The 60845-nt window shown below is 38.7% G+C and overlaps 1 protein-coding gene across 1 annotated transcript; it reads left to right on the top strand.

Annotated features, from left to right (window-relative positions):
* The first annotated feature begins 13555 nt into the window (after positions 1 to 13555).
* Positions 13556 to 58699, top strand: LOC139738694 (uncharacterized). Its single transcript, XM_071649326.1, has 14 exons — positions 13556 to 14148; positions 18873 to 19014; positions 38358 to 38431; positions 40254 to 40325; positions 41889 to 41958; positions 46365 to 46440; positions 47337 to 47482; positions 49048 to 49836; positions 50297 to 50366; positions 50878 to 51145; positions 53416 to 53504; positions 55219 to 55469; positions 55764 to 57305; positions 58300 to 58699. Exons 1-14 carry the CDS (start codon positions 13648 to 13650, stop codon positions 58365 to 58367), a joined length of 4158 nt encoding a protein of 1385 aa, XP_071505427.1. The 5' UTR covers positions 13556 to 13647; the 3' UTR covers positions 58368 to 58699.
* Positions 58700 to 60845: the final 2146 nt, after the last annotated feature.

Raw genomic sequence — 60845 nt, 5'->3', positions numbered from 1 at the left:
CCTTTAATGAGTAAAACACTATCCATCTGGTTTGCTCAGAAAAGGAACTGGATTATTAGTTTGTGTGGTTATGTGATTGATTTGCTAATATTTACTCAGTCACTAAATAAAGATACAAAGACTTTATGAGCAAACATGACAAAAATATTGTTTAGACACTGTGTGCAAAATGTTAGGATGGGGAAAAATTAGTGCATATGGAGCAAAGTTAAAGTAGAGTGAGCATGGGATGGAAACAGAATTCCACCTCAAAAGATAGGAATCATTGTGCAGTTAAAATACAAGAAAATGTATTCACGAGAAGAATGCCTGTCACAGAATTTTTTGCTGGCTGTTACACAACATGACTATAATGTCATGAACATTGTCTTGCCATCAACACAAAATCAGTATTCTGAAAAGGACACCTTCTCGAGTCCCATTCTTCAAATATATCCTTCTATCTTTTTGGCCATTGCCCCTTCTCTTGAAAGTATTTCATGAATGTGTTTGTGCATGTGGTTTTCTGCAGTGCAAGATGACAGTGGCAATACGTTTGTCCAAACAAAAGGTATGAGTGGATGGGTGTCGTTCTATCCACTAATGTCATATGTCTATTGACTTAAGGGCTAGTTGTGTGTCGAAAATGTGACAATCTCAATGGTTTATTAAGGGATAGTTATGTTTCAGTTGAGAGGGTGCTTCAGATTTCAATTTTTTGTGAGATAATGAGAAATGGCTAGTGACATTTGAAAAAGCATATTCTATGAGGAATTCTAAGTTTATTTGATGAAATTTGGTTTTGAAATGGTTGAGATATTCAAAAACAAAGCAGTCCTAATAATAGTTTGGCCCCAGCTTTTATTGTGTGATACGACCTTAGCTCTCTCTACTGTTTGAATTAGAATCCATTTGGCATTAGGCTCTTTGGACCATTACTCTCTGCGCACGCGATCAATGTGTATTTAATTACAATGATATTCTTGTTTTCACCAGCAAACATGTTGTAGTTGGCATTTTCAGTAGCGAGACAGCTGCTGAGTTTTTCCTTTTACAAGGTGAACAAAGTGTACCCCAAGCAGCACTTAAATTTCTACAATCAGTTTCCTGTCATTATTTTGATTGCTACAAATCAACTGCTAGAGTATATCCCAAAGTTCATGTGTCACCCATGGAAATATTTTCCAGCAACAATATTACCAACTTTCAATAGTTCCAGGTGAACAATGCTATGCTTCTTGTGTGTTTATTATGTGTACATGTGTTATAGTGGCATTTAGGCACATGTGAACATTATCATCATCTTGTTTCTGTAACAAAAGAGCATGTGAACAGTTTGTCCTGTTCCTACCGCAATACATGTATTGTATGCATCTGATATGATTCTTGTGACCTGTAAATCAATTATTCTTTGTTTCAATCAGTAATCATTGAATCTTGACACTGTGTTTCCTGATAAAAGCAAACATTCATTGTGTGTAGTATCTCATCATTGAGCATTATATTTAGCTCAAAAGTTATTGCAATATTCATGAAAATTGCCCTTGGGAGTTTTACTGATATGCCATGTTCCAAGTTTTGTATCACAGTTTTCAACATGATGTGAAGTATTTTGATGTTAGTATTATCATAAGTTGGTGAAAATGATGATGCCCTATGGAAGGATTGATTTAGGGATAAGGGTACAATTATTTATGATTTTCTACAGAGGCATTGAAACAAGACTAAATAAAAGATATTGTATCTAGCTCAGAACAACAAATGGCACTTTGAACAATATTGTCACAGTGTATATTTGTTGTTGACATTGAAATACTTCTGCTTAGGAAGAACTCTTGTCTTGCTGCGGGGTATAGAGCTGTGAAATCTATGACTAAAATAACTTCTGTCATTGCCTTTAGAATGTACATCCAACAAAAACACATGATTATATAAGATTGGATCTATAATTGTACACCTAACTAGCATTCATGAACATTGGAGTACCCATATGTTCAGTTATTTACACATAGGCTCTCCAATGCACCCAGAAAGTGCTGAATTTTGGAGCATCTTGAAGTAAGGAAGGGGGATATTTATCCAAGAGGAGAAATTCAACCCAGTGTTAAGTGTATGGGAAAGGTCAACTCTTGATTTTATGTTGGTTTACACCCTTAATGAATGACAGATACCAGTGGTATATCCATGTTTCATATATCCCATTGTGGCCTTAATTCCTTCCCACCCCATAGACCTAACACAGGAATGGTTTGGGTCACATAGAGAGATTTACAGTGTAGAGAGTTTCATGAAGGAGCTTCAAGCTCCTTGGTTTCATATAGCTTCTGTGTACAACATGCAGAGTTAACATTCAAAGAACTGCTCTGCCAAGAGCTTTGTCCCTTTCTTTCCAAGTCTTTCCATTGTCCACCGAATTTAGTCCAAGTGTGACATCAGAATAAGCACATGTAGCGCCAAATATCTGTTCTATTTGTCAGCAAAGCTCAGCACTAACAAGTTAGAAAACTCTCTGTTCTTAATTATGTGTATTATTGATCTTATTTTATATGTATCTGTTAACCAGATATTTATTTACTTACCTAAATTTTTCTTTGTTTATTGTTCTCTTATGTATTCACTAATTCATAGATTTTTTTTTGTATGTTTAAGCTCAAGGCATAATCTTGCCACACTGTGGTCTTGTCATGTCTGGTATATGGTACATTAGCGACATAAATTCATAATGCATCTACTACACAACCATTTTTTTATTATTTTTTTTTTAGCTACAAATAGTCTGTTTTCTTTATCATGGCCCTCTGCCATGCTGTGCTACATAGGACACTAATCTTTTAAAGGTAGACCCTTCTATTTTTTTTTTATGTATACCAGAATCATTGCAAAAGTAAATGGGCTCATAACAGCTTAAGTTTGTATCCTAGCCATAGCTTAATCCATAGTCATGGTTAGAATATGACATGTAGATTATAAGGAGAGAAAAAGAGTTTTATTTCCATATCACTGGACTTCATACCAAAGTACTCAAAGACACTTTAAAAGGAAGTAACTAAAGAAATGAATAAGTGAATTAATATAGTGGCATTTAGACAACTGAACAAATTATGGGATAAATGAACAAATACATGAATGTAGATGGATGAATAAGGAAATGACAATATAAATAAATTACTAAATTCAGAAATACAGTGTGAATGTGTTTAGTGATATCAAGACTTAATGAAAACTTTCTCTTTTCAGTTCCAAATGAAGTAATTTCATTCAAAATTGTGAAAATTAGTGTTTCCAATTTATATCTGAAGATAAAATGTTATCCACATTTTAAAGGGCATGTGAGAAGGAGATTTCTACAGTTAACCTTTAATCGTGTGGGACAGGCGGCTGCACTGGTGCGTGTAGTTCCTGTGGTTAACCAAGCCCAGCGTAATGTTATGGTGACGGTTTTCACAAGTAGATATTAATAGCATTGGGCTCTTGTCGAATGTGGGCTGCCTATAGTAGAAATAATCTTCCCCAGGTCGTGGTTCATTGTGCATATTCTCTGCATTCCTAGGTTTATGTTGACACTAATGACACAATTCCATCCCCCACCCCCACTCCCCCCCCCCCCCCAAAAAAAAAAAATAAAAAATAAAAAATAAAAAATAAAAGAAAGCAAAGCAAAAGGCAAAAAACAAAAACAAACAGCAGTGGCAGAATGGTACATTTAGCATGTTGGTGTACAGAGGATTGTATTGTAAGAAGAGAAATGTTACTCTTGGTGAATGAGCTCCAGGTTGCTCTTGTACAAGAGTAGACTGTTTAATTCACATAATCATGTTTTGTGTGTACCTGTATCATGAAGGACATACCCAACAAACACTAAGCGTGTCCCAGATTTGTCTAACTTGGCAATGTCTAATCATTCAAAGTGGATTCTAAGTTATGAAATGTCTTCTTTAGAACAGGTTAATTTAATTACCAAAAGAGTACTCATTTACTTTATTATTTCATATATTTATTTTTATTTACTTTCTTTTTCTAGCCAATAAAGATGAGAACATGTTACTTATCAGTACATGTATTGCCATGCAATATTTTTTTTCCCTATGAAGCAAAGTATAAAATTTTCAGACATTTCAAGCTGCAACTTTTCAGATCAAGTATTCACAACTAAACAATCATAATCGGGACAATTACTCTACTTGTATGGTAGACATAGACATAATTGGTCACTTAAGTAGCAAAATGCCCATCCTAGATTTACAGTGATGCAATGATATTGCCATGTAGACAAGTTTTCACCGAAAGAGAATCAGTTCTATTGTTAAGATTGCATAGCTAACCTCAGTCGTAAGGAAAGTCACACACATGTGGGTTGCAGAGCCAGAGATATGCAACACCTCCGTTCATGGATGCCTTTGTTTCCACTTCTCCCACCTGCTTCTACTCCTTCTCATTACCTTTCCAGGCAATGCACACTATTGCCGGTGGTTGGGTCCAAAAAGGGTTAATATTGATATCATCCAGCGACCCAGCAACTTCCTCAATTCTTCCATCTGATCTTGTGACCCCGGAGTTTTCTTTTCTCATTATTTACGTGTTTGCTTCTAGTTATTTTTTTTTTTCAGGGTGATGCACCAGTCTGTTACCAGTCACTGGTTATCTATGAAACCATAATTCTGCAACGATCTCTCTGAGTGATTCACACTGGTACAAGCTGAATTGTAAAGTTCCAAATTTACCATTCTCAGAATTCTAAATCAACTTTCAATACCTACATCAGTGATTGCAGTGAAGCACTGGTTATATCTTGTGCATCAGACTGAAGAATAAGTCAAATCTCAAAACATCAGGGTTGCTATTACTCTTAGCACATTTACTTCATGCCAGCTTATTAGTCTATAACTCTTTCTACTTTCACACACCCACATACACACATGCTAGATTGTGCCCAGCATGACATGTACCAGTATGAAGCTTTGTTTTACCATAGACGTGGAAGTTACTGTGGAATAATAATCACTATGAATTCATATATGAATATTCAGTTGTTGGAAAAGTTGCATGAGGAGTTTTGTGTACAAGGCGAGGTCAATATAAGTGTATATCTTATGTAAATACTGTGAATATGTATATGTACATAGTGCGTAACTGTCAGTTAGATATCTAAATTATTATATTTGTCAGAAGCATTCCCACCACTTCTGAAAGAAGACCATACACATGGAATATCCTTGCAGTCAATGAATTTGAGAAATTTTAGCCAAGTATTGTCATCTAACAATACATTGATTTCAATATGTGTGGTAGCCAAACATCATGTATTTATGTGCTGTAAAAGACATGATATAAATGTATGTAGAGTGCTATCATATCAGAGATCAGTCTCTGACCAGTAGCTATGATTTCTAAAATCCAAAACATTTAAATTTGATTGATCAGGTGAGGAATGTGATTATCTAGCCATGATTAGGTGGGTGATCAATTGCAAGTTGGATTGAAAATAGAAGGTGTTGAGAAAAGTTGTTATGAAAGTTTAGAACCATGCCGACTCTAGGGAAGTGCTAGTAATGAAAGTCAGACATTGCTATAAGATTATATGTCTGTCATTGTGTTCTAGAAGCTGGATTATTATAGTTACATGAATCATTGTTTCTGCCTTGTGGAATTAAAGTAACAATGATCCAGACACTATCACTGTAGGTTTCGAATGTGTAATACATTCTCATTGTGAGGCAGGAGTGAAGGTTCTGTACAGAGGGGTTTATGTGTGTGTGTCTGTGTGTCGGTGTGGGTGTGTGAAAACCCTGCCTACATAGTGTAAGACATATTCTTTCATGACACAGAAAATTACTAGTACGTGGCTATTATTAAAAGGAATTGTATAGTTTTGGTTGAGATGGGGGATCATATTTTGTCTTTTTGTGAGATAGTGAGAAACCTCCTTTAAGATATCTAAGATGAAGGATACAATTCAGAGAGGAATTCAGTTCATCTGATGAAAATCGGTTTTGAAATGGCTGACATCAGAAAAGAAAGTAAAACAAAGCGGCCCCAATTAAAGGTGGGACCGACCTTTTATAGGACTGCTTTGTTTTTGCATATCTCAGCCATTTCATCTTTATCTTATCTTTATCTTATCAACTTATCTTTATCAAATAAACTTTGAATTCCTTTTTGAAGATATTTCTAATTATCTCACAAAAAAGTTGGATACCTGAAGCTTCATCTCAACCAAAACTATACCATCCCTTTAATAGTTAGAGAGAGAGAGAGAGAGAGAGAGAGAGAGAGAGAGAGGTATAGAAATGCAGTAATTTGTCAATGAGAGTGGTTGTATGGAGTCATGGTTGTTTTTGGGAAGAGAAATCTGAAGAATGCATTATGCATAAAATGACATCCCAAACTCAATAGGACATGAAATGGGGAGATGTCATTACACATAATTGTGCAAAACACATAGAATAATGATGAATCCCATCAGAAGTGCATGTTAGGCAACGATTAATATCTGATGAATACATGCATTTTTTAACCATTCAGATACTCTGTTTTGTGATCCTTTGAAACATACTACTGGAATCGACTGGGATTATATATATATATAAAAGATGACGAAATAGGGTAGTAATGCATTTCAGTCCAACAGTGCTATTTATTCAGACCAAATTTACGACGAATACATACATTGTACGTCTTCCTCAGGGTCGACAATGACAATTGACAATTGTCATTGTCGACCCTGAGGAAGACGTATGTATTAATCGAAAATTTGGTCTGAATGAATAGCACTGTTGGACTGAAATGCATTACTACCCTACTTCGTCATCTTTTCTGTACTGGTATACCAACATGTGGATTACAAACATCATTATATATATATATGTATATATCAGGGCTCGACACTAACGGTGGCCCGGTGGCCCGGGGCCACCAAAAATAAAAGTCGGGCCACCATATTTCAAAAAAGGGCAAATTTGGTGGCCTGCCTCGGGCCACCAAAATTTTTTGAAAAGTATGTCAATAAATTTGTAACTTTTTGCGCTGGAAATTAGCAGTTAAATTTGTTTAAAGGATGGATGAAAAGGACTGAATGAGTGCCTGAGAGTGAGTGTTGCAAGTTTGTTGAAGTTTATTTATGAGTAGATATGTCTAACTTCTAATTCTTACTATTATAAAACTTTGACTCATTAAAAAAAAAGGGACTTTTAATGTTTTTTATTGGTTTTTTGGGGGGACACCAAATTTTTCTCTCGGGCCACCAAAAATTTGAAATTTAGGATTTTGGTGGCCCCATTGGGCCACCAAACAGAAAAGTTAGTGTCGAGCCATGTATATATATATATATATATATATATATATATATATATACACTGTAAAAACATCGGTGTTAGATATAACACCACGGGTGTTAAATCTAACACCGATCAAACTTCAATAAAGGACCACACCCACAGGTGTTAAAAATGCACTGTGATGGTGTTGAAAAGTGCTCACCTGCGACACTTTGTGGTGTTGATTTGACACTGTATAATCGTTATTTTGACACTGTACTGGTGTTAATTCAAAAATGACACCACATGGTGTTGATTTGATATTTGTTGGTGTTAATATCAATGGTTTAACACCCGTCCAGCTTCAATAAGAGACCACACCAGCTGGTGTTACTTTGGTGTAAATTTATTTTCACATTTTTTCAAAAATCTAGTATTTTAATGTAAAATTCTTGATCGTCTTGTTTAAATTAAAAATCAACAAAAAGTGCAGTTACTAAGAAACTCTTCAAAAAACAGTTTAAAATTTGGAAATGACACCCGGAGGTGTTAATTTAACACCATAAATGAGCACCGAAAATTTAACACCAGCTCGGTGTTCACTATTTAACACCGGACTTTTTGCAGTGTATATTAAACAGAGTTTCCAAGGTCTTACTTCATCTATTCTTGAGATGAGGGAGAAAGTACATAAAGAGGCTAAGGAGGACTTGATGGGCAGGGATCAGGAAGTCAGACATACCAAGGTCAAAGAGCAGCTAGGCATGAGATTACAGGTGCATGCGTGCTCCAGGGAGCAAGGCAACCAAGGTGGGGGTGGGGGGGGGGAGGGATGGGAGGGTTATTCACCCCTCTCATGGTTAGGAGCTTTGTACATCTTTCAATCAGGTGCTCATTGGAAAAAAATGTTTTGACTAATTCTGATCTTTTTAAAAACATTATTTTCTCAAAATGTCACTTTTTGGTGGATAGAAGTCTATGTCTTTGTGAGGTGGGAGTAAAAGCTTGTCAGATGTTTGAGTGTGAGAAAGACTCCTAAGGCAGAAATCTGGTCGATCTGGTAAGTGGAAAAGGAAGGAAGAGGTGGATGATAAAACAAAATAATAATCAGTAAATAAATGATAAAAGGAATCGAGGGTAAATGGGAGCAGGAAAAGACTTAGAAGATGATCACAGTGGAGGACATAAATGGGGAGGAATGATTATAATTCTTTAGTTTACCGAAAGTTAATGTTAAACAAACAAACAAACAAACAATCAAAAAACAGCTTGACCTAACTTCTAGAGAGCTGCACGTTACAATCACACACCATTGTCCAATCTGCTTTAATTAGACCCCCCCCCCCCAAAAAAAAAAAAAGTTAAACGAGATGAAGGGACTGGTAGAAGAATTATATCAAAAGTTGTAAAATGTCAAAGTTTTACACGCTTTCAAAAAAAAAAAGATAGGTTCAATCAAATTCAACCACATAATAATCATGCAAATCGGAGGTGATGATGTCATCCCCTCCAGTCTTCCATAATCAGATCTTCTCTAGTTTTCCTTTTTTTTTCCCCTTTAGAAAAGCACCCTGAGAGTGCAGACCTCCGCCAAGCAGCTACTTTCCACCGATGATCAACCCATACGTGTGCATGCTGAAAAATCGCCGGGCGCACCTCGCCCGAGCAGAAACTATCTAGAGCACGCACTAGTGCGCATATGAAAACCTCAAAAATGCGCAAATTGAACTCCCAAATTCAATGACCCTACCTGCCAGAATATCGAAAATCCTTCATAAAATCTATAAAAATTTTCGGATCACTACCAAAATTTAGTCATCTATTCCTTGTATCACTCTCAACCTTTCCTGCCAGTTGATCATCCAAATCCATGCACAACTCTCTGAGTTATTTTGCACACGGACAAACAAACAAACAAACAAACCAACGGTAATGAAAACATAACCTCCTCCCTTGGCGGAGGTAACTTCTCGATCCAAAGATCGAAAAGTTTGGCAGTCAGTGTGACCGACCGCACGACTAAAGATCGCGAAGAAATTGATATTTTTGCATAATATGACCAATAGGAAAGTTGTGAGATGATGATGTCATTGCTTCAGGAAATTTACATAATTATGTGGGAGCAAGTAATACCACCAGTCAATTAAAAAAAAAAAAAAACTAAACAAACTTCAACTTTTTGACAACTTCTGTTAAATCCGATTTGATTTGATGGAACTTCTCAATCTTTTGCCAGTCTGACCGCGGCTATTGTTTGAGTGGGAAGTTTTGCGAAATGTTTCGCGAGAAATTTCTCGGGAAATTTGCGGTCACACTGACATAAATTCGAGATCTTCAAGATCTTTTGCCGATGTGACCGCGGCTATTGTTTGAGTAGGAAGTTTTGCGAAATGTTTTGCGAGAAATTTATCGAGAAATTTGCGGTCACACTGACAAAAATTCGAGATCTTCAAGATCTTTTGCCAATGTGACCGCGGCTAAAACTCTTGTGTGTGTGTGTGTGTGTGTGTGTGTGTGTGTGTGTGTGTGTGTGTGTGTGTGTGTGTGTGTTCAACTTGTAAATTTGGGTTGGGGTTTCCATTTCAGGCTCAGAAAGGCCAGACATTGGCTCTCCTGACGTTCTAATTTGTTTAATTAATTGATAAAAAAAAAAATAGCTGCTGAAAACTGCTTATCCAATAGTGGCGAGCCAGTGGAGTAAAATGGAGTCAAAAGGGGCCTGAGCTTTCGGTCCTAGCAGAATCGTCGTCAGAGGCAACATGACAAGCAGGCAAGGAAAGCAATCACAAGAGGACTACACGCGAGAAGCACAGTCATAGAACAGGGGCGAGCCATACAGGGATACAGAACAAAGAAAACAAAAGAGATGGGTTGGAAGTCATGGGCAAGGAGCCCAACAAGTGGGGGAGGGGGATTAAAGCAGGAATAAAAGGCAGAGGAGGGTTAGTGATGATCCCAAGGATCATAGAGGGCAACCTGTGAAGGATGAGGATTAATAGGGTGAGGCAACATCAAACAAGATAAGGAACAACAGAGGGATAAAGTATTGGAAAAGAGTGAAATAGCAAAAGTATGAGTGAAGAGCGTATCCGGGCAATTACCCCCAGAGGGCAATTACCCCCCCCCCCCCCCCCGGCTTAATACTGGTTAGTGGTAAGGTTAGAGTAAAGATTAGAGTTTTGGGATTAGGTTTAGGGTTAGGAGTTTGGGTATGGGTTAGGTTCAGGTTCAGGATTAGGATTAGGGCCTGGGGAAGGGTCCGGGGTAATTGCCCAGGGGGTAATTGCCCTAGATCCGGGAAGAGGTGGGGGGGGGGGGGGGCTAGTGTATAACAAGCAGCAGCCCTAACCAGGTATACCAAGGAGAGGCAACAAAATGAAAGTGAGAGTCAACCAACAAATGCAAGTTACAAAACATCAGACACGATGCACCCCCATAATGATGAACTACTCCACCATCCTCCATTTCGTAGTATTAAAGATCGATGCATAAAAGTCGGGCGCCGTGGAGCTAAAGTTTCAAACAAGGGGTTCACTACAGGCGACTCCCACTTTTAACGAAATCTTCAGGACCTGCAGTTTTCTTTCGTCATATCGAAATTTCGTCACATCCAAACAAATAAAGTGTATAAAGATATCTAGATTATAATTTTGGGTCCTGAATATTGCTTCGTTGAATCCGGAATTACGTTATCGAAGTGCACTGTATCAAAATAAGAGTTTACTGAAATGCAAATTTTAATTGCTTCTTCAGCATTCCTCCCCATCTCCTGCATTTTCTAAACTTCACAATGTTTTGTGCTTTTTTCCACCCTATCATTTATTGTTTATCCTTAAATATCATTTTTCATATTTCGTAATTGTTGACACATATATGTACTTATGTTTTATGTGAGGAAAAAAAATGTATTTACAAGTTCTGTTGGAGATGAAAAAAATAAATGAATGAATGAATCAAAGATTCTTCAACTCCTAACGCATCTCGAAGCTTGCATTTCCTGCTTTATATTTTACAGAAGTGTCGACTAGTTGAGTCTGGAGGTGATCTCCATTACCCGGTGCACCGGGCCGGGCGGCCGGGCACTGTTCCTCTGCTGGTCGTATAATTAAGTTTCTCCAGCATTTCCACCAAAATGGACATTCATGATAAAGCAGGTTGAAGGTTGAATTCGAACTCAAGACCTTCCGATGCTTCCATGCTTTCCAAAGAAAGGCGTTTCCATCCAGTGTAAACTAACTTTCAAACGGAATCATTGATAGGTTTGTTCGGGTTTGTGTGTGTGTGTGTGTGTGTGTGTGTGTGTTTGTGTGTGTGTGTGTGTGTCAAGCAGTGTACGTGACTGTTTGTTTCCTCTCACCTCCCTGGTTTGTCTTATTATCTCCATGTTCCTTTGATATTGCCGGTTATTTATTTTTTTTTTTCATTTCGGTTTCGTGACTGTTTCAGCATGTGCTATGAATTCTCTCTGTGCTCATTTTATATTGTCGGTCAGGGGCGGATCCAGGAATTCCATATAGAGGGGACGCCTTAACACAAAGTTAAAGGACAAGTCCACCTTCATATACATAAGGATTAAGAGAATGCAGCAATATGAGTAGAACACATCAGTGAAAGTTTGAGGAAAATTGGACAATCCGTTCAAAAGTTACGAATATTTTAAGTATCTGCGCAGTCACTGCTGGAAGAGAAGACTACTACAGTGTATGATATCACATGCGTACAACTATATAAGGAAAATAAAAAGAGAATTTCACAAAACTTTACTTTTTGAATAAAGTGCACATTTCTTCGACTTGCTACTGACATATGTTAAGGGTAATATTATTCCCCCTGCCTTCTGAAAGAGAGAAGTCGAGTGTTCTTTTGTTATGTGAGAAAAATGGAAATATGTTGAATTTTCTTTATTCTTTCTTTATATCGTTGTACTCATGTGACATCACAAGCTTTAGTAGTCTTTTCATCCAGCCGTGACTGAGCAGAAACTTCAAAAATTCATAACTTTTTATCGGATTGTCCGATTTTGCTCAAACTCTCACTGATGTGTTCTACTAATATTGCTGCATTCACTCAACCCACATGTCTATGAAGGTGAACTTGTCCTTTAAAGGGGAGCGCACGCCCCCTCCCATTTTTTCTCAGTTTATTTCCTTTTTTTTTTTTTTGGCAAAAAAAAAGGGGGCGCCCGGTGCGCTCCCCCTGGATCCACCACTGTCGGTGACTGTTATCATTAACTATTTTAACGTAAATATGAATTACAACATGATTTGATTTCTGTTCAAGGGTATAGCCCATTCTAATTTAACAAGCCTCTATAACTTTCACTGAATTGTAGGCCTACCTGTTACATGTTGTCAAAGTTTTATACTGAATTTCCATACTCCATACGATTGTTATTACTTAATAAAAATCATGTATGAATTGAATAGAATAAATATTGATCTAACACTAAATTGCGCATGATCTGACGACCTTCAAAAATATATTAGCACCACTGCTGTGACAGCACAGATCATAGACTCTTATTGTAACTAGCCAATGATATTGTTGTTGTGACAAATACAATTTTACTCATACTTCCAAGTCAACTCATGACCGATGATCAGGAGACTAACAACGACTACTTTTCAATAAAAGGACAGACTCCTATGTTATCCCAAACTTTTACGAGTCATAATGCGCGCCCAAATCAGTCGGTGAGGCACTGATTGAAAATTCGGCAAGTTGTTTGACACAGTCTTACTACTCCAGATGTTTTTTATATAAGTGTATATGTTAGACATTACTTTCTACGTTGAAATTCACGAGTAACTACTGAGTGTCTAGGAAAAGTCTACGTTCATACAGCTGCGACCCATAAAACATGCATGCGTACAAGGTGATGACATAATCATAAAGCAAAATGTCAAAACCTCATCATTTTCATTGGACTACTTAGCAGTATCTCTTTGGAAGTCTGAATTAAATGGTTAAAATATTCAGTATTTCAATAGATAAAACGTTTGTGCTGTAGAACCGGCCCGAGAAAACAGCTTGACAGGACAAAATTGTTTGTTCGGCAGGTGTGACGCTACCACTAATCTGTAGGGCTATATCGGTATGATTGTGGTAGTATGAAATACAAAATACACCTTTTTTACTCCATAATTCTTCATTTATTTCACAAAATACAATTTAAATCCTTTTTTATGTCAACATTGATATCTCAGTCGTCTAAATCAATGCAATTAATTATATATGAATTTGATGAATATCTACACCCCTCTTGGAAAAATCCATTATGAAATGCCCGGATGTTATTATTCCTTATGCAGTGTGCAGCCGTAATGGCGACCAGTAGAAGTGACCCGTAGTTCGGAGATAAAATTACGGAGTTTCAACAATTTCTTGGTGCTGGAGGTGACAAAATATCATCACCATGGTTTGTAAAAAGGAGGTTATAGCGTGGTTTTGTGATCTTAGCGTGTACAGAAGAATAGATTTTCTTTGCGCGCTGATGGATTGCTGCAGCCCCATCGAACTGCGATTCCTTGGAACTTATGTTGAAAGTCTGGGGCGAAGGGACTACGATCGGCTGAGGGAGTCAGAACTTCATGCTAACGATGTGTCATATTTGTCCAAATTGACGAATATAACTGATATAAGGATTCTTGATAAAGTACTAACTAGTCTTGCATTGATGAATTCAAGATGTACTGATGGTGCAACTGTGCTATATCGAACGCTAAAGGAACATACCGACGCCATCTTATCGAATGGCTTCAGAACTCGAAATCCTCACACTGAGACGGACGAGAAGGTTGTCCTTCTTGCTGTCATGGCCCTCAATCATCCTGCCTTCACGTTCAGTCAGAAGCAGGCCCTTAGGTGCCAACTCTATGCACTTTTGCAGGCTGTAGAGGGCAAGGTTTCTCCAGAGGTAAATGGCCTGTAGTAAAAAAAAAAAAAAAAAAATGAGATGATATAAACCTTGCTGCTTGCACGCATTGCCTTTCCAAACATTTGTCTGATTACAATGTATGTCCCGACATAATCAGTCTACGTCGTACATGATGTAAAATAACTGGATTGGAAATGGGAAGTTAGAAACTAATGACAATGTTACATCAACATGTTTTACTTGATTATATGTATATCTAACGTCACCTACTATGAAGTCACCGATCGTTCATGCACCTATCACTGTTTGTCCCTCTCGTACTTTTATTATTTCATGTGTACGACTGTTTTATGTCGAGCAAAAAGTAAAAAATATGTTCTTCTGACGTTGTGTCACAGTGAAAAATTTCTGTCTGGCCTGTGTGGCTTGGAAGAACTTTATGGACGTGTGTTTGAATTTGATAGGAGAGTGGATAGTATTGCCGGATGCTTTTTTTTTCATTGCTCTGAATTCTGTACGTAAGAGGATGAAATTTCTGCCAAAAATACACTTTCACACAAGCACAGCACGCACAGCATGAATCACACCTGTATTAATCTCCAAGTCCAAGTATAAAGGACGCAGGACTACCAGAAGAAGAAGAAGAATAACACCAATTATTCACAAATTTGTAAAAAATTACCAATTCAGCAAAATTACAAATATTATTCACTCCAATTTTGTGAAAACAGACTTCAGGTATACCCCTTTACAAAAAATTGTCTTTTAGGGTGGTGTGAAATCGCATTCCGGACACAATTTTCATAATGGAATAATCAATGTCTTTCACATCTTTTCCTTGCACCAGAATTACATTTCATACCTACAGTTCACCGTACACATTCTTACCGAGCGGAAGACAAAGACAAAATGGGAAATGACGCTCAAATTTTGTATCTTGGTGAAAGGTGTAACATGAACATTTTGAAGAATTCACGCGATGAAATCTTGTATTTGACATCTTCTAAATCTGAGGTGAAATGTGAATTTCTCAGTGCTTTTACATTTTTGTGTCGCATTTTTTGCAATTTTGGCCCATATAATGCTCTGTGAGGATAGTCTACGAAATCCTGCGCGTATTGTCATTTATACGCAGAAATTTGCGCATCCAGAATTACCATGCTGTCCAGTAATACCATACCTGTATAGAATACTACGTTTGATGCACACACACTACATGTAGAGTGTACTCCCGCGACAGGTCGGGCATGTCCACTTTTTCATAGGGGGAAGGCGATATTTTTTAAGGGAAGTTAGGTACAGCTATTAATCACATCAATTTGAACTTTGGCATTTACAGCATCTGGGTCGAACCATTTAATGATTGGTATGTTTTGAAAAGTGAGAGAAAATGAATCAAAAGCTTACTAATGTTACATCACCACATGCTCTTCTCATAAGCTGAATGTTATATATAGATAGGCAAGAACAATTGTATCAGCCCATATTACCCTACTAATACCAATTCTTTGGTATGAGCTAATGACCAGTGTACTACAGTCTGTTTGACTGAATAAAAAGACATATATTTGTGGAACTTGGTTTCACACTACAATGATGTACAGGACTTTCTTGTGTCTCCCCCCCCCCCCCGTAGTAATACCTCACCACTTGCCAAACATGCATGTGTGCATCTGTGTGTCCACTGTAAGCTAACGAGAGGGTAGGGAAACAGTAGTGTAGCTGTAGAGAGATATGGCAGAGGTGGGGGGGGGGTACATTTTTAGAGGAAGTCTTTCCTGACTTTGCTAGCTGTTAGTGTTGAAAAGAACTGAATTTATATGCTCTTGCAGTATTCAGTGTAGCTTTTTTCACTTTTGCTACTGCTGAGATTTATCATATCCAAGTGATTTACAAAAGTCAAAACTGACAAAATTTAAAGAAAAAAAATCATTCGAAAAAAATGATTCAAAGTTACAAGCTCTTGGAAATTGGGTCAGATTTCAAGGTCATTGTAATCAAAATCTGTGTAGATTGCACATTAAATAAGCAGCAAGATAGTGTTTTACCCAAGTAGTAGATGCTACGGGATTGTGACATTGAGAAAATGACTGATTTAGAGACTTGTTACAGTGTTGTACTTGGAATAAAAGTTACATTGCTACTGTATATCAGTGGTACCCAGTATAGAACAACATATCACCTTCAACATATGCGAAGAGATCTATGACTAATCATTTTAAAGATAGATAAATCTTGTCTTCTGTTTGATTTAATACTTTCATATCATGGCATAAAATAATTATTATGGATGGATGCCATTTCTGATAGCTATGCGCAAATTTTGTGGAAAATTACAATTACAAACATTCAAGATGTGCACAATGATTACTCCTATAAAGCAATAGCCAGTCTAAAACCAGCCGTAAGTTTCTTCAAGGAGAGATGAATTCATTAGAACAGCTCTTTGCCATGTGTGTGTGTGTTGTGTTGTGTTGGGGGGGGGGGGGGGGGATCTAGCAAACGAGATTGTAGTTCCCTGGAGTAGCCACAGGTGATTCTCCATTTTCATGGACTATTTGACTTCATGTCACAAAAAAGTTTCTTCCAGGATATACAACACAAAAAATTGTACCTGATGCTTCATTTCTCATTCTATAGTCTTTGGAAATCAGCTGATGACATGATGTTCCTATGGTAAAATAAATAGACATGTCATTAACCACCTGCCATTAACACCTCCACAAATTTGCCTCCATGCAAAGTTTTGATATTATGTATCAACTGATTTACAGTGGATTATTGCTGAATCTGCGGATAATGTTTGAAAATCAAAACTGGCCTCCCCTGTACCTTTGACATGTGTCAGTATTCTTTTGTAATTAATTTCATACACTCTTTACAGTACTTGTTCTACTCCTGGTTTTGTGCATTCATCTATCAAAGGTTGTACATGTGTACGTGCTTTATTGCCAAACACTGAATTGTGCAGAAACTTGTAAATGTTGCAAATGTTTATCGTGATGATATGATGAGCTAACACAGTTACAGTGCACTCGCAACTGTCTGCATGGATGCACTGACTGCATGTAGACGCAAATATTTATGTGCATCTCTAGCTGCAGAAGAATTAAAGGACAAGTTCACCTTCATAAACATAAGGATTGAGAGAATGTAGCAATGTTAGTAGAACACATCATTGAACGTTTGAGGAAAATCGGACAATCCGTTCAAAAGTTATGAATTTTTGAAGTTTTTGTGTAGTAACCGCTGGATGAGAAGACTACTGCAGTGTGTGAATAACTTAGATGTCACATGCGTACAACAATATAAGGAAAATATAAAGAGAATTTCACAAAATTTCATCTTATGAAAAAAGTTCACATTCCCCCGACTCGTTACCGACAAATGTTATGGGTAATATTATTCCCCCTGCCTTTAGAAAGAGCCAAGTCAAGTGCTCTTTTATTATGTGAAAAAAGTGAAAATATGTTGAATTTTCTTTATATTTTCTTTATACTGTTGTACGCATATGACTCACAAGCTGTAGTAGTCTCCTCATCCAGCGGTTCCAACACAAAAATTTTAAAAATTCATAACTTTTGCATCAATTGTCCAATTTTCCTCAACCTTTCACTGATGTGTTCTACTAACATTGTTGCATTCTCTCAATCCTTATGTTTATGAAGGTGAACTTGTCCTTTAATACGGAATGCAGAAATATTGAGCCAATATTTCAGGGAAATAAATATGTAATTAGGTTGTAATTAAAAAGTGAGTAAAATAAAATTAGCTAGATTTGTTTGCAATATGTAGATATGCACACTTCACACATACGCAGAGCTGTCATCTGGGGTTACTAGTATTAAGTGATTTCCCTGGCAGTATAATATTATATTCTTCTTCTCCAATATTTAAATGGACATCCCCCCCCCCCCCCCCATTGTATTTCATGTAGCATGCATGATATGTGCAATTTTCCAATTTTTCAAAATGTGTTATTCTATGGGGGACCCAGATTCAGCAAATATCTGGCAGATTTGGCCAATGACAACATTGCGTTTTGTTGTGATATTAAAGTCCAACAGCCTGTGGACATACTTTTGCTGACTACAGTACAGGGTATTGGTTTGCATTTCTTTGTTATCAAACTGTACTTTTTGTCAGTTCAACAACAGTAAACTTATCAAGGATGTTCATCTTTTGATAGAGTTGTCATTCCATCATGCGAAGTATTGAGAATAACAGTTTCAGTGTCATTTACATGTAAGTTTGTTTTCAGAACTGGTGTTGTACAGTCATTGTGACAAGCTTTAGGAATGACATAGTTTTGATGAGATTTTATGCTCTCTTGAAACTGAACTTTCTTTTCTCCTTCTGTTTCAATGATACATATGATCCATGGACCTGTCACATTCATTCGTTGTCATCAGCTACAAGTAAACATGTTAGCAATGTTGAGTTCACAGTATAATATGCTCAAAGTTGGGTTTCACTTTTGTTAGTGCTTCATGCCATAAACTCATTAATATTCTGGAGTATAGATATTGCTTGATGTCTGAAGTGAAATTAACCTGCATGATCATGCGTAATCATGAATGATTATATTCAGCTGAAATAAGATCAAAGTACAAATTTACTTATTGACAGAATGTGGAGTTGTTGTTTTGTTGATGTTGTTGTTTGTTGTTCTTGTTTTTTATAAGCTCCATACTCTGGCTTTATCAGATATATAAGCATTCCAGTTTTCTCTTTGTTTTTTCTGGACATATTTCCTACTGCAGGATGAAGAAATGGACCATAATCAACAAGGGACCACTGAAACCGTCGCTTCCAAAGATGTCAAGGAGCAACTTGTGAGTGCCTCAAATTCTAGTTTGGAAAAAGGGGATGACAAGACAAACAACACCCAGGATTCCCCACAAGGTAAGAGTTGTGTTCGGATTTTTTTAAAATGAATTTCAGATATAGTATGCATTTGTGTAACATACATGTACATACAGAGTATCACAATGCTAAAGACTTAAAGCATTCACATCAAAATGCAACATTTTTACACACCGATAAAAATGCTTTTCTAAGAGTCTCTACATTTTCTTTTTCTCGTGTGCCTACATACTGATAGTTTGTACAGTAAGAATTGATGCAGAATGACAGTGAAGTACACTCTGCCTTACATAACACCATTGTGTGAAAATATCTTAACTCTACACAGGAATCAAGCAATTCTCAGAGTGTAGTCTAAGAGAATAAACCTTGTGATAACCTTTTATCAAACAAGTGAACTAGAGTTATGGATTGATGAATATTGCAGGAATTAAGTATTTTTTGGTGTCAATAAACGAGTTACTGGATATCTTCAGTCCATTTATCATGCATGCAGAATATGCAGAGTGGCTTTGCTGGGTGTACATACAAGATTATATTGCAGTTGCACAAAGCATATTGTGGGGGAAACCAGACAACATGTCAGATCATTAATGTTGAAGAAGGTTTAAGTGTTGATAGCACTTGTACAGAAACCATTTGTAGGAGTATTTTCAATTGAATATAAATGCTAATGCTAAGTGTAGTAATTGTCCATCCATCCACCCCAACCAAATAGACAAATTATGATGTCAGTGTATGATCACTGTTGTGGTCAGTACATGACATGTTCGTACTGTACTTTGTCCTTGTGGCTTGTTGCCAAGTGTCATTCCATACACCTATCTCAGAATAGCTCAACACTCCATCTGGCAACATTGTGCATAGTTAGTTAACAGATTTTAGGTCTGATAAAGCAAAGGCCACTTGCATTGTAAATATTACATAACAATTGTTTTTCATGTGCCGTTTTGATGGTAACATAACTGAACAATTGCAGTCAAATGTCAAAGCAATATCAAGTGAAGGATGCACCATAGCAGTCAATACAATACAATACAAGCATGTATGGGGGGGGGGGGGCCTTGAACTTTCTAAGGAATAGCAACTTAGTGAGTTATGGAAATTATTTGTGTGCGCAGAATACTATACACCTTAACTGAAAAATTATGAATTCCATAGTATGGTTTGTATAATTGGCTCTGACATACTTGTAGGGCCTTGAACTTTCTAAGGAATAGCAACTTAGTAAGTTATGGAAACTATTTGTGCGCGCAGAATACTATACACCTTAAAGGAAAAATTATGAATTCCATGGTATGGTTTGTATATTGGCTCTGACATACTTGTATATCTACAGTAGTTCATCTGTGAGCTATTGTTATTCACAAAGGAGTATATGTCTGGATGATGTCATGTTGAAGATATAAACTCTCACAAACAGTAGTAGTTTGTGTCTTGTCATTGTTCATTTTTTGTTGTGTGTGTTTGTGATGCTATGTTGGTGCAGTGAGTGAGACTGTCATCAAAACCATGCATTTAAGAAGAGATAATTAGTAAAACATACTCTTTGATGACATGGATTGCTGTGTTTTTGTTTGTTTGTTTGTTTGTTTGTTTGTTTGTTTTAGACAGTTCTGCAATATAGCTCGAAATACAGACATTTGCATAATACAAGGCCTAAAAAGAAAGAATTTAAAAAAAAGAAGAAGAGAGGTTTCATTGCCTAATTGCAATTTGTAATTGATACGGTGTAGTCAGGGACACAAACTTCAGGAAAAATTGTTACTGTAGAATCCTACATTTTAGTGTAATGTTTTGATAAACTTGCTTGTTTACTGGTCAGTGATGAACTTATCAAACTATAAAGCAAGAACTATACAGGTATAGTGATTTTTTATATGGGTGACAGTTCAATACTTTTAAACAGTCTACTTGCTATACTTTTAATCAGTCTACTTGCTATACTGTACCAGTAGGTTCCATGTTCCATGAATCATCAAGTATTGTGTGTTATGAAACTTCGGGTGTGACTTCAGGTGTGAGTTTTTGGGCACTTGTTTCTTTTGACTCTTGCTATTCTCTGTATTCATGTAGGTGGGCCTGGCTAGTTTAGATAGCCCATTTTCAATTACCCCTGATCTGATGGATTCATCTTGACAGTGTGACCAATGACAGATAAAATAAGTACGGTACTCAATAATGTGCTCACTCAAGCTGTATTTTTCTTACTCACAACCGAGAATTCTGGTGGTAGTGTTAGTACAATGTAGAGTTGTCCAAAATGAACCCACCTGTTCTAATGCGACCCCATCCTGACAGAGATTAGCATTCCTTCATGGCTGTGGAGCACAGCATCACTTGTAATTAAACACCAACATTCAATGCTGCTATTCACAACATTCTTTTGCAGTAAACTTCATTAGACACACAACCCAGACATAGGCCTGTGTACACCTTTGGAAAATGTGCATGTAGGCTTATAGTTTTATTTCCAAGCTTAAACATTAGAAGTCCTACTTTCAGATATTCCTGTATTCTAGTGTGATGTTTTACAAGATGGCATTTTGTACCAGTATAACATGTTCAAAAGTTGAGTTTGCAAAGTCTCTGCTTTTCTTCAGCAGTGCGAAATAAAAGCATTATTTCCCTTGCATTTTCTAAAGTGCTAACCCCCATCCATTGTTTTTCTTAATATAGGAGTAAGTTACCAGAAAAGCATTACAAAACGGAGTAAAACAAAACATCTGATCATAATACCATGAGATAGAAGGGTTGCCGTCAAAGAAGCTGTCATTTGCAGTGTCAATGATACTTTCTATTTATTTTACTAATGAAATCAAATGTTGAAAAGTATTGTATAACAGAAGTTCAGAAGAAACACACATGATACAGTACCAAGAAGTATACAATATAGAATGCGGACATTGCACTTGTGAGTTCGAAGTGTGCACCTTGCAAAGCTGCCTGTTGGCACATATGTAATGCACCCACACATGTACAGTGTGAGTAGCAGCTTGGCTCCAGTTCAGAGACACACTGAGATGCAAACTTGTACGAGCATCTGGTGATGGATGATCAGTGCAGTGCTGTCTTGGGTACATGGTCTGAGGCCGTCATAGAGCAGTGTGTCTGTGTGGGTATCTAGAAGTGTAGGGTTTTGTGCAGCTGTATTCCACATCGTCTACGGATCTTTGTGTAGAAGTTCCTCTGTTGGAATCCTTTGGGATGTGTCCTAACCCCTCTTTATGGCAAGTTCACAAACGCTGCATACTGGGAAGACCAAAATGTCAACAAGGCTGCTGTGGTTCTGATGTCTAGTTGACATTACACTGTCAATTGCTTGTCATGTGTTTTTGGCATTTTGTTCTGTTCATGGATCTGCTATGCATTTTACATAGGAAGGAATGACTGCCTATTTCACACGCTTTCCATTCCTATTTGTAGTGGAGACTTACAATTGTACTTTGAAAGTGACGTGATTAAATTTAGATAGTGCGCAGTATCACAATCTACCATTTTGATTTTGTGTGTGCCTTGTAGTTCATGGAATGTCCAGAGTACCTGCCAAAAGTATAATAGTGTTGCATAAATTCTTACAAATTAGCATCCATAGCCCTGATTACATTTGTAGCTCCACTTCTTCCTCAAAGTTGATTGGATATCAGCGACCCCGCTGATTGTTTCAATCAATGCATGCAGTAGAATGAACAGCTTAACAAGTGATTGAGATACTTGTACTACCGTAAAGTTCCGTGTATAAGACGCACCCGTGTATAAGACGCACCCCTACTTTCGGACCTAAAATTAAAAAAAAAAAAAAAAAAACACGAAAATTTCCACGCAAATATTGCGTGTGTCATACATATTATTTCAGCTCAAAATTTCCCTAGAATGCAGCATGTATTTGCTCTATTTTTCGTTTCCTTTTATATTTTCTTTTAACGGTATTCATCGGACATCGGCAAAATATGGAAGACGCAAAATGCGAGACTTGTCTCGGTACTCACTTGCTATTGTTTCGCCTTTCAATCGTGGTACATGTGTCATGCATATCGTACTCATGAGTGTACAGTATGATCTTTGCTGTTATATAAGCAGAGGGTGTCTCGCATATTGACGCATGTCAGACTGGAAGGTTCATCACGAAAAATAAGAAAAACATCAACAAGTGTAGCAGAGGGATCATACGGCAAGACGTACGGTGCGTACGGTAATTACACTCATGCACTGTTGTTTCGCCCGGAGGGATTACCAGTAACATGTGTGTCTCTTGTAACATGCTTGTATGCACAGTGCTAGCCTTTTGCAAAAGGCAGCTCGCTATAATTTCAGCACACGCACACAGAGAGCAATGGACTTGCACACACAGCGTGCAATGGGCAAGCGCGCTTCGATCCGATCGCTGTGTGCACGCGAGTCCATTGCAAAAGCCTCTCTGCAGCTGCTGCCTTTGCCAAAGGCTTGCTAGCTAGCTAGCTAGCTACAGTGTAGCTATGCTATCCTGGCTGGCTTCGTGAAATGAAGAGCAAACGAACGACATGGATATGCATGCATGCTTCACACATCGTTCATATTTACGGTGACATAGTGTCGATCCTACTCTGTATTTTACAGCTTTTGTCTATGGCCATATTGATACTAGTACATTGATAAGTTTTACGGTATCGGTAATTTAGTAATGATACCTGTACATCGCATATTCCAGCTACTAGGTTGGCTGTTGGTAGCTTGGTAGACTGACATCGGTAGCATACATCAGTGCTGTTACAGCTGTTGTCTATGGCCAGATTGATACATCGTTACTACACAAGGCCGATGTAAGTTTATCTCGTATTTGCAGCTTTTGTGTGTGTCCAGATTGAAAGATCGCTCATTTATCCGTAAGTTTTAGTGATTGCTTACCTTCCAAACGTCGATGGGCATACATGGCCCTAAGTTGGCCTTATAAAATTGGGTGTACATGACGGATTTTTTTCGGTGATTCGACTGTACCCGTGTATACGACGCACCCCCGATTTTCAACGTTTTCCGACGAAAAAATAGTGCGTCTTATACACGGAACTTTACGGTAATTGATATCAGCAAATCATGCTCCATATACCTAGAGAAATGCAGCGAAGCAGTCACCAGTGAAACCACAACATAGATTTATTGTGGGTAATTGTGCTGTCATTGTGATTGATTACATGAATGCATATCGATTTGACTTGAGCTTTACTTGCAGAAATATGTGAGTTACTATCAAAGACTTTGCTTGCACTTCAGGGAAGACTCAAATAGTAACATTCTGACATGTCTCTGTAGTCTTCTTTGACTTTTATTAAAGGCATTAAATCCCCTCTTAGTGGAAAATTTTGCATTATAAAACATTGTATAACCTTCACTATTCACTCTGGAATAAAAACTGCAATGTTATATCTTGAAGGAAAATTGAGGTTATGCGACTGTCAGTAGTAGATTTCACGCAATTTTCTCTCTGTTGATTTGCCTAGCCCTACAACAATATTGTGTCACTTTTGAGATACAACATACTCATGAATACCAAGGGAGGGGGTCTACAGGGAGCTCCAATCATTTACTAGTTTTAGTTGAGGAATAGTGTTTGAATTGAGTTTCCATTTTCACATATGTACATTGGTATCTCTTGAAAGACAATGCTATCCTGAAAAATTAAGGCATCAGTGGACCTGTGTGTTGCTGTTATCAGACATGGATGCTTATTCAGGTTTATAAAAGTGATACCAGTGAAAAAAATTGAAATTCTTCTGAACGTAATTTTCTTGTATGAATGTAAGTCCAGTACACATTAGAAACTACGAGTAGTTCAGATTAGGTCAGGTAAACATGAATTTTGCAATAGGAAGCCATAAAAAAACCCATTCTTTAACAGAGTCTTTCAGACTGGAGTCACTTCGGCAATGTCTGGGTAACACCAGGGTAACACCAGGGTAATCTTTTTTCACCCTGCTTGTTAAAACGGTCCCTGCAAAATGTTGCTTGGATGTTGTTGCGGTAACTTTTGCCAAATTCTACCCTGGCATTACCTTGATAGTACCACAACACTACCCTGACAGCCCTTCTATGAGAACGCAACTGTTGGAACATTCCTTTGATACACTCAATCCGCATGCACAATATTGCCAATAGAGAATGATTGACATGCATGAATTGTAATCACTATTCTCTGTAGATGTAGCTGAGATCAGTGATTGTATGTGCACAATCTAGAATAATGGGCAGCGCTGGTTGGTAGGCGTGGTAGTCACATCAGTGGACACACCCCATTTGTAGAAACCTACTGGGGTAAGATTTTCAGTGTGTGTGTGTGCGTGTTAAAACAGCACCCCTCGCTCTCTCCTGCAGTTTTATTTGAATTTTAGAAAAATTCTGTTCTCCGGACATTGTTGCTGCATTGTCGTGATAAGATCGGTTAAAACAGGGCTTATGTAATTCAGCAAAGTCTGACTATCAAGTTAAAATCATATTTGTGCTCATAAATACATGTACACTGTAGTGCTATTATGATATACACATGTACATAAATTTGTACAAATAATGGATGAGAGATACATGATGCAATGTAGGCCTACATGAATTTCTTGGTTTGAACAGGTGCAAGGGACAACTTGGCATTGTGATGATTGTGTCTGTCTGTGATCAACTTAAAAATGACAAATCAGATATTAGAAGAATTATATAGCTGAACTATGCTCATCACACTTCCCTGAAATTTATTGTATGCCTGTACCTTGCAGGCTTTACCACTTTGGTCTTCACTCATACTCTGTCAAAGGCTTTCTTGCTGCTTGAAATGCCATTTAAATACAGTACTGTTCTTTCCTTGTACTACAATGTATTGTACTTATTATCTTGGGTGAGGGGTTTTCAGTGTCTTTAAAATAATTCATAAAGAGATTATGAAGAGAAATTTTTTTCCCTCACTTTACATGCCCTGTGGAGTAGGAGCAGACAGCCTGTTCGTACTGTACACAGTGTCACATTTGCTCACATGCCATTTGCACTTTCATAGTGCTGAGTTTGCAAGCAACTGGGAAGGGTACCTGAAAACAGGGGCTTCAGGTTGGAGCGAGCACATGTCGAGGAATGTCTGTACAGTAGATATGGATGGTACTCAGCACACGTAACATTGTGCACAGCTTATAAGTAGGCCTGGCTGAACAAGTAGATGCCCTTGATATTTATCATAATGTTGTAAGACTGCTAGCTATCTGTGACCTTTGCCTGACCTTACCAACATAGCCAGCCAGTTGAACTGAAAGATGACAGATTACTTTGGCTGGATTTCAAATGTTAAGGGGATTTTCAAATATTTTTGGCTTGCCAGGTTAAGACTCAGATGAAACATGAGGGGTGTAACTTGAATGTATGAGCGTATTATGTAGCAGGCATTTCTTAGTACATCTATCAATACAAGGCTGATAAACTACATGAAGGCCTGCAGTTACGTATGTCATAGGGTTGTTTGACTTATGGAACACTTCAAAAAACAAGCAACAAAATATCCATTCATGATACTGACAAAAACTTTTGTGACATAGGTATGTAGAAAATGTATTTTGTCTTGCCTTTGTACTGCTTTTCCTAGATATAGTGCTGCCAATATGCATACTTGCATGTCTTGTACAACTAATAATGATCAACTTATAGGTGAAAGGATGGTCGAATGATTGAAAGAATACTGAACACTTGCCCTCTGAGCTAGCAGAGAAAGTGTATGAAAAACTTCTGATTGGTATAGAAATCACAAACAAGTAAGGATATCTATGTTTATACAGAGGGGTTTCACAAAAGCTCAAGATTTCATTCAGATTGCTAAAAGAACATGTTTGTAAACTTGCCAGGACAATTCCTGTACATATGCACAAATTGTCTGTAGTGAAATGTTAGATCGCATGTCAGCTGTAATCATAGGGGCTTGCAGTCCAGTCTTTTATTAAAGCACATTCCACCTGCTTGCAAAGCATTGATTATCATGATGTTACATAATGTCGCACTGTCACATTGCCCCAGAGTAGAAACAGCACTCTTTTTCTTTTTCTTTTCACAGAAAATCTTTGTTGAGAATTTGGTGAAGTTTTTCTAGATACGGTACTTGCGAATGTGCAAAATATCTTTGTAGAAGTTAGTTTTCCTTCAAATGCAAATCATGGTTGTCTTCAGAAGAAAATTCATGCAGACCAGGCTCATCAAGTGTGGTGATCATTGTATGTACTGTAGTAACTGTGAGGTTGACTACATCCTGCTGAGCTGAATGGAAGGGATTTACACTGCTACTGCAACACTAAAGTGTGTCATCTTCCGTGGTACCTACTGTATGTATTCTTGTTCATGTCAGTGACAGGTTTTGGCTCTAGTCCAATGAAGTGAGGGAAAGGGATAGGCCCTACCTGTGAATGAATGAATTAGAGATATTGATAGTCCTTGCCAAGGAATACCTTGTGAAATAGGAAATGATAGATTCCTGTAAAGTACATTGTAAATATATTTAAGTTTTCTCTCTTAAAATAAATAAATGAATAAATGGCCTTCAGTACTAGAAAGTCGTAAAACTTAAGAAAATAGACCAGGAAGATGCTTGTTGATGAAAATCAGAACTTGGCAATCATTTATCACTTACATACGTATTTGTATGCTCTCTTTGTTTATGACTAGTAGTAAGTGTACTTGTGTGAATCAACATTGGTGTGATGTATAGGCCTAATAGTAGTACTTTATACCTTCAACCCTCTTTTCTTTTCTTTTTTTATCCCAAGGTTTGAAAAGCCACAATACTAGGCATATGTCGGAACACTCATTCAAGTTGATTAAGCACAAACAAACACAAGGTTGCTGGACAGACAAAGTCTGAGTTGATAGATGTTACCTTCTACAGAGATGCAAATTTTTAGTTTTTGCAGTATTTTGTACTGTTTTTGCCAAGAATACTGCAGGTTTTAGGGAAAATACTGTTTTTTTACCAGATTGTAACTACTCCACATGTCTATTGCAATAAAGGTAAAAATATTGTTTTTCCATCAAAAATATGTCTTTTCATCTCTCAGAATACTGAAATACTCTTCACAGGCTTGGAATCCCTGCTTTATGTTTGATAATGATCTGTGATCCAACTGAATTCCATTGTGCAAACTATATGGCAAAGGTTAACACAGGTATCAATCAATTCATTTGAAGAGGAAGTCAGTACAAAGCAGTTATAATTATACCTAGTGTGAATACCAGTGGTACTAAAAGTGAGCATGATAAAAGCTATTGAAAGTTGAGTTTCTTACTTCTCGCCTTGCAGCAGATTCTAATATTGTGCTGTGTGAGAATCAGATAGGCCTATATACTGTACACTGTATGTAATCATCATAGATAAGTCTACCCATTAGTATTTTTGTGTGTACAGGTACATGTGTGTGTGGTTTTAGGGCATTACTATTAATGCTAATATATTTTCCCACTGTCCAAATACTGTAAAATTTTCTCAGTGTGGAAATTTTCAGGCATTTTGCGTGACCAGAAACCAGCACAAAAATAATAACTGTTAATACTTTTGCACGTCATAGATTTGTTCCACGAAAAGATGTCTTGATACTGCGGAATTAGAAACACGCAAAATTTCATCTCACCCAGTCGAGCACAAAAAAATTACTCTCGCAAAAATAACCACCTTTACACTAGGCTTTACTTACGCAAAGTATGAATTTAGCATGCTTGTACCAACTCATTTTACATGCCCCACTGAGTTTGTAGCACCCTGGGATTGTAAATAAAAATATTTCATCCTACTGCAATTAATTAAAACCATTACAATGTATGTGACCAGGGTTATGATTGCAGTCACAAATTAATTATGTAAGTACCTGTTATGTGCATATTGTAATAGACAAGCTTAGTGTGCTCAGTGGAGAATACACTTTGTAGTACAGTAAGTACTACAGCAAATGACTTTTTGCAAGAGTACAATTTCAGCATGCAGTGTATGTGTTCAGTGTTACTTTTAATAAATTTATACAAATTGTAGCTAGCTATTTCCAGATTAGTTGGAGAGAGTATGACCCTATAGGTTTTAGGTCATAACCTGAAGTTGCCTGAAACCGACAAACCCAGCAGGTGAGCTTAGTTTAGCATAGGCCTACTGTCTGTCTGCTTGTCCCGTTAGTGGACCAGCAGTGGTGATGTTCATACCAGTGTTCAAGACTTTACATTTTTCACCAGTTTGTATATCTCTGTTTATTTGTCTGTGTCTTTGTGTACTTCTAGATTGGTTTGTCCAGATTCTCTTTTTGTCTGAAAATGTGACTTTTGTCAACAATTAGGCTTAAGGGTTCAGTCACTGCAGATCCTACACGCATGAGAATTAGAATAGAATTTATCCTTTCACATGGGCTGATCTCATGCCCGTGTAAGTCTGGCAACCAATAGTGTACACTTTGCTCCTAATGGTGCATGCCAATACTGTGCAATGTCAGCAACATTTGTCATTAAATGGCTACAGGTAGGGGGAGTGAAGGAAATCTGTGTACAGATTACAAGGACTTCCTCAACTGTGGTACTCTATCATGCTATCAATCAGTAGATGGGGCAAGTGCTCCTGACTTGGAGGTGAATATTAGGAAGTGGGCTGGCAGAATTTGCATGTCCTCTGGGAAGTGACCTGTAGCCACCAAGTTCAGTCTCCTGCTGGCTGGGTGCGGAGTGGATGTACCGTGGAAAGGATACATGCAGTTTGGTAACACTGCACTGATGAAGTGCGCAGATGAGCCCATGTTGAGCTACTTGCAATCTGGGGTTGCTCCAAGGTCAAGCTGCCCAAGTAGTTTCCTGAACTTGTATTTTGGATTGTATTTTGGATCGTGTCAGTTGCAGTCGTCTGCAACTTGTGGGAGAATGGGTGCCACAGAAGAAAAAAAAAGGGGGTGAATGTTTTAAGTGAGGAGGCAGTCTTTGTACCAAAGAGCAAATCTGTCAAGATCTTATCGCAATACTAAAAAGACAAACTTTCAGACTTTGCGTAGTTAAAAATTTCAGTGTTGACATTTCTTGTAATATGACACATTGTGGGTAGTTAGAAATAGCTTTCTTTGTGACATGACTGTATCAACTTTGTGCAGAACCCATCAGCAGTAAACCCAAAGTGACCAAAAGCATTATTTTTTTCCAAAATATGTGGCTAATATATGTAGCAAATGTGGTTGGCTGTCATCAGCTGTCATACCTATATGCTTTGGCGATTGTAGACATGCAATATTCCTCCCTACAGTGGATCCCTCCAGAGATACCATGAACAGTCTAATACCCCATTTACACACAAAGTTGGACCCAGGAGTGCTCTTGAAGGACTTCGACTTATGCCTCTCTGAGTTTGTTCATACAGAGAATCATCGCTTGCCAAGATCACATGCAAAGTGGCTGAGAGGGGCATAAGACTGTCACGGTAATCTTCCAGTGCGCGGGAACTTCTAACATGTAAACTGTATGCACAGTGCATGCAACTTCCAGGGCACTCTAAGCGTTGGTGACCATTAATACAGAGTTAAAGAGTGCTGCAGGAGCGCTCCTGAACCTTGCCTCGAGAAGGACATAACCTTAAGAGTACCCCAGAGCCTGATTGTCTGTTCATGCTGAAGAAGAGCTGCAGGAGTACTCCTGGAGCGCTCTAAATGCCCTGTAAATATGAGGTATAAGATTGCACCAAAAGCATTGAAAAATTTGGTGTGTGAACAGACAAAGTGGCTCTGAAGCGCTCCAGAGCTATGCCCCTCATGAGGAAAGGCTCAGGACCACTCCTGAAACACTTGTAACTCCTGTGTAAATGGTCACTAATATTGTGGAGGGCTGCGGAAATGGTATGTTGTGTGCATATGTTTGAAGTTCCTTATGGCGCAGAGTTAACATTGACACTTTATGCCTCTCTCAGTCTCAGTCACAACTTTGTTTGTGGTCTCAGCGGTCGGTGACTCTCTGTCTCCACATTCATACAAGTCCCTGCATTGTAGGGAAGTCCTGTGCCGCAGGACTCTCTTCAAAACCGTGGTGTGGACGCTCACTGGGACTTGTCCCCCCATCCCTCAAAATGCATCACCTCAATTTTTTTTTTTCCCTCAGCAGAAATAATGCACGTTGTACCTCTGCATCCCTATATAATATATGGGCAGGGGATTGTTACACCAGCAAGGTTGGAAACTTTTCCACCTTCCAGGTTACACCCTTGCTTCTGTGCGATATCTGTTGGCTTTGATATTTATATTATATAGGGTGACTATGAATGGGATGCCAGGGAATATTGCATGAATAGAAGATGAGTGCAATATTGGCCCTAACTAGTGCAATATTATACAAATATTCAGTGTTTCTGAGTGCAGTGGTTCCGAATATTACATGAACGTGCAAGTTTAATTGTTCTATTCAACAATGCAAAGCGGAGATGAATTAGAACGGTTAAACTTGCACCGAATGTAATATTTAAACCTTCGCACGAATTATAAAACGTTGAATATTTGTTTTATACAACACAAGATAATTTTTTATAGACCTCTAGGCCTGGTCTAGACCAAAATAGATCTGACGTTAAGCCTATGTAGGAGGAGGACTAACAGTTAGGCCTAGATCTAGATCTGGCTCTAGGTCTTGCTGGCAGTGCAAATGGGTGCGTGTATGCACCAATGTTTTACAATACACAAGTTCAATGTGTCCTTGTACCTATTGCACTGCTGACCGTTCAATAGTTGTCTATTGCACTGCCATTGAGAGTGAGTGTGGGAAAGCCGATTCTTCTGAATGTCATGTGTCCCGCATTCATCCAATCAGATGGCAAGGATCTATGATGTATAATCCCTCCTATTCCATGAATTATAGCCATCCAATAAGATTATTATGATCTATAGGCCTAAACGTTATCTAGAGAAGGCATAAACTGTAAAAAAGCACCATTCTTCTACATCACCTGCCTTTGTGGAAAGGAGCGGACAATGCAACATCTCCTTGTCTGTTCACTACGAGAGCCTTGCACACAAGAAGATCTGGGGGGCGTTTCATCAACGAGTTCGTCGGAGGTTTTCACCGACAAATTTGCTATCAGCCAATCAGACGCAAGGATGACAACTGTTAAAAGGTAATGAAATCCTTGGTCTGATTGGCTGATAGCAAATTTGTCGGTGAAATCTCCGACGAACTCGTTGATGAAACACCCCCCAGGTAGCTCTAACGCTCTGTGCCAGGCAGTCCATCCAACATTGGACTTGAAGAATCTAATATTCCCTTGACTCAAGAAGAACAAGACTTCTACTCGACTTTGAAGTCAACTCTGCGCTGAAAATGGAGTGATTCACGCTTGCGTATGAAGCAAGATGTTTTTGCGCTTGTGAATTGTAACAATAGTTCATGTACTTTTAAGTATGGTAGCAAGCATTTTCTGCACTCAGCGGTGTTCATGCATTCAGCAAGCATTCATGTGACAGATGAGACAAAATACGCTGTATTATTATGTGTCCCTAACAATGGTAGCCTATAGTGAATTGATACTGGCCTGTGCATTTGGTCATTACACTCTCGTATTGCACAGTGAAAATCAAGGGGACAAGAATACGCATTTTTGATGCGCCACTAAAGCGTCCTATATGATAATCATGCATAATCTGCTGTCAGTGTGTGATTTGTGCTAGATAGTGTGTTCACTTGGAGTGGGAATATGTTTTATGCTGTAACTGATGCTGGTCCAATGGGAATCACCATCTCTCATCAGTCTTGCATTAGATTCACTGACCAATGTGAATACTAGGCCCATTTACACTTGCTTGGAAAAATCGAGATTTTTCTAAAATCGCGACATTTGGGTGTAAGTTGCTAAGCAACTTCACCCAAACGCCCTCGAAACATCGCCAGAAAAATCGCCAGCCGGAGTGCGATTTTTTGAAACATCGCGAAGTTTGAGGCGAAGTTAGCGAGTGTAAACCCAAGCTGCAGAAATATCGCGATTTTTCATCACGTGACTCTCGGTATCGGATTGCACCGGGAGTTTACGCGCGCTCCCGATCCCTCTTTGGAACGTGTAGAGAGCACGTCGGTCACTGGCCAGAGTACTAGTACACGGTATAGACAGCTGTGTACATCCACAGGTCTGAACGGCCGATCCTCGGTCGGCTCGTGGTCTCTCACCTCACCCTCCCTCATGAAACTAGTACACTGTACGTGAAAACTACTACTGGTAGCAAACCTGAAGTTCTCCAACCACGTATCATCACCCTATGACAACTTAACAAAATAATGTTCTCCCAGAAATGCGTTGATTCAGATTGTGGGAGTGCCATATTGCTCTCGATATATATACGTTGTTTGTGGAATACAGGACTCAGGAGTACGTGATAACAAGTGTAAGTTCTTGCTGTCGCCTGTTAAGATACCAGTCCTAACTTCCAAGTCTTACTTCCCACTTTCATCATATCGGCGAAATTTCATGATCCTCCGGAATGCTGCTGTAGATGAAGTTTTACACACCTACTACGTATGTAATATAGCAAGCTATATAGTTTTACCGTAAGTAAACAGTCTCGAGAAGCACAAATTTATGTGTGCATTACAGTATACCGATAAAAAGTCCTGGCTCAACGTTGTGATCAAAATATACTGCACTGCAGTGAAAACGAACAGAATAGCGCGCACTTCCACTCAGCTACCGTGTTGAAAACAGGTAAATTACGCATGCGCACTACCGACCAAAAAATCGCGATGTTTCGTGAAGCTCAAACTTCGCGTGCTTTTGCGCAAATGTAAACGGTGGAACCAAAATGTCGCAATTTTTAAAATCGCGATGTTAGTAAGTGTAAATGCGGCTCAAGTACCAGGCTTGCTTACTGCTTGGGTCTGTGGCCTTGTGATGAGTTGAAGGCAACATGGGCTGGTGGTCTCTCCTCCATGTGGTCATGTTTATTGTTCAAGGTTTCTTTTAGAAAGCTAAGGGATCTATAATCGTTGATTTATCTTGCTGTTGATATTTAGACAATATTTTCTTGCTATTGTGTGGCACATGTACATGTGTAGATACCATGTTCTTCCATTGGAGACATTGCAGACTGATAGCAGTGCCTTTCCTCCTATTGCCATTCCTTACATGTACCGCATACACAGTCAGGATGCAGTAAGGGGGAATCACGTAAATCATGTAATGAGTGCGTAGGGTACAAGAAACATCTGGCGACAATAGTATGAGCTTAGTTCCATGTACATGATGTATAATTGAGGAGCAAAGTAATATGCCAGGTACTAGCAGTGGGCTCTGAACTATTGTAATGCACAATTTCACACATTACTATTTGGTTGTTCATCGAAAGTGCACTGCCCTTGCAGCTGTTTTTAACATTGAACATTTTGATTTGTTCTATTTTGGATACATGGCTTTTTACAATTATGCGGAGATTGTTTTCTTGTCTTAGATTATGGTTATCCTTGCAGGCTAAATCTGGTCAAACATTGATATTTGCTAATCAGCATTGCAAGCAGATTGGAAGTGATTAACTTATATGAAAATTTTATGCTAGTAATGAGCTTCTGTAGATCCAAGGTGATATACTCTATGAGTGTATCAGTGCAGCTTAATCTTCACTCATTTTTCAAATTGTAAATACATTGTAGGGGTCTTAAGAATTGAAAGATATGTCAGAATAAAAGATTTTAAGAAATGAACCTGCAGGCCTACAATTTGTACTTATTCCTTTTGTAATACATGTACCTAGGCAAACCATATATATGGATCAATCTGAAATAGGATTTTGTTACTTCTGTGAGTTTTGTTGTTTGTGTGTTTGTGTGTTTGTGTGTTGTTCTGTAGAGACAAACTGGACCAAGACTGTTTTGACTAATTCAAACAATGTTTTTGTCTGGCTAGTGGTGTAGTACAGCTGTATGTAAAAAAAAAGAAGAGAAAAATACAAACAACAAAACAAAACAAAACACCCCTGTGTATTCAGGCTGTTGCTTTAGTGTCTGCATGCATACATGTGCAAGTTCATAATGTGATTTGAAGGTCACTTGCAAATGGAGTGAATGATTGAAAAATTTGAGCCCCAGATTACTTTTCAAATGATGTCTGATGCTGATTCTTACTTCTTTTCTTTTCTTTTTTTTTTGGGGGGGGGGGGGTAGGTAGGAGTGGAAAGCGGGTTTCCCCCTCCCCCATGCACTTCGATTGTAAACCGTAAAAGGTAACAAGCTGAACTACTCAAGGTAGTAATGTATGATGTACCATCTAGAAGAGGCTTGAATTATGAACATGGATACATATTTAGTGTCTGAGCAGTCTACATACCAAACAGGATTTGAGTTGCACACTGTAAGATGAGAAAATCCGATGTGAACGAATGTGAATGGAGCTATTGAAAGCATTGTATACTGCTCTAACCCTGCTTCGTCCCATACAAACGTGTAGATATCAGTGATATCTATATGTGCTAGGCAGCAGGCATGCGCATCAGATTATGGTGGCCTAGTCTCCAGAGGCCTGAACTCGGGAGACTAGATGGAATTGGGATAGGAGTGGGTATACATTGGGCATTCCACAAGAGTCATTGCGGGTCCTCTGCCCGTATTCACGCACTACTGACACATCAGACAGGTAATCAATGCATGGCTGGCTGGCTGGCTAGGCTGCTCACCGACTACTGCTCATGTGTGTACGTATCTTTCGTGGAGGCATTGATCATCACCGTTTATCCAGCTCAAATGCTAGAGATGTATGCAGTGCACAGACATTGGCTTTTGATAATGTAATTTTTGTAATCTCCAGCTGAAAAAGAATGAACAAAACAAATGAAATAAGTAAAGAGAATAAAGTGATATATGTGTTACTCATTCCCCCACCCCCCTTTTTTTAAGTCATGTTGGTCAAGAGCAGGAATAGGCTTGGAATATGTTGAGATGATTACTCAAGGAGAAAAAAAAGAGATACAGCATAAATTTACATGTGTATTCTTGTGATAGTAATAGGAAGCAAATATATGCGTCCACTTGAAGCACCTTCCAATTAATTTCTGTTCCCCTTAAAATTGTAAGTAATACTGAAAATTTATGATATAGGCCTATAATGATTTCACATAGCTCAGGAACAGTTTGATTGGCATTCAAACGTTCATTCGATGTAGTGATGGCAGTGGTGTTCGTCCAGAAGATAATATGACAACTTATTGTCTCTGCTGGGATAAATAATGGGACAGGAGCAAGATTAACAGACAGTGTCTGAGATTCTATGGCAAAGATGTAATGTTACTTCATCGTGCACTCTTCCCTCACAATTATCAATACTGTCTGGGAATTGAGGAATGTGTTAAAATGTTCGTTGTATTTGTACATTGTCTAACAATCTCTGTGTAAATATTCTTTTTGTTTTGTAGTAGAATCAAGCTTACCAGACACATGGATGCCAATATGCATACACTTTTGTTTTATGATATTCTTTATTTGAATATAATTCTATATCAGGCCCATGTTCACAATGAAATTGATATGAAGAAATAAGCAGCTGTATTCTCTCTTGTGCTGCTGAATCATATTTTTTTTAACATACAGTACAATATATTTTGTTTTGTTTTTTGCAAATCATACCATATAAAAAGAATTGACATAAATTCTGCACGAATCTCAGAAAAACATAACTTGATCAACTTAATCGAGCCAATCCATATTTGCTTCAACACTTAGGCTGCTGAATCACTTTTTTTTTAACACACTCACACACACAACACACACATGTACTATTGGTACAACATAGAATTATGAAATACAAGGTTATGTCATCTCTGTTTAAATTGTTTGTTAAAAGTGCTGGTTCTTCTTTTGCTAATCAATAGAACTTAGATGCATAACATGTTATATATCATGAGTATATTTGACTTTTTTTATAGGAAACGCAAACCCTAAAAATATGATTTAAGCCAATGTTGAGAGAGAGCAGCTATTGGCTCTTGGGAAATGAATATTATATAAATACGCAGGATGTTATCCATCTAGAGGCGAGACTCTTCTTGAATGCCATATGTCATGCAAAGTCTACTTCAAGTGCCTGTGTGTTGTAAATGTCACTTTGGCGAGAGAAGTGTTTTCTGTTATCCACATTATGGCTTCATCACATTGAGATTGTTTTTCTCATCTATCGCACCGTCTCATGGTGCAAATGATGCTGATGTTCTAGAAGTTCCTACCAGGTGTATATCCAGCAATGTAGATGGAAAAATAGATATTTTGCACTTCTTCTAATATGAAAAAAAAAAACTTGAGCAAGAGACAGGCTTGAAAAGAGAAACAGCATGATTCCTGGTGTGTGCCACTATGACACAGGTTGTGATGTCATTGTGTGACATACTTGCGTCAAAATTCATTACCTGTGATCAAAGCTACATGTATGCTAAATCCAACAATCACATTCTCTCCATACTCACACAGTGTGCACAGATAGATGTGAAGCCAAAGAAGTGAACATAAAAGTAGGACAAACAAAAAAAAGTAAAAAGAAACAACAAAGGCACATTTATGGCACATTTCTTATTTAGCCAACATTTCTTTTATTAGCAAATCATGTGAGAATGTAGGCAACCAACACCATGCTGATATGACCATATTATGTAGCACTATGCAGCTTTTCGAGGAGCGGCTGCCCTGGAGAGCATGGACATGTGCAACATATTATAGTTGTGTGGATGGAAGAAAATGTACACATGGGTCTGTGGAGTGACCAATTTGTTACTCCAAATTCTAGACAGAAGTTATGACCTCCTCCATCAGACACAGTCATAAACTAAAGTGTGGCCTTCTGTCAATGTTGTATTTTGGTTTGATAGAGAAGAGGGAAAGACAGATACTGAGCCAGTATTTCCATACATTTGGATGTTCTGTGGCACTTGGAGCACATCGAAATATCACAGTGTTTATGCATACATTATGGACTGTTCACATAATGATAACCGTCATGTAACATCTGACTCTATATTAAACAATTTTGAAAGATAATAGTAAATATAGTAGCAGATTTAATAATTCGCTTGTATCAGGATTTTGTAGATGTGATAAAAGTAAGTTGCAAAAACCCCTTTCAGGTGATGCATTCAATGTCATTGATACAGATACAGATAATTAATAAAAAAGAGTCTCTTATTCAAAGGGCTACTGATAATATGTTGTTATGTCTTTCCTTATCACCATAAGTATCATGTGTAGGACATTTTGCTTGTCTTGGTTGCACATTTTCTTTTGCTTTTGTACTGAATAATTGAAATGTATTTGAAGGATTTGTTAAATGTGTAAGTACTATTTTGTGTTCCATGTTGTGTCACGTTGGAGAAACTGGAAAAATTCTCGTCTTGTGAGTTTTGATGAAACTCGTTCGCTCTTCTGTTTTTCTGTCAATGCAGTTCATATAAAAGCCATTGAGGTCAAAGGACTTCAGAAACGCCAGAGTGACAAACGGCTTGAATACACCTTCCAGGTATGAGTTCTTTTTATCACTCCATTTCTTGCTTTTTGTATGATATCGCTTCCCTAATTTCGTACCAATTTTGACAAGTTTGTGCATCGCTGATATTAAAAAAAATGTTGTGATATTTGTTCCAAGTGTATTTTAAGTAATGACATTGTTTTGTATTTTTTATGATGCCATAAACTCAATAGGCTTGACAGTGATGGAAAAGAAATTAAACATTATATATTTTACACAGTGCTTTTGTGAATTTTCAGTTGCTTCCCCCAGAATTTTTGAAACAATAAAACATCCATCCTCCTAAACGAAGAAGAAGAAGAAATAACAGGAATCTCTAAAGCTAGGAATCCACATTAATTGTTATTAGTACACAGACTCTTTGATGATTCTATAAATACCCCGATGAAGATTGGAAGCTGTTAATAAAACAATTTCATTTCTGTCTTCTTTCATCAAATGTGTGATATCAATTACCATACATTTTAAACACTTCATCAAAATCAGATCTGAGGAAAAACTCAGGGGGTGAAGTATGAGTGTTGACAGTGACAGGTTCATTGTTTGCTATGCTGTTCTAAGGCTGTCTGCTTGCAGAGCATCAAATCACTTTGCTGATTTCACAGGGAAGGGGAAGGGGATTATGCTTGATATGTATGAACACAAGGATGGTTGCCTTGAGTGTTGTGTTAGGACATATCATCTGCGACAAAGAAAAATTATTCCTTTGATATTATGAGGTATGGGAATGTATATTTGTCTTTCTGCACTACTATTAGTCTAATGTATGCAACTGACTGTTTCTTATACACATCAAATGCTGTTTGTATCATAAAATTTTATGATACCTGTCTAAATTTTAAAAATCTGAACTCTTTCTTTTTCAAATTGTCCATTCCATTTGAAGAAAATAATACTTCACAAGACATATTCCTTCTCTTTAAAAAAGAAAAGAAAAAATGTTTTATCATAGACACATGGCAGGCATGCAGTATCATTCACTCAAAGGAATTATGCCTCTGAATGGTGGTGATTTATTTTGGGTCTTCATCGTGCCATGTAGAGTGTGCTCTTGTCTATACTGAGAGGGCATATCATATGCTTAGGGATAAAGGTTGATTCTGGGGTTTTTTTATGCACATTGCACGTTTGTTTGTGATTTTTTTTTCATTATGTGTTTATCCTTTAAAAATCCATTCTTTCAGAATGAAATATAGAATTGTTTACTTTTGGAATTTGGTGAACTTGTTTTCTGCCAGTGCATCACAAGTACCCAATGCCCTTTTTGCTGTGACACCCATACATGTACCTTCTTATTGGGCACTCTCTCCTCCTGTATACCTCTTATATTTTTGTTCATGAATACATAGCAGTTTCTGAGTGTTTGCTTTCTATTTTCTAGTTTTGCTTCAATAATTTTTTTCCAATCAAAATTTCACATCATTCATACATAACTAATATTAAGTGAGCATCATAGCAAGATAAATGACATTTCACATTATAATCTTTAATATTAGCAGGTCGCACAAGTAATTAGGTAGCCATACAAAATACAACATATTGTAAGCAAAATGATTAAATCACTTGCAGCTCTTTCAGTAGTTCTTGGGATGTTGTTTCTTTTTGTACTAATTTGACAATCATTTGTCCATTAAATGCATCCCAATATGCATGGTGTGATCATCGCGCCAAATCATTGTCATGCCCCAGTCATCTACAATCATCCTGCCCATATGAATACGATTTAGTGATACATTATAAAAGGAGAGGAAAAGATTGGTATGTCATATACTGACATAACTAATTGCAAATTTTTATTCACGTTTCTTTTTAGGTCCACTGGTCTGACTCTTCGATATCCTGCGTTAGCAAGACACATGCTCAGCTCTTTGATTTCCAGTGTAAGGTAGGCATGGGATAGCAAGTGTGATCAATCACCAAAGGGCTCTTTGCCAATTGGAGCACAATTCTGCTGGTTTAGGCTAACCTCACAGTCTGACATCTTTTCATCTTTCCACCTGTATTTTTTTTTTCCTCCGAAGTCCAAAGTTTGCATTCTCATGGTGAGATACAAATCCCTGTCATGCATTCTGAGTAGTCGGTCGCTAGACAGGAGTAAAGTTCCTTACAAACCAGATGGGGCCTGAGATGCAATGTGAATTCTTATGTCTACAGAGCCACAGAAACTCCTAAATGCAATGTCACCTACCACCTTCCAACCAGGCAATTTCTAGTATGATTTGCATGCATGTGCCCTCTTGTCTAGTTTTAAACACCTGGCTTGTTTGTTTTTCCATGTCAGTTATGATGGTGTTGTTTCAAATATGTTGTGGATACATGTGTTAGGTATGAAGGAGCTATTATACATTTGTTCTACAAAGAGCAACTGTTCAATCTCTGTCCTCGCCTCATGGAAACCCAAAAATTTGTCTGGATCTTAGACTAAACACTAAGGACCTGTCTGACTTTACTTTCGAAGGTTAATGGGGCTAGAGAGACTTTTCACATCTATGGGTGATTACAGAATAAACACAAAAATTGATCTGCCACAGGTAGTTTCTACTTGTTCCACCCTGGGTCAACTTAGAATATCGTACATGCTTAACTTCTGCTCTGACTTAGGATATTACTGAAAGGTATTTATGTGCAGTATACATATTATCTTGACTCTGTTTGTATGTTGCACCTTGGTAAGTGATGAGAATGACACAAGGAAATGCTGGGCAAATTTTAGCCATATGCAACAGACACTGGACTAATGGATTCCAAACACTTACCTTCACCGTAAAATCTTCCTGTTAAATACTGTGGTGAGTGATCGGAAATATCAAGCTTCAGTATGCACTTATGGCCAAAGGCATTTGATTCCTATGAATGTAGATGTTGTGGGAAATGATTTGTGTACATAAAATTATAAAATTTAACCACAAGTTCTTAATGACAGTCACATATGTTATATTACTCATCTATTTCATAGATTGTGAAGCAATTTCGTGATGAATAGTGGGTCCCAGAGGCAAACAAAAAACAAAACAAAACAAATGAGATTTTGGAGCTACTTATGTAAAAAGATGAGTTTTTTTTTTTCTTTAACAAGAACTTAATAGTCTCATTGAGGAAGTTCAAGAAAAGGAAGGAGATATCACCTGGGTACAGAGGGTTGTATTTACTGTATACGCCATATATTTAGCGAGTCTAAATTTTCTGACGATATTGCGAGTGGCTGAATTTGTGATCGTGGAGTACTGTATTGAACGGAAAAATATGTGTGCGTCACATTTATGTTGGGATGAGAGTCATTATTTTCGCATGTCTTTAATTTCGCGAATAGCACCTGACTTGCAAAATTCGCGAAAATAAAAACCTCACGAAATATTTGGCGTATACACTATTAATGGAATGTCAGATGAGAGCAATCATGATCTTACAATCTTTTCCTTTTGTTTTGTTTTTGTTTTGTTTCATCCAGCTCATCCAGTTGTTCCCAGAGGAAGCCAGCTCTGAGCAGCATCAGGACCGAGTGATACCTTATATTCCAGGTGAGATTAGTTCTAGATCCTCTTTGGAGTTTAACCCATTGAAGACAAGTCCCGAGAATAATGGGGCAGGTGTCTATGGGTAATGTGTGTTATAGCAAAATCAGCCTGTCCTCAATGGGTTAAACCATCTCTATCTCATCATAATCATGAGATGAAGAAGAAGAAAACTAATATATTATTTTTCCCAAAATAGAGTGAAAAGGAATTTAAAAAAAGAAGAAGCAAAAACAAAGTAGTATCTGAGAAATTCCAACCCCATTTTTTTCCAATATTTGTATCAAAGAAATATATGTGTCAACAGTGGATATTGCTGTTCCTACTTGAAGCAGATGCATACATGCTACGGTCTTACATAGCCCGATACACAGTGACTTGTTACCATTAAGGATTCCAAGCTGTCTACACAATGTTCTGAGACTGCACAAAAAATGGATGCAATGGGCTACATTTTTTGAAACATTTAGCTGTAGTTGTACCTTGCAAACAGAGAAACCTAGAGGGAGCCTTTACTTTTGTAAAGGATGAGCATGGAAATTCTGGTGCTTGTTAGAGGCTTGTTGAAAGCTTGCCCGACATGGCAACAACTTCTATGATGCTCTTGTTATCATCACCAGAAAAAAAAAAAAATGAATGTAATGTAAAATGAAAGGAGATATTCATCATATCTGGTCTTACCCTGAGCATATATGAATTAGTCCTGCAATCATTTTGTCAAAAGAGAAGAAGAAGAAGAAAAAAAAAGAGAGAATACAGAGCTTACAAGGATAAGCTATTGTTGTGTATGTGTGTGTGGGGGGGGGGGGAGGGGAGGTGCCTTTATCTTTTTGTTATTCCTGTCGGAATAAAATTGTAAAGTGTCTAATTATGCTGCAGTATCAATACTAGACTGGTAGGCTACCATTTTCTTTATTTTTTGAATGGTTCATAACATTACATCACATCCTTATGGTCATGCATTGATAGTGATGTGACCTATCTCTGTGTGTATGTCTGGCATACATGAAATGTAGTCCTTACTATGGAAGCTCAGGGGGGAAAAAATGTCAGCTATTGATTAGAATCTGCCCTTGTAGCAAATACCATGTAATGGACAACAAAGAAATAACAACTTTCATCTATTGTTCAATAAAAAGATGTTTTTTGTTCTGTGTAATTCCATGCAAGCTGGGTAGTAACTTCAGCATAAAAAACTTTTTCCCCCCGATGCATAGACTGCAAACTGCCGCTTAGGAGCAAGACATGTGTTGATCTAATCTTGTTTGTGACATACTTTGTATACAAAGGAGAGATATGGTACTATCTTTGTTAAATGAGTTTTCTTCTGTCAGCCTACTGGTTTCCTGTTTATAGAGGAAACAAGGGTAAAAAAGCAGGATTTTGTGACATTTAACATGGGGTTTATGTTTGAGGTGAATAGGGTTAGTCAAACACGTCTGCAAAAACCACTGCGTCATGGCATAGATGTTCAGTCAGTGAGGCTGTAGGGCCTTTGATGTCCTGGGGATTGGCATGTTGTTAGCAAGTCGAGATTTGAAGGTGATGCTGTTATATCCATTTAAAACTTTTCTCTTTCTGTTGGGTTTTGGGGTTTTTTTCTCAAGAACCTTGGAAGCTTTCACCTCAAATGTAGGCAGGGGTCAAAGGATCAATATTTCTATAATGTCCTGTGCTATCCTATTTTGCAGGTTTGACAATGGAGACATTGACTATGAGTACAGAATTGACATGAATGTTTTTGTGAGAATAAAGTCCCTGGATGTAGTTTATAAAGCTATCCCATGTATGCTGTTTTCATTCTGCTTGACATTCACAGACTTTAATCCTTGAATACATAGAAAATTGTATGCCCTACACATCAGTCATCTAAAACAATTCATATGTAGGCCTACATGAAATATTTCCTAAAATACAGGGCTATTCTTTCCTACATTAGATGTGCCTTATATATAGTAGGTTGTATTTTAGTTTTTTTTTCGTGGGGAGGGGGAGAATGTGATTCAGATTTTCTGAGATCTACTACAGTACATTATTCTCAACCATTATGAAATGTGGATGACAAAAGGTCTGCACATTTGACGCGCTGTGTATAGGTAGGAGAATGTCTGGTTTTTTGTTTTTTTTTAGTGCAACCATGCAAGTCATTTGGTTCAAACAAAATTATTTCTATCAGTAAGGTTCACCAAACCATTCTGTTTTGATGAATTATATTTTTTATATTGCATAAGTCATGAGAGTGTAATGAAACAAACAATACAAATTCTAAAAAGATTGAGAAGGAGAGAGAGAAGAGCTATGATGGAATGCTGTAAGGGTTAAGTTTTTTATGAGTGGAAGGCATAAATATCTGTTTCTATAACAACAATCTTCTTTGGATCTTCAGTGGCACCGTTGAGAGCAGATCGTATGAGGTCATGCATGCTTTGATGTTGTACATTAACTGATACCATCCACTGGGAGATGAAAGGTATTTTTAGCTACAAGTACCTGCGGTGGCTGAGGCACTTGAATATGCTTTCCACGATACTGAAAGTCTGATCATTGTCCAAAAACATGTACATGTATGTTATGCAGGATAGACGTGATACAAACATTTGTTTGCTAACGATTACTTCATGGTCCATTTGTGACAAACATTCATTCGCATACATGCTGCCTGCATTCGTGCTGCAGTTGAATACAATTAACAGCAGCAGTATCAGATCAGCTGAAAATATGTTGCAGGATCCATTCTTTTATATTTCTTTATTTTTGTTAGACTTGCACTGATATTGTGTTCATCAGTTTTTGAAAGATAGTCTTTTCTTCTTTCTTTTTTTTTCTTTTGTTCTGATTTTCTAAGTGTAAAGTATCAACTAGTGAGTATGGCACCCATAATGGCTGTTGTGCTTTGACTTATTATGTACACTTGTAGCTGCAGGAAGTGATATAAGCATCCAATATAGAGCCAGTAGCTGGCTCTGTTGTGTGAGCTTGTTCTCTCCCTGTCAGGTTGTTCACAATGTATGAATAATGAATTGTAGTTTGACAATGCTATACCTCAGCTGGCTTGCTGAAAATATCATGCCTCCTCAAGCTCATTGAGACTTTAGTATCAGTATTTGGTACAAAGTGGCAACAGCTTAAAATGTTGCTGGGTAGAGTTTGCTCATAATTAGATGTTCTGGAAGTGCTCGAAGAGCAGCTCTAAGCACGGAGTATACGAATATTCCAGAAGAAGTTATGCTCTGTTTCTGTTCTTGGTGCATGATCTTTTGGTGGTAGACTCTATGGGTCATGCCATGGGTCATGCTTCTCCTTTTGAAAATGTATCACTCCAGAGATGTCATTGCTGCAAGTTGAGGCCAATGTACTTGCCAAAATACTTGTGCAAATGAAAGAAAGAAATCAGAAGTTCCAGATTGTGGTGAACCGAGGTAGAGTTTGGTATCAGTGTACAGTGTATGGTCCACCTTGCGTAGACGCTTGTCCGCTCTAGGAACGTTCTTTGATTAACATACAATACTGAGATATCAGGATTTTTACCATCTTGGGGAGATAAGCACAAAATCCCATGGTCATATAGATAACTTCTGTTTTCCATGCTAATGCCACACTTGTTTCCTCATGTGGAAAATATGAATACAGGGCACTTCTCTTTCTCTGTGGGATTTCCAGTGAGTGACATTTTTATGGAACATACAAATCTTGTTTTTATCTCGTGTGCCTCTGCATTGCATACTTGTATCCCCACCAAATTTTCAGTCAGAAACCTTTTCTGGGGGAATGATGAGTTGTGATGGTTCTTGTATCATCATTAAGTTGTTAATGTCATAAGCAGCTGTACAATGTAAGTGCTTCCTTTGGCGTTAGGAACAGTTTGTAATGTGTCTGGGGATGACACCGTTTTGAAGTAATGACCATTAAAAGAACATCACATTGTAATTTATCGCAGTCATGACTCCCTTGTCCTCTTCGGCAAGTCGGCCTTGTATGCCACCAAAACATATTGTACAAACCATAGTCGGTTTCTAATCATGAGAATGGGAAAAATGCATTGATTAAATTGATTAACGCTTAATCATCGCTTCACTGGTCATTCAGTACACATAATAAGCATGGCTCTATGTTCACTGGGAGCTATGTACAGTGTATGCACTTTCCAGCCTGTTAGCTGTGCTTAGACAATATCCATTATCATTTTAACATTCTCACACTGAATGGTTAAATGAGTCATAGGTGGAGGTATTATTACCTTTCTGATGTAAATCTTCATAGAGTATGCAAGACTTGCATGCACTGTTTGTATTTCAGTAACTCATGGAAGCTGCTCTGCAAGTCACATTAAAGGTATACAGCTAAATTGTGATTGAAGTTGTGATGATTGCATTATATTTACTGTCCTCTTTCCTAACATTTTTATTTTTCAGGAAAACGGATATTCAGTATGACTCCTCCTGGTGAGCAGGGAGAAAAGACTCAAGCCGAAATTGTGGAATATGCCAAGTGAGTTTCACTACAGGAAATCAGGCAATTTGTAATGAGAAAAACTTCCCACCAGTGCAGTGATAGGAGTGCTAGTAAATTTGCTTCAACGACTTTACACCACAGTTTTGTGCTGCTTATAATGCGGTGGGAGATGATGAAGTTTCAAGTTCACATTTATTTCATTTACAAAATGCAACTATCCTTGTATTGGCATTTGTATATATTTTCCTGAATTTTTCAAACGAAACTGAAACATAACAGGCTAGTGTGTTAATACACACAGAAATCTCTTCTTTTTTTTTTCTGTCTGTGTACATAATTAGTAAGGCAGCATAATCTTGGCATTGTTGAACTTCTTTTAATCCTCCCTTTTCGGGAAGAGCTTTTGATTAATGTGTATTCTTGTTATGTAGTTACCTTGTATATAATCCCTTGACTGCTCTCTTATTTGTATTAAAGGGACTGTACGGTACTGGTTGAGGTAGGGATTCATGTTTTGAACATTCGTAAGTGAGATAATGAAAAGCCTCTTATGAAATATGAAAGAGCATGTAATTTTAAGAAGGATTCAATGTTTATTTGATGGAAATTGGTTTTCAAATGGCTGAGATATCCAAAAAAGTGCTAATAATAAAAGGCGACAAGCCCCAACTTTATTAGTATCTCTTTGTTTCACCTTGTTTTTGGATATCTCAGCCATTTCAAAACCGATTTTCATCGAATAAACGTTTGATACCCCTTAGAACTGCATGCTCTTTGACATCTCATAGAGTGGTTTCTGAATATCTCACAAAACGTGAAAAGCTAAATCTTCACCTCGACCAGAGCTGTACACACCCTTTAAATCTCTCTCTAATGTTCACAGTTCACAACTGAACTGAAAAAGTAAATGATTTCTTTCCTCTCCAAAGCAGACAACTGTCAGCCTTGCCTCAACACATACTCCAGTGTGATCACATCACCCACTTCTTCCGTGGGAGCCCAAGCGAGGGCAGCAGTGGCGGCGCAGTCGTCAACTCCGCCCACCATCGCAGCCTGTCACCAACAGTCCAGCAGAGTGGTGAGATCATTACAAATGTATTTAATGGATGAGACACAAATTAAACAAAGACAAGCCCAGACACTGTGTAACTGACCTTTAATGCGCAAGATAGAGCAATTTGTGCAGTATTTAAACACATGCATTAGATATGAAGATGCTGTCTCGTGTTGTGAGCAGTCTTGCATGTCAATTGTTCATTTTGCTATGTTTCACTTCATAATGATGATTGTATTAGTCTTTAGATTCTACAATTCTGAAACATCCTATAATCAAAATGAATTTAAGGATTGCATACAGTTGAACCTCTCGTATCCGGACAAGTCGGGACCAGGGCTCATCCGGATAAGGGATTTGGCCGGATACGGGAGACTCAATGCTTTATAGATGTACATAATATACATACACATGTACAGTATACACATGACGCACAGGTCTGAGTGCGTCAGTCGGAATTGTGTGCATAAGGTAACTATGGAATGCTTAACCCTATATTCCAACTGACGCACGAAAAGACATGTGCGTCATCTGATTTATAGAATGGGTAATTTTCTTGTCAAAAACCCATTATTCTATCGTGTTACCCGATGACAAAATTACTGGATGCATTTCCTTTTGGCTTGCCGTAAACGAACATGCATCAGTTTTTACTGGACGCACGGCCAGCCATGCATCAGTATTTACTGGACGCATGGCCAACCTGAGTGCGCGAACGCTTGCTTAGTGCGCAAACCTTTGTTACAAGTACGCGTACTCTTGCTACAAGTGCGCGATAACATGTTTACCACTGTGACTCAGCGTACGTAGCGTGCGGCCAGTAAAAATCAACACATAGCTCTCGACCAATCAGATCGCAGGATTCTTGCTACCCATTCTATGATAGCCCATTGTAGTACCACATGTAGTAATGTGTATACTGCAACCTTTTCATTGTTACAAAAACTTTCAAAACTAAACTAAAGACGTATTTATTTAATCAATACTTTGATCACTTTTCTTAATTTCTTTATCGTTGTTGTAGTCAGTTGTATTGTATTACATATGTATTTTCTAATTGTATTGTTATTATAGAAAATTTTGTAAAGCGCATAGAGACTTCAGTGTAACATGCGCTATATAAGCAGAATGTATTATTATTATTATTACACTCAGTAACAGACCCCAAAATAGAGGTTCGTGTTTGCAAGAATGAAATCATTTTCTTGTATAAATTCTTGGGATTATTTACCTAAATAACTATTAAGAAATGTATCAAGTATATGTAATTCATGTGTGTTTGTGTAGGAGTTCTCAAGGAGTTGGGAATCCCCCTTTCCTCCCGTAATTATTAAGAAAAAAAATCACGGTGAGATTGCGTCCGTATAATAGAGAGATCCGGATAAAGGGAGGCCGGATAAGAGAGGTTCCAACTGTATATGCAAACACACTGAAAAATGGAGTTGAAGGACATGCATGATACTTGGATGAAGTAGAGATTAAAAAGCAGCATGTCATTATGTATAGATATATATTTGCTATAATATTAATTAGTTTTTAGAACACTGCTACTTCTAGGTACATTGAAAGTTTGTTGTTGTATCATGCAGATAAGCCAAAGCCACCGCTGCACCAGGTTCCTCAGCAGCAGCTGCAGCAGCTGCCACAGCAAGCTGTCAACCAGTCGGAGCTATCCAAACAGATGGAGCAGTTCCCTGTTAGCATCAGCAAGACCCAGGTGTTTCCGGGAGCCGTGGCACAGATGCAGCAGCCTCTCCAACAACACTCTGTGCAACAAGCACTTCCGCCGCAGCAGCAACAGCCGTCCATTCACTTACGACACCCGCAGACTCAGCAATTTCCGAGTGTCCACTTGCAGCAGCAGCAGCAACAGATGAAAGGCCACCTGTCACCCCACCCCCATCTTCCTCCCCAGCATCAGCACTTGCACCTGCACTCGCATGCTCACATACAGCTCCAGCAGCAGCAAGTCCAGCAACACCATCACCATCTGCCCCAGCAACTGCTCAGCCCAGGGAACCCTCAACTGCAGCAGCAGCAGCAGCAACAGCAGATGCACCCGCCACCGCCGTCTACACTGACACACAACCTCACTGCCTCTATGAACCAGCTCCACATCTCACAGCACCACCACCAAGTCAACATGCCATCACCGGGGCAAGCTGCCAATGGTGGTGGCCCAAACACAGAGGGACCCGTTCCTATGGGCAGCACCAACAGTGGTGGAGGTGGCAGCAATCTGTCCATGCCTTCCAACAACAACTCCATGGTGACATCTACCATGACTACCACAAGTGCTGGAAGCAACTCCGTCTACTATCAGACAGTCTTCATTCCAAGTCCACAAGAGCAGTACACCAGTGCTGGCACCAATGCAGGTAAACCCATTCTTTCTTTTGTCCCCTTGCTCTCACTTGTTCCTGTTCTCATGGTTGGACATCTGGGTATTTAGCAGCAGCTGGAGTGAACACAAACCCATACAATTGGGCTTATTTTTTTAGACAAACTTGCTTACTATTCTTCCCTTGTTGGCTTTCAAATTCCATGAAACTGTCAAAGATAGTCCATTGTAACATTTCTAACAGCCACAAGAAATATGCTGTAAACTGATATACGGACTCACTAAAAAATACTATAAAAGGGAAAAATTTCGCAGTGTGGACATTTTCACGGATTTCGCGCAACCACAAGCTAGCGCGAAAATAAAAGCATGAAAATACTATGATTGAACGATCAGAAATTATGATTGAATGTTCAGTTGATACTTAATTGTCACTTCCATGTCCTTGGTGGTTGTAGTAACTGTATTTTGTTTATATTGTGTCTTTCTATTGACAGAGCCTGTGTCTGCAGCGCTGCAGTCCTACAAATCAGCTGTAACCAAAGTGCAACCCAAACCTCAGAGTTGGTAAGATTGCGTGCATTTCTTTCCCTCCAGATTTATAGGATGCTGTTGAGCTGATGCGTACTTAGTTACACTTGATTGCAGAAGGTCACTTCCAGTTGCATAGTGCATCATGTTTTACTTTTATGGTTTAGTTTGTCTTTGAGAGTTAGTCTTATTTTGGGCTAGTGGCTACTACTATTGGTTTTTGAAAGGCTGACATATACTGGAATAGAAAAAATGAAATTGATGAACTAACAAGACAATCTTCTAATTGGACTGATCTGCCTTCATAACTTCCCTAAAAAAATGGATGAATAGAAATGATATAGAAAATTGTAATAATTATATTCATTTGTATTCATCTAATGTGTGCAACTTGCATTGAATTTGATGGAAATTTAGTGTGCAGAAAGTTATTGATAATTCGGTGTACCTTGTTGCTGTTATAAGAACTTTGTGCTGCACAGTGCATCGTTCATGAAGTGCACAACGATAACTCCAGCTGAACCCAACTCCTTGTCTCATTTTCCAGGCCCCAGTCATACACCCCACCGCTGAACCCCCACACCCATACGGCACCTCTGTATGCTTCTGCCGCTTCCACTGCCCATGTGTGCATCTCCACGCTTCAGCAGCCCATCTTCCGCTACCCGGTGCCCCTGAACTCACCCCAGGCAGCTGCTGCGGCCGGCATGGTTCCGCCCAACAGGGAGATGGTGGCCCCCATAGTCCATGATTGGCTCAAGAAGCAGCGTCTACACAAGTATGCCAACCTCTTTGAGGGGCTTACATTTGAACAGGTGAGACAAAATTTGGATCTCTTACTCTATTTTTCATTTCCCACTTGAAAGCTTTTAGTAGCCTGTTTTCTGGTGCACTCTTATCTACAGCCAGCTGAATATGCACACATGCTGATTGCATATATATGAATGATTCCCTATGCTCTGCCACATAGAAATGTTTATAGAGTATTATTTCTGAAGGAGAATTGTACTGGAGACTCACATTATAATGAAGTCCTCAGGACTGGCATTATCTTTTGTCATATCAAAATTTCTTTATAGCTGAACTGTAATAAAGATATATAGATGATAATTTTGGGAGCTGAATTTTTACTGTGTTGTAACAAGGATTTCATTATAACTGCGTTTGTTCTAACCAACACTTAACACTGGACCTTGTCCAATCAGAAAGAGCGTTCAAAAGATGTCTGACAATGAAATGGCAACTTGTGAATGGGTATAATTTCAATAAGTTTTCAAGAATTATATCAGAAATATGGTACAAATGTACTGTATAAGCTGTTATTTTTGCGAATGAGGAGGTCACGGACAATTATGCGAGATATTTTCGCGTGTTGTTAAATTTGCGATCAAACAGTGATTCGGGAAATTCACGAAAATTAAACCCTTGTGAAAATAACAGCTTAGACAGTACTCTATTTTTGATAACATTAAAAATGGTTTGATCACTCTGGGCCATGCTTCTCAACCTTTTGTATCTCAAGGTCCACTCTGGCTCCTGCAGTTTTGGTCTTTTTTTTTTAAAGCTAAGTTAGATCGAATACGAATCTTTTTTTAATTAATTTTTGACTGACATTGTGGCCCACCTGAGAGATCTTAGCAGCCCACTAGTTGAGAAGCACTGACTGAGGGTATGGTGAGAGATACACTGAATCACTTTTTCTGCACATATGTGTGTTTATACCCCCGCCAAACGAAGTTTGAAGGGGGTATATAGGAATCAGCGGACGGTCGGGCGGTCAGTCGGGCGGTCGGGCGGTCGGGCGGTCGGTCCGTTGCAAATCTTGCGTCGCGAACTACTTCCTCAGTTTTCAACCGATTCCCATAAAACTTGGCACAGATGTGTGCCTTGGGTTGTAGATGTGCAAGGCGTATTTTTTGACAGTACCCAAAAGTACGTTGCCATGGTAACGGCATATTATGGGCAAAAATGGGTACAAATCTTGCGTCGCGAACTCCTCCCACAGTTTTTGATCAATTTTTATTAAATTAGGTACAGATGTTTGTCTGAATATGTTAATGTGCAAGACACATATTTCCGCAGTGGCAAAAAGTGCGTTGCCATGGTAACGGCATGTTATTGGTTAAATATAGGGCAAAATGATTCATGGCAAAACTGCTTCATCAGTGTTCTTCCAATTCTCATGGAATTCATATTGAATGTTTGTCTTAGGATATAGGTCAGCATGACACATTTCTTGACAGTGACAAAAAGTATGTTGCCATGGTAACAGCTCACATATTATGAGCCAAAATGATGGAAAATTTTGTGTTGCAAACTACTTCCTCAGTTTTTGCCCAATTTCCATGAAACTTGGTACAGATGTGTGCCTTTGGTTGTAGATGTGCAAGACGCATTTTTTGACAGTACCCGAAAGTACGTTGCCATGGTAACGGCATATTAATGGCAGAAGATCAAGGAAAGATCTTGCGGATTTAACTACTTCCTCAGTTTTTTGACCAAAGCTTATGAAATGTGGCACACACCTTGATCGTGGTGGGAAGATGTGGAAGACATATTTTTCGGACGTGTCGGAAACTGCGTTGCCATGGTAACGGCATATAAATGGCAGAAGATCAAGGAAAGATCTTGCGGATTGAACTACTTCCTCTGTATTCGACTGAAGCTCATGAAATGTGGCACACACATTGGTCTTGGTGGGAAGATGTGCAAGACATTTTTTGGACGTGTCGGAAGCTGCGTTGCCATGGTAACGGCATATTAATGGTGGAAGATCAAGGAAAGATCTTGTGGATTGAACTACTTCCTCAGTTTTTGACAAAAGCTTATGAAATGTGGCACACACAATAGTCTTGGTGGGAAGATGTGCAAGACATATTTTTCGGACGTGTCGGAAGCTGCGTTGCCATGGTAACGGCATTTAAATGGCAGAAGATCAAGGAAAGATCATTCCTTGGGTAAGACTGTCGTCACGGGGCGGGGGTATTAATCACCTTAAGTGATATTTCTAGTTTTGTTTAAGCAAAGAATCATTTGTCATTATCTGCCCTTATGTACGTTGTTCATCGTTTTTCACTTTTATCAGGTGCTGCAGATCACAGATGAGCAAGTTGACCGTTGGAATATTGTCAAGGGAGCTAAAGGCCGCATAAAGACTCAACTTGAGCAACTCAGGTACTGAAAAGCACTTCTACATTTACCATAAACATGGAAACTTTTCACATTTTCACTTTTCACTTTTTCACTTTTCACATTAGGCCAACTTCTGTAAAATGTGCATGTTTCTGTAATTGTGAGGCTAAAATCTCTCACAAATATTTGCTCATTTTTGTTTAAATTTGTATACGGCAGGATATTCCATGTTAACCTGATTGTGCTTTTGAACTAGCGGGCACTTGGTGAACTTAACATGGTAGCTGTAATGTTAATGCTGTTCACATGTTTCGTAATATGATGATTAAATGCTTCAGTATGATCTTTCCAAGTGAAAGGCCTGTTGAATTCTTTGTAGTAAGCGTGGGACTGCTGTTCCATTGTCTTGAACAGGAAGATCTTGATTGACTATTCGAGTGTCAGTTTCTTAGAGATGAAATAACTACATTGTGTTTGATAGTTTTTGTTTCTCAATATTCACTATAACCATGAGACTCTACCTGAATGAAAATATGCTTTCCTGTGCAAGGAAACAGGCACACTCTATAACCACAGAGAATGCATGGCTGTTTGATAAATGTTAGACCACTGAGTCCATTGTTGTTTGCTATGATGGTTTCCCACACACAGCAGACATAAACACTACAAATCTTTCGAGACTGGACTTCATGAACTTACACATAAATTTCCACATCTACCCTTCAGAAAAACAGAAACAAAACCCAGCAAAAAGATCATTTCAATCATAGATTTTTGTCATCTTTATTCTCATTTTTTCTCTTAACCCTAACTAGGCCGGGCTATTTAGGTAGTTGATAGAGCCGGGGGGGGCCTCCCAGGCCCCCCCTCCAGATCTCGGCCGTCGACCGCGCTATCGCGACGAAAATTGGCACACACATTGCCTATGATGTAATCTAATATACCATGAAGTTAATTTTTCAAAAAATCATCATTTATGCTAAATTATGCTAATTTATGCATAATGATGCATAAAATCAGACTATTTGGTATAAATCACAAAATAAAGCTCAAAACAGGCACATTTTTTGTGTAAATATTCTTTTTAGTGTCCTTTGCAAATGTCATTAAAAAAAATTGTGATATCAGAAAAAATTCTTAAGTATTTTATTGTTTTTTTGAATTTCTTATGTATTTCTTTGTTTTATCGACTTTATGTTTTCATTGTTTTTTCGATGAAATTTGTCCGCGACATCGCTCCGAACAAGAAAATATGTTATTCATTGATTTTAATCAATAAAACACCAAAATAATCGTGCTTTTATGAAATTTGCCAATAAGCACAGTTTGCATTGAAATTGTACACGAATTAACGTTTTTGAGCAATTTTTGGTCTGACATGCATGTACATATTTATGCGTAACTTCGGAACCGCGCGCCCGGGCGTCGAAAATTTGGTGTCAAAAGATGCGGGAGACTCGAAAGAAAAAAGTCATGAAACGTCGCGGCGATAGCTTTTTGCGATTGCGATACATCGCGCAGAACGTCGAGGGGGGGGGGGGCCTCGGAGGCCCCCCCCCCCCCCGGCCTAGTTGGGGTTAAAGTGCAAATAAATTATTGAGACTACTGGTAGATATTGAGAGCTGTTCCTAGCTTGCTGTAGATTCTTGAGCAGCTGATTTATACTTGTTTAAGAGTCCATGTTGAACCCTCATCTGTCAAATCATGATGAGTTTGCATAGATGTACTGTGAATCTGAACCTGTCTTCCATTACAGGAGAAATGACTTGATGGGCTTCAATGGGCTGACACCCCAGTCTATGGGTATGCACGCAACAGGCCTGCCGGCCACCCACGGGTTCTTCATGCCCCCGCCCCCGCCGGGCTCACCGGCAGGCGCCGTGATACCACAGCTGATTCCTGCCCATAATGTGGTGCTACAGCACCGGCAGCAGGGGGAAGGCAACAGCTCCGAGTGCTCCAGCGTGCCGTCAAGCCCCCGAGAGAGCTCTGATGAAAATGATCGAGGTACACCTTAGAATCTTCCCTCCTGTGTTGTCACCTCTGTTTCTCCTAACAGTAGACTCCCATTATAAGGAAGTCCTCGGTACCGACAGTTTTCTTTCGTTATATCGAAATTTCATTATTCTTGTAGATTTTAAGTGTAGTCATTCTCACTCAAATTGTTTCTGTAAAATACAACAGTTAGGTTATAGAGATAATGCTGTGACATTGCATAAAATTTTGCAGTGTTTTGTCCACGTTACCATGTTGATAAAATGATACCTTTATTTGCCTTCTGATGCTCTCATATTTGATCAGATTCAGAGGAGAGTGAAAGTTCTGCTACGTCCTGCTCTGATGCCATCCAAAACCAAGCCCTTCGGAAGGACATGCCCAATCACCTGCAGACCCAGCAACAAGTCAGCCCTAGGGATCAAGGCGCAACTGCCAAGACTCCATCTCGAGGTCAGACGTCTGTAACCACGCTGCCATACAGTCAGGTGGTGAAGGCTGTGGGAGTGGATGCTGGGAGGCAAGGAGACAGGCCCCCCCACCTCCAAGGAGGAGAGGCACACATGGCTAACACTGCCGCACAGGGTGGGGGCAGCAGTCAGGTGCAACCGCAACCCATCGGCAGCGATCCACAGCAACCGCCCCCACTACAGCTGCAGCCTTCTCCTCTACAGCAGCAGCGGCTGAATGCTATGCCCCCTCACCCCTTGGCGCCCAGCAACACTGTGGTGATTGGTAAGCACATGCCGCAGGTGGTCAGCCCGGATGGTAGCATGCAGCAATTACACCAGCTGGACAGTCCCGTGGTGGCAGCTGCAGCGTTCACCCCCCACATGTTTCACGTGAAGCAGCCTAATAACAAGCAGAGTGTCCACACCGTGCAGTACCTGCCAGCGGATGGGGATGGGGGAGGAGGATTTCGGGCATCCAAACTTGTGGTGCAGCAGGGCGTGTCACGGGGGTCTGTCGCATCACCTTCACCACCTGCTATTCCGGCTGGGACGCTGCAGACGAGAAGTGACAACCTGCCCTTGCCTGTCATATCACAGCATGGCCCGCCACCAGAGCAGCTGCTCACTACCAAGACAATTCACAACGCTGCCTCTGTACAGCTCGTACCAAATCCTGCGCATTCCTTGTCACTGCCAACAACGGATGGGTTCATAGCACCGACGTCTGTGACCTATGTCACTGGTTCCACTCAGAGCATATCAGTAGGAATCCAATCTAGCAATGCCGATAGTTCAGCCTTCAACAACAATCAGCAGAACTACAACAGCTGTATCTCATGTGGGTGCAATGGACAGTGTGGTCAATCAAACCACCACACCACCACCAGTGCCCCAAACACTAGCAGTGGCAACAGTGGTGGCAATGGCAGCAACACCTCCACCCACCCCATGCACTTCAGCCACCCAACATACATTGCCAGTCCCAGCCCCAGCCCCAACCAGCTCAACTTCCCCAACTTCTACCACGGAGCCAACATGATGCCCCCTGCCACACCCAACAGCATGCTCAGCCCGCCCCCGCCCAACCTCCCTTCAAGCAACCCCCGCTTCCACCCACCAATGCCCCCATCTCTTCAGGGTGCCTTGGCTGACATGATGTATACCGGAAACCCCCAGTTTGGGATGATGCCTCCGACTGCCCAGATGTACCTGATGAGCCACAGGGGCCATGCCATGCATTCTGCAAGTGCTGGTGGTGGTGGCGGAGGCGGTAGTGCTGGCAGTGGAGGTGGATCTGGGTCCAAGAAAGGGCAGCTCACTTGCTTCAACTGTGGTGGCCAGGGACACCGAGCCAGCGAGTGCAGAGAGGCAACCATGGAATCCATCACACATAATAGTGAGTGTTGCAAATCTTCTTCAGTCATTCAATCCTGCCTAGAATCAGGGATGGAGAAGTCATCATTTATTAGATTGCTGGATATCATGTGCACGACACTCGGGCTGTACACTTCTTCTGCATAGTCAACTTTGAAGATGAACCAGAACCAAAACTAAAACTGGGCCCAAACCCGAAAGAGAAACATGCGTACCAAAATGATGAGCTCTGTATGAGATTATGTTTCAAGACTGTAATTGTATAGAACACAGAGTCATTGTTACCGGCTTCAAAACATTTCACTCTTTTTTTTTTTCTTCCACTTATATGGTATCAAGATTGAGAAGATGGGATATCATGTTAGAATATGAATCAGAAAATCTACTCCAAGGTACAAAAGAAAGTCTGAATTAAAATCACATCAAACTAGTGGTACTGAGCATTGGTGTAGAACTTACAGTTGGTTAGACTCCTGTGTTGAGGAATTTTTGGTTGTTGTCATTTTTTTTTTCACATTGACTTTGATACACTTGACCTGTGAATTTTTGTCAAGGAATTCACAATGAGACATTTTACCCTTCACCCCACCGTCAGCCAACTTTTGCTTGTGAAACATATCAAATCAGGTTACATAACTACACACAAGTTGTACCTAGTGCATTATTTGCCAAGTACACACACACACACACATACACATAGCTGTCCAAATGATAACAGAGAGATTAGTACAACCCACTGTGCTGTCCTGGGTAGGTTGAATCAGGTAGGCAAATCGTGTGGATCAGTGTGTCATTTTGGCATTGTTTATTTTATTTCTTAGCTTGCTGCACCATTTGTGTAGTTTCTGTTGGTAAAGGTAGTGAGAATTATTACATGTGTTAGGAATTTGACTCTCCTAGTTACATCTGCTTCTTCATTTCTTTTTTTTTTTCTTAATGATGATTATACATCTTACTATGTTTGTTTGTTTTTTCTTCTCATCTACTATGTTTGTTTGTTTTGGTCTGTCCCCCAGGTCACTATCGTCTGAACTACAAATCAAATTCATCTCCACCAGACGTCATGGAAAACACCGACAGCTAACACAGGATAATCCAACTTATGTGACGATTCCTTCCTATGGACAGGTCGTTTCTTACAAATATTTGACTGTTAAAACATTAAGAATTCACACGATATCAGGTCACTGACTTGCTCGACGCAAGTGTCTTAACCTTTGAGACAATGCTGGTAGTATTTATTTTTCAGTGCAGTATTTTTGTTCTGACATATTGCCTACAGCTGGAAAGGAGAAATAAGACTTTTGAATATATTCTCTCCTCTACTGTTTCTTCTCAGTCGTGGAGGCTTGAATTTACATTGCCAGCTACATCTTGGACAGTGGAAGATGTGCTTGAGGTTATGCTGAAACCTGTGCGTGCTTTTTTAAATCAGTGTCATGAGGAAATTTAATACTGTAAAGATCTTTTTTGCCCACATGGTGGTCTCAATCAGTGGCAAAGCATATTTGCATTTGTCCGAATTGATGTGTGTAACCTCAGACTGTATTATGCTACTTTCATTTTGTTGCTTTCTGTTACACCACATATTGCTCTCTATTTTTTATCTTTGCAATATTTTGATGAACTCTAGAGTGGATAAAGCACAAACATTTGGTACCAATCTGTTGACATTTGTAAAGAGTTCTTTGATAATGTGATGGATGCCATTCAAGTTAATGCACTGATATTTTAACAGTTCTGAACAAATACAATGAGATGGCATTCAATTTTCTTTTCTAATATATGTCAACACATTTTCCTTTTTGAAATTGCATAATTTGATTTCATTTGGCTCAGCATCATGAGTAACTCTGATGGATATTATAAACTTGTTGAATCTTAGGATTGATCTGAAGTAGTGGGATACGTGGACATACACAATTTTCGTATTCACATTATTAGCAGGTCTTAACCAGGTTATGCAAATTACTGTTGTATTCCAGAGCTGAGTTTGATAATACTTACCTACTCTCTTTTTTTTTTCGTGGGAAATTTTCCTCTCTCTTTTTTTTTTTTTTGTGTGATAATTTTTATTGTTTTACTCTTACAGAAATATGTGCTGTTAAAGGAAATGACCTTGCTGAACAAAGAATTCATGAAAGATTGTATATTCATATGCTTTAATTATTTTTAAGTATTGTTTCATGAAGTGTAGCCACCCCATACATTTTGAGAACAGTATGTATTTGGTGGCTTTGATTAGATTTGTCAGAATTTCTGGAAATTTTGATGTTACAGTTTGTCATGTCAGGACATTATGCATTTGTCATGTTTCTGTATTGGTCAGGAAAGATTATCATCGATCATTTTTAGATTTTCATATTCAGATAGGAAGGCACAAAGCATTAAGTATTTACAAATGTGACAAAAAGAAAACCCTTGCCATAGTTTGGCAGTTACAGAAAATTATCTGTTTCTGTGGAGCTGTTTGGGACTGTGCTGTTATGTGAGCAGTCAAAATGTTCCTTGGTTGGTCAAGTCTTTTGAAGCCTTTTGAGAGTAAGGTTTTGTTGATATGCACTTGTGTATGAGCATTGTCTCTGCTGATTTTAACACTTTTTTTTTTTGGTAATGTTCCATGCACATTTTCACAAATATGCTTTCAGTATTTGTCTTTTTCTGTGGAGATTTCTGTCCAAAGTTGCACTTAAAAGTGGATTGGTATGTAGGACATCAGACTTGTATCTTTCCGTGAAATAGACATCAGTGATCAAACAAGATATACAGCTAAACTTTGTCTATGTGATCTTGCATGTAGCTGGAAGGTGCTATGAGTAATCAGAATAGTGCATTTAAAGGGCAGTAGAGGTCTGGGAAGATTAAGACAGTACATAATCATGATCATGTGCACATATGCACAAATTACTGTAAAAGTGGAAATTTTCACGCAACTAGAAGCTAGCGTGAAAATAAAAGCATGCAAATATTTTTGCATGCCATATATTCCAGTTATTAATGTCCTGATCCCGCAGAATTAAAAACATGCGATATTCATCTTACCCGGCCGAGCGCAAAGAATTACTCACGAGAAAATATCCACTTTTACAGTATTTCTTTTTTTCTCAGTTGGTTAGGCATGCCACTTGTTTTCGAAGTGATGTAGTAGTGTATAAGCGTGACCGACGTAACAATTTAGGCAATTCATGTCCAAACAAGGAATAAACTTGTGTAGACCAGGTGACCAGAATGGCATGTCAATTATCACTTGGGGGAAGAATCCATTGCATTGTTTTGCTTTGAGTGCAAGTAACAAATTTTCTATTAATACTGTATTGCCAAATACTAGGCTTCGGTGAACACTTTGTTGCTGTCAGGTAGTTGTGCTGGTAAGCACCATTCATGAGGATTGTATGAGTAATCATTACATCACAGATACTTTTCTCAGTGAATTTAAAAACCAACATGCCTGTTAGTACCTATGACCTTTTTCTGCTCATGCGCAAAATGTAACTATGAACTCGCGTACAGTCGGGTTGTGAATGAGGATGTCAGAGGTAGTCTACACACAGATGGCCTGCAT

The sequence above is a fragment of the Diadema antillarum genome, unplaced genomic scaffold (assembly GCF_040938485.1).
Source record: "Diadema antillarum isolate AM-2024a unplaced genomic scaffold, OU_Dant_1.0 seq00000765_RagTag, whole genome shotgun sequence".
Classification (NCBI taxonomy): Eukaryota; Metazoa; Echinodermata; class Echinoidea; order Diadematoida; family Diadematidae; genus Diadema; species Diadema antillarum.
This window is presented reverse-complemented; position numbering and strand designations above follow the sequence as displayed.

What these genes read in the sequence shown, in the direction of transcription:
- LOC139738694 (XM_071649326.1), top strand. Translation starts at nt 13,648, where the DNA reads ATGGTTTGTAAAAAGGAGGTTATAGCGTGGTTTTGTGATCTTAGCGTG. An exon ending in GAAATTGTGGAATATGCCAA is followed by an intron (nt 46,441 to 47,336) that starts GTGAGTTTCACT and finishes TCTCCAAAGCAG; the next exon opens with ACAACTGTCAGCCTTGCCTC. An exon ending in ACCAACAGTCCAGCAGAGTG is followed by an intron (nt 47,483 to 49,047) that starts GTGAGATCATTA and finishes TGTATCATGCAG; the next exon opens with ATAAGCCAAAGCCACCGCTG.